This window comes from Protopterus annectens, chromosome 2.part1 (genome assembly GCF_019279795.1).
Source record: "Protopterus annectens isolate FY-2018-M chromosome 2.part1, PAN1.0, whole genome shotgun sequence".
Lineage (NCBI taxonomy): Eukaryota > Metazoa > Chordata > Ceratodontiformes > Protopteridae > Protopterus > Protopterus annectens.
This window is the reverse complement of record NC_056729.1, coordinates 1,608,813,422-1,608,885,510: the sequence shown is the minus strand read 5'-3', so window position 1 is coordinate 1,608,885,510 and position 72,089 is coordinate 1,608,813,422.

Genomic DNA, 72,089 nt, shown 5'->3' with positions numbered 1-72,089 from the left:
GTTAACATATACAAACTCTGAGATCACACTACAGTGAGGAAATGGCAACATTTCATTTTCCACTGTACCGCAATCCCGCTCAATAACAGCCCATACTGTTCAAGCTTTCAGATTTTCAGCAATATAGATTCAATGTTTTGGAATTCCATCTTTTGAGCATTCAAACTATAGTCAGACATGGGCGCCGGAACCATAGAGCGAGGGGGGAGGGTCGCCCCCCCACTTTTGCAGATCATCCATACCTCCCAACTGTCCCATATTACATCGTTATTTTTGAATTATTTTCGTTTTCTGTGCTTAACTGACGTCATGCTCATCCCAGCCTGTTGGAGTTGAGCTCGCTGCGCATATTTTCAGGTTTCCGGACATTTCTTAAAGGATTTATTTTCAGAAGCTGCCTGTTTGATAGCTGCTGCGAGTGGGAACGGACGGTTTGGAAGCTGCCGGAGGATGGAGTCTTGACTGTTATTTACAGAGTGAGTAAGCTGGTGTGTGTGTGTGTGTGTGTGTGTGTGTGTGTGTGTGTGTGTGTGTGTGTGTGTGTGTGTGTGTGTGTGTGTGTGTGTGTGTGTGTGAGTGTGTGAGTGCATGCGTGCATGCGTGCACGCACGCACATGCGCGCACACCCAGCTAAATTATATATTGTTGAGAATATGCTTATTTATAAATTATCAATACTATTTAAATTAATAATAGTGCTTTGTAGTACACAAAGGACCCTTAAGCAAACCACAAGGTAGATTTTTTAAGAAAGCGGCGCTTTCTTTTGCATATAAGAATATCTTCTGTACAGCAGAGAGAGATGGAAAAATGGATTGTGTTAAACTGTCTTAGATGTAATTAATTTAATGAAGTTCCATTTAAAGTTGTATGTTTCACAGTAATATTAGGTCTTATGATACATTATATAAATTTTATAAAAGGACACCATGAAATGTACTTTAGCTATCGAGTTGGTGTGCTCTCTTCTCTTCTTTATGTTCAGTAATTAATTGTCTAAATGAGCTTTTCTATATTATTCTTTAAATACTTTGGCTTCCATATCTGGGCATAACATGTTTTAGTATGCATGCGTTCTTTCTTTGTTGATAACAACTTTGTCCTGCTTATACTGAACGGCATTCAAAACTCAGACAATATGCTAGCACATTTATTGTATTAGCACCTACCCTTTTCTTTGAGTAAACAGAATTGTGTTATATTTGAAGTTTGTTATGTTTTGAGTTTGTCAGCAGATTCCATTCATGCATATAACAGTTAGAAATAAAAATAATTATTTTTGTACACAATCAACATCTCCATAGTGTTTATATCTAACGCCACCCTGCGTGTATACTTTTCCATGCTGGAGGACCATAAATGTGATCCTTATAAATTTGAAAACTTAAATGCGACGAGATGGAAATACACCTTGATTTTGAAATAGTTTTTCCCTCTTCATCATGGGGCACCATCTCGGTGTGTGTGTATGAGAAAATGCCCCCAACAGGATACATTTGGTGGCTAAAGGTACTTAGGCTCAAACCCTGTACCTTGGATACAGGTAAAAAGAGCCTAAAGTCCCTATCCACCGTCACTTGTGAATTTATGTCTAACATTTTTGTTCTGTTCCTCTGGTTTTCAGGAGTGGTAAAACAAAACCTTTTATTCTAGCAATTTTCTAAGGTTATACAATCAGTATTTGAAATGTGTCCTTATTTTGGGGCTGTATTCCTCCATTATTGGCTTTGTTCTGTATTTTTGTGCTAAGAGGTTGACAGCTATGGTGAGAAGTGAGAACTGAATTCAATAAATGATATGATAGCCGTTTAAGTTTGTCTTCCTGTTTTTCAAAAAACTGCTGATTTAGCTTACTGGTATGTTGCTCTGACTGTAGTACGCAGGGTTCTGGGTTTAAGACTAGGCAGTGAAATGCATGGTGGTAACTCAACATTTTATGCAAGTGAATTTCCAAAATCATACAAGCAATGTTTAAAATGTGTCCCTGGTTTTTGGCCTTTTGCCCCCCCCCCCCCCCCATTGAAAATAAGTTCAAGAAGCTGTGCAACATGCCTATGGCTTACACTACTGTGATTCTGTATTTATGTATTGTGTGTAGAAGTCGACTGTTATCATGGAAATGTTCTGAATAGGGCAGTTTTGTCATTATTGGTGCATGTATTTTGTTTCATTGCCTACTGGAAAAATGTTCAAACAATAAATTTAAAATGCGATTGTGTGTGGAAGTAGACTGTTATCATGTAAATGTTCTGAATAGGGCAGTGTTGTCATTATTGATGCATGCATTTTCCTTCATTGCCTACTGGAAAAATGTTCCAACAATACATTTAAAATGCAGTTGTGTGTGGAAGTAGACCTTTATGATGGAAATGTTCTAAATAGGGCAGTTTTGTCATTATTGGTTATTGCATTTTTGTTTCATTGCCTACTGGAAAAAAATGTTTAAACAATAAATTTAACATGCGCTCTAACTTAAGTCTAACAAGTGTGTTGTATTATACAAGGAATATAATTTAATACAATCAGGAAGGTGAATCAAGGAATACATACATGTGTGCATGGCTCTAAAAATGTGTTTGAAAACAGCCCAGAGAAAAGTGTGAAAGGCTCAAAATAATGGGCAAATTTTAAGCTTTACTCTTGTTACCAAAACAATGGATGAAGGTAAAACAGTTCACACCACATTACCTTGACCTGGCCAAGCCTTTTGACACAATCCCCTACTCAGGTGTAGTACAAAAGATGAATAATGTAGGAGCAAACACTTACATCAGCAGCTGCAGTGCCAACTTGGCTCACAGGATGCAGGAGATCAAAACAGGGGAAGAGACCAGTCACCAATGGAGTCCTGCAGGGTTCGGTGCTAAGACTTTTTCTGTTTGGCATATAAATCTCAAAAGTAAAAGGAAATACCAAAGAGCTTTGGCCAGCTAAGTCTGAGATGACTGCAAACTAGGAGAAGTTATTGAATCCCCAAATGACTTAACCATCATGCAGGAATGTTTGTCCCAAATAATAATTAGTGTCAAAATCATGACAATGCCCTCTGAGAACTTATCCAATTGTTTGGCATTTGGGAACTTGTGTACAGTGACCTAACTTTTGACCAACATGTGCCCAGAGTCATAAGAAAGCCTTTCCATATTGCACAGCTTAAAAACAAATTGATTGTGACTAGAGATGTTGTTGTCCCCCTTTACAAAGTTCTCATTATGTCAATCATTTTGTATAATGCCCACTTTGTCATGTATCTGTCCAGCCCCATGCAACAATTGGAATACCTTCAGAGATACCTTACTAAAAATATACAAGTCCTAAGCAATAGGTCTTGCATGGACCACCTCAAAGATTTATTACTATACGCAGTATCCTACAGAGGGCTTAGAGGTGACATGTCTGGCATACAAAGCATCCTCTGACATAATACAGATGGACCTACTGAACATCAGCAAGTCAAATGGCATCAGAAATACTCAGTCCAGGTATCTAAACTGAATGTTGTGGAGAGATGGATATATATCACAGAGGCTATCACTGTTCCTGAACAGACCATCTATAAAAATAAAGCAAAGTTCATCCATCCATATTCAAATGCAACTTGGATCTAAGGATGGGTAAATAGAAAATGTACTCCAGGATTTCCCCTCATGCCACTAATGGATAGAGGCAGTTCCTAAATGCTGCATCCCTTACATGGCCCACTCAAATTATCTATGGTATGATCACAGTTGTTCTTACTAGGGCTAATATACAATTATCAGCCATGGGGATAGCTAAGACCAATCAGAAAATGTTAATTGAAGCACCAAAAGTGAATTGGCTAAGCTTAAAATGCCCTCCAAGTGAATCTATGTTGTGGTAGCAAATAGTTATAAAAAAATTACCCTTTTTAGTTCACTAAGTGTCCCTGTCACTGTCTGCCCCCCCAATCTTTAACAGCTTCCGGCACCTATGTAGTCAGAGACTCATATATACTGTTATATAACAGTAACTTTGGTGCCATGGTTTTGTTAATATTAATTTACACAGACAGAAATATCTGTCCATATGCATATAAGTCCATGTATGGATATGTACGTATTTCAACCTCAGTTGAAGTTCAAAATTCAAAGCAGTACAAATGCAATGTTTCCCACTTTTCAATATTATGTTGCATGCATATCTGCCAACATTACATATTTCTTTACTGTATTTGTCTACCATTGAAGTGAGGTATGGTTAAATTACTTACCAAAGTTTACAGCTTAATCATAGCTACAACTGAACATTTATGGTAAAAGTCATTAAGTAATAACATCTACATTTGTTTATCAGGAAAGTGCAACTGGGCACAGGTACCCTTTTCAGTTAAGGTCCAGGGAGAAAATCTCCAAAAAATCACCTTTGGTGATTCCCAGAAGTTTCTTGCACTTACAAAATGCCTGACAACAGCTAGAGACTACAGCCATAGTAGAATGGGGGTGGGAAGATGAGCAGCCATTGTATAAACTGCAGGCTGAACATCTAACTCTTCCTTATTGCATACTGCAATAGTGAGCGATTTAATTATTTATGAATAGTTCATACACCATAACATAATTGTAAGTATTCGCAATTCGTGAATAATTCAGATTAGACTGATCATTTGAAATTTGTCATTAAGGTAAATATATGAATATGTAACCCATCCCCCAGCCCTCATCAGGCAATGTGGTGCCTATGAATGTATCATCTGAAGAATACTCAATACTGGTTGGAAAATTTTCAACAATTCATTACTTAGGAAGGAAAATGAAATTCTTTTAACTCCGATTTACCTTATCAGTAACTCAACATGGCCCAATACAACTGTGTAAGCACTGTGCACAATGGGTATGCTAGCCAGGGCATGACTTAATGGTTGCTTCTGTTCATCACAAACGTAGGTGCTAGACCTGGGGTGAGTTTTCAGTTTCCCATCCACTGGTCCATATTACACTTGTAGAGGGTTAGGGAAGGATTCTGCTTCACGTGGATGGGAAATCCATTCCAGGGAATGGAAATTATCTGAGATAACCAAACATAACAATGTGCAACAGTAATGGTTGCCTCTGTCTGTCAGAAACAAAGGTGCCAGTCCTGCAGTGAGTTTTCAGTTTCCCATCCAGGGGTCTGGGTTACACTTGAATAGGATTATGGACAGGTTCTGCTTCACATAGATGGGAAGACTATTCCGGAGAATAAGAGTTCACTGAGATAAATACCTGTCCATCTAACATGTCTGATTTATGTCATAAGCAACGTTTGGGTCTTTAGATTTTGTACTTATGATGCTGTTCTTTCTGCAGATATGGAAAAAGTATTTCAGAGTGGGATAGATCACCTCTCAGCAGGGTATAGAAAACAGACTTTAGAGACAGGGTGTTGAGGCAATCTGTACAGGACATTGTGTTTACACCCTCTATTCTTTATGGGAGGAACGTCTGTGATCATTCCATTTGTTGCCTGGTCAGGTACAAATCAAAGGGGGCATTAAACTCATTGATGAGACTGATGAGGGCTGAATAGTGGTATGATGACTTCCCTGGACCTAGATTTCATGACCCTACTCATGTACTTATAATCTGAGTGATATAGAATAACTTTCTTACTACTTTAGACACATGTTGGTTGAAGGCTATGTTACTGTCTACATGCATCCCCAAGTCCCTGACTACTAGTTTTACCTTTTTTAATTTCTCCAAGTCTTTTGGGTTTCTAATACCATGACAGGAATGGACCCTATTTCTACGTCAAAGTATTATTACATTTAATGAAATTAGTATTGTCTCAATCTTTGATGTTAGCCAGAAGTGCTCTTTGTAGCACCACAGTGTGCCCAGTAATGACTACTTCTGCAATTTGTATGGAGTTTATTTATTTTACATTTATTAACCAGGATAGTCCGACTGGGTGTGAGCCCATTTTCAACAGAGGCCGGGGAGAAAAGCTCCAGAAATACAATTTACATAAGTGTTAATATAAAAAGTATAAATACGTTGATGTGAAAAGAAAAATACAACTGTACAATTGGCATACAGAGAGCAATAACAATTATGGGAATAATTAATAGTACAACGAGAAACAGACATCATAAAAATGTTGTTGATGGAGGCAAGAATTGTTTTCTATTACACAGATGATTTAAGAGAAAAGATTAACTTTGTATAAATAGAGAAAGGGGAGGAAGGAGTTAGAGGAAGGGGATACATAAGGAATGAAAGTATAGATTCACAGGTTCGATAACAAGGTATATAAGGGGAGATTAGCCAGGGCTGATACAGGAGCAGATCCATTTGCTGTACAGATAGTCTTTTAGGTGTTTCTTAAATTGAGTTTTGTCTGTAATACTTAAAATGTGTTGAGGAACGTTGTTTCAGATTTTTGAAATACAGTGAGAATAGAAGGAATACCCAGCCTTGTTTTTGCTTTTGGAGTATTGCAGGAGGGAATTGTCAACAGAATGGAGTTGGCAAGTAGTTGCATATGGTTGGAGAAGTTGTTGTAAGGCAGAGATTTTGTCTGGGTGGTATACTAAGTTGTGGGTAAAAATGAGTTGGGTATAGATTAGATGTTGGGGAAGTTCTAACCACTTTAATTGTTGTAAGGAGGAACAATGGAGCGACCTGTGTTGGGAGTTAGTGGCAAATTTTGCTATTTTGTCATAGCAAGATTCCAATTGGAAAGTTCAGTTTTGTTAAGTGTGGTAAAGATAGGAGAAGCATACTATAGAGTGGATAGGAGGTGACTTCTGGAGATATTTAGTCTGGCTCGGTTAGTAAGAAATGTCTTAATGCAGTAAAGACAGCCAAGTCTGATATGTGTTTTTTTGCTGGATTGAGGTATGTGAACATCAAATTTCAGTTTATCAATTATAACACCTAGTAGCTTAGTTTGTGAGGTGGCATTTATGTGTGTGTTGTTAGAGGAATGTATGTGGAAAGAAGTAGGAGGTATGGATGATTTGGTGGGGAGAAAAAGCATAAGTTTGGTTTTGGTAGGGTTCAAAATAAGATTAGATTTGTTTAGCCAAGATTCAACTTTTAGAAAGGATTGTTGTGTGATTTCCTGTAGCTGTGAAAAGGAGGATGCATTACATTTAAGGGTCGAACCATCTGCATATTAAATAACTGAGGCTAGAGGAAGAGATTTATGTAATTGATTGGTGAATATATTAAAAAGGAGGGGTCCTAATATGGAACCTTGTGGGACTCCAATATTAACAGGGAGTAGAGATGATAGTTCTTGTTTCCATCTGACAGCTTGTTGGCGTTTAGTTAGCTAACTATGGAACCATGATAGGGTAGAGTGACTGAATCAAAGTGCCTAGTTCTGACAATAATTTCTGATGTGAGACTGTGTCAAAGGTCAAAGGCCTTAGATAGATCAAGAAAGATAGCAGAAACAAGTTTGTTTTGGTTTCTGTAATGATTCATTGTGTTAGTAAAACTTAGAAGGACGATTGTAGTGCTGTGGTGGGGGCAAAAACCATGCTGAGTATGGAATAGGAGGTTGTTTGATAGAAGGTGATGTAAACATTGGCAGTGAATGCATTTCTCGAGTATTTTAGAGAGGGGTGAAAGGATGGCAGTTGGTCTATAATTTGTTAGTTCTATGGAGTTTCCACCTTTGTGCAAGGGTGTGATGTAGGAGATTTTCTAGAGAAGAGGGACATAGTTTTCAGTGATAGAGTGATTGATAAGGATTGATATAGGATATGTGATAACTTTGCAACTATTTTGAGAAAATCAGATAGGTTCATAGGTTGGTACTACGCTATCGGCCCTAGGGCCTATACAAGACTAGCCATAACAATTCCCTGGCTATTTCTTCCCACACTATTTACTTCCCTGGACTCCTGTCTAGCAGGGCAACTGACGTGATCCCCGGGGTGAATTTCCTTTCTCCCATCCAATCATCAAGGTTCCTTTTGAAGAGGGCCAAAGAGGTGCTCTGCTTGACATGTATGGGCAGTCTATTCCAGAGTCTGGGGAGTCTCTGGGTCAGGAACCTATCCCTCCAGCATGTTTTGTTTATTGAGATGAGAAGATTTAGATCCCTGGAGCGTGTGGCTCTGAGGGATTGGGATTTCTTTAAGTGTAGCATGTCCAACAGCTCTGAGTTTGACATGGCCTTGTATGTTAAGCAAAGATCGCCTCGAAGTAGACAATATGCGACAGAGTATAGCTGGAGTTTTTTAAGGTGGTCAGCATAGGGCATCTGCTTTAGGCCTGTGATTCTTTTAGTGAGGTATTTCTGCGGCCTTTCCAGTTGTTGCAGATGTCTTGAGAGGTACATACCAAATGGGGCATTGTATTCTATAATGGGTCTAATGAGGGATGAGTACAGTGGGACAATGACCTCCTTTTTTCTGGATAAAAAGCCCTTAGTGGTGAGGTGTGCCACATAGAAGGATTTCCTGACTGTTGTGGTGATGTGGTTACTGAAGGTGAGACCACTGTCAACCTGTGTCCCTAAGTCTCTTATCACACTTTCGGTGTTTAGTGTACTGCAGCCTATGTGATAATTCATGGGTACATGTTTTTTCCCAAAGGGGATAACTATACATTTCTTGGCATTGAGCTTGAGCCCATGGCTCTGGCACCAAGCATCTGTTTCTGTAAGGCCCTTTTGTAGAGTATCCACATAATTTGGGGATTCAATAATGGCTCACAGTTTGCAGTCATCTGCGAACTTTGTTAGCCAGAGTCCCTTAGTGTCAGCCTGTACTCAGAGAAGTAGATAGCAAACAAGAGAGGTCCCAGGACTGAACCCTGAGATACTTCACTTGTCACTTGTCTGGAGCTGGATTTGGAGTTAGCTACCAGCAGCAAGGCTAGTAGATTTGAGTTGTTTAAGTTTGTATATAGTGTGAGTTGGAGCAGGTTGCAAGGAGAAAGTACTAGTGAGAGAATTATTAATGGTTGGGACCTGTGGTGATATGTTCTGATCATGTTTAATGAGACAGTGTATACAGTTTATGAAGAAGGAATTAAACTGTGTAGCTATGTTATCCATAGAGAGGGATGTAGTGGGTATAGGTGTGGTAGTGTTGCCAGGTTGAAGAAGTTTGTTAATGGTGAACCAAACATTTTTGGGGTTGTTTTGATGTTTTTGTTGTGCAGTGATGTAGTACATTTTTTATCTGCTTTTATTTGGGATTTAGCTTTATTTCTAAGCTGTTTGCAGAGGTTTGAGTTATCTTGGTTATTAGTTAAATAGTGTATCCATGCCTTGTCCCTATGTTTCATAAGATCTTTGGTGGTATTTGATTGCCAGGGTGAATGGTACATTTTATTCTAGCAGTCCTACAAGGGGGCTAAGCTATTTAAGGTTTCAATGAAAGTAGTATTAAAATGTACAGCAGCATCAAGTGGTAAAAGTTTTAGGGAATGACAGTTAACTTGGTGGAGTAGGAAGTGAAATGCTTGAGCACTAAATTTTGTTTTATTACGGACTTGTCGGTAGACTGATTGCCTATAGATTATGTCTAAGCAAAAAAGTGGGTAGATGATCACTGATACTATAGGGGAGACATCCTGCTTGGAAGAGTGAAGGAGATTTGTTAGTGAGGATCCAATCAAGAACTGAGTGCCTGTTAGATGCTCTATCTAATCTGGTAGGATGTTGTATCATTTGAAAAAAGCCATACAGGTTTATAAAGTTAGATGAATTATTTTTGTCATAGGTGCTCCAGTCTATATTAAGGTCTCCCATTATGATAACTTCCTGGTGATAGGTTAATGATATCCAGTGAAGAATTTTTTCAACTGTTGTTGAATTTGCACCTGGGGGAATATATATGGCTGGGTCTACCTGAATTAACCAAAACTGCAAATGACCGACAGCGAGATAACTGACACTGGAAGATCAACAACAGAGAAGACCGTCGGTTGAGAATCCCGACACTGAGAACACCGACATGTTAAGGTAACTGTGCGATAGGGACGAACGTTAGCGTTAGGGTGTGGGTAAGGTAAGTGTGTGATAGTGATGGACGTTGGGTAGGGTGCGGGTGAGGTAAGTGTGCGATAGTGACGGACTTTAGGTTTAGGGGTGGGTTAAGTGAGTTAGGGTTAGGGTGCGGGTAAGGTAAGTGTGCAAAAGTGACGGACTTAAGGGTTAGGGGTGGATTAAGTGAGTTAGGGTTAGGGTGCGGGTAAGGTAAGTGTGCGATAGTGACAGACTTAAGGGTTAGGGGCGGATTAAGTGAGTTAGGGTTAGGGTGCAGGTAAGGCAAGTGTGCGATAGTGACAGACCTTAGGGTTAGGGTTTGGGTTAAGGTTAGTGCATATATTGTTGTGTATGTAAGGTTTAGTGTAGGTTTGTAAGGTTTTTGGTGTGTTTGTATTGTGTGTGTTTTTTGGGAAAGTTATTTGTTTTGTTGATTGTTGGGATTGTGGTTTGTCGGGCATGTGAAGTTTTGTGTTTTTGAACTTTCGGTTTTGTCGTGTCGGTTATTTCGTTGTCAGTGTTTTGGTGTGTCTGTGTTATTAGGTAGACCCATATGGCTACATATGTATCAGTAACACGTCTAAGTACGATTGTAAATTCTTTTTTTATAAGACTCATTGCTCCAACTACTACAGGATCTGTCTGGGTATCCTTTTTCCACATTGCCCTCATTTCTGCCTGCAAAGCCTGGTATTTTATAACTTTGTGTCCCTCTGTACATAAGACACTGTAGTCACTTGGTGTTATCAATTTCAATGATCAATGCTACCTTCGTCTTCTTTTCATGGACTACTATATCTGTTTTTCTCGCATCTATTTTTTCAGCTGCTGGTAATGGATGATCCCATGTGGTATAACCTTCATCATTTTCTATGATGCTTTGCGTCTCATGTTTCCAGTGTTTTTCAGCTACCTCAATATTATAATGTTTGCAAAATCCCCAATGCAACAGTCAGTCTTGCCTTTCAGTATACCATCCTTTTGCCATTAATATATTACAGCCAGCAACAAGATATGCTACTGTTTCCAATTCTGCTTTACAAACCCTACATTTGTCTATTTATCCTACATGTTCAATTGACTTTGTAAACTAAAATGTACATAGTCCACTATCTCGGGCCACCAATGTTAACCTTTCATCTTTTGGTTTAAATTCTCCTCAGCTTAATCATTCCTGCATTCGATCCTGATCAACATGAGGTTGTTCCAAGAGTTTTCTATACTTGCAACTATATTTATGCATTTTCCACATTTCTTGCCTTCTTATATGGTCTCTCACCTTATATCTTTCTCTTGTTTGTTGGCACATTCAGTTGCTGCCTGATTTTTATCTACTTCTGGTTTGATTTCCATTCCTGCTTGATGCTGATATGCTTCTGCTAAACTAAGCAGGGAAGTCATCTTAGATTTATTCTCCTCATGTTTCAAAAATGTCACTACATTTGGATCTTGTGAGGTCAGTAGATATGTATGCAGTCCCACAATTGCAGATCTATACATGTAATCAATTTCGAGGAAGACCATACCTCCTTCAGAATGGGGAATATATAGACATGGTATGCACTGATATTTATAAATCATTTGATGAGCATGAAACATCCTTCTTGTTTTCCTGTCTAACCTATCCAACACCTTTTGCGGCTAGTCAGTCACTCCAAAACTGTAAGTTATGACAGGAAGAGCAAACTGGTTTATAGCTTGGACTTTGTTCCTAGATGTCAGTGTTGTTTTCATTATTAAACTGAATCTTCTAAAATATTCTTTACAGAATTTTACTTGCATTTGTTCATGTTTTATTGCTGATCATTCAATTCTGAAAATGTATACACTGTCTGTTGCTCAATTTCTTTGATATCACATTCCTGTCTCAAAATTATGTTTTCTTGGTGCTGCAGCTTTCTTGGTTTAAAGGTTGCTTTTCCACATTTATCAAGACTAAATGACATTCTTATATCATCTGAAAAAGTTTTGACCACTTGCAGTTGTGTTTTCAGTTCCACACCTGATGAACTATTCAGTTTTAAATCATCTACAAAAAGAAGATGAGAAGTCTTCACACTGTTGTTTTCTGGGAGCCAAACTGTAGCCATGACCTAATCTGTTAAGTAGGCAACTTAATGGGTTCAGGGCAAGACAAAAGAGCAGCGGTGACAGACAGTCACCCTGGAATACCCCCCCCCTTTGAATTTTTGTTCCCGGAATAATAATTTGTCCTTCATCAAGGCTTACTTGCAAAGTGGTTTGCCACTGTTTCATTGTTGTTGTAATGTAATCGATAAATGTAGGGTGTGTCTTATACAATACCAAGAACTCTTTTATCCATGAATGTGGGATACTGTCAAATGCTTTGTTGAAGTCTATCTATGGCATATTTAGATTCTCCCCCATTTTACAGTTCTCCATTAAGACTTTATTTAACAACAGATGATCCTTTGTTCCATATGAGTTTCTTTTTTACCATTTTGTTCAATTTCCAGGACTGAGTTTTTTCTAAATGACTATAAACTCTGTCTGCATCAATTCCAGTGTATAGTTTATATGTCATCAGAAGGCGAGTTACTAGTCTATACTTTTTAGGATAGCTTGCAGGCTCACTCTTAAGTAGGAGTATTGTTTTTTATTTTGTTAACCAGGCTGGTGTCTATTCGGGGTGTGCATATACATAGTTCTTACTCGTGGATAAATCTTGTTTATTTATTTATTGACATTTGTTGACCGGGAAAGTCCACTGGGCTTGAGACCCATTTTCAGTGGAGATCTGGGGAGAAAAGCTCCAAATTACATGAAAATCGTTACATGAATTTGTAAGGAAACAAAATTATAATTATAAAGCAAGTGAAATAATACAGAAAACTATCTAAACAGCAAATATGTTGTAAAAAGTAACAATGGAACATTAGCATGTAGGGAAATTATACAGTTAGAATTTTTTTTGACAATATAGCTTTTTTGGGGGGGTAGGAAAAAAGGAAGATAGAATTAGAGAGTTAAACTTAAAGGTAAGATATAATTAGAATCTTATAGCTAGGTAGTGGGAATAAGTAGATTATAGGTGGTATATATTTAATGGTAGTATTAAAAGTAGAAAGTGACAAAGAAGAAAATATGTTAAGATAGTTGTACTGATGTGTGGACTGGGATACTAAAGATTAGGGATAACTCATATGGTGTAACAGCATAACATATACATAAGTATATTTGCTACGTGAAACAGTTTTGTTAGATTAAGGAGGCTCTGGATATGTGTTGCATGTGCAGCTGGGGTTATCAGTGAGATATTGTTTTAGTTTTCTTTTAAAGGAGATTATCTTGTCTAATTCTGTAACTGATGTTGGAATAGAGGCTGTTCTTTTACTAGGTTTTGAAACTTTAAGTAGGTGTTTGTTGTTAGAGCGTAGATTTTTGGATGGGATGTAAGGTTCAATGATATTTTTCAAAGAAGGGCAACACTCGGGTTTATAAACAAGTTTATGGGCAAAGGTAAGTTGTGTGTAATGTAGATAATGTCCAAATTCTAGCCAGTTTAGTTATTTAGAGGCCTGGCAATGGTGGGTGCGATTTGGTTGGGCTGATATGAATTTTGCTATCTTATAATAACAGGACTGTAGTTTGTGTTGCAAAGAGTTGTGGAGATTGGTGAAGATAGGAGACCCATATACTAAAGTTGGAAGGAGAAGAATTTTTGAAAGTTTTATTCAGATGGATTTGTCTAAGTATTGTTTGTTTCTGTAAAGTTTGCCTAATTTGAAGTGAGTCTTTTTTATTGCATTATTAATATGCAAGTCAAAGCTAAGTTCACTGTCAATAGTAATTCCTAGCAGTTTGGCCTGATTTACTAACTCTATTGGGGTTTTGTTTATGGAGAATATAGTAAAGTCTGTGGGAAAAGGTTTAGATGCAATGATGAGTAGTTTATATTTAGTAGAGTTAAGTAATAGCTGTGATTGGTTTAGCCAGAGTTCTATGTATGTAAAGGCCTTTTGTGTTAACTTTTGGAGGTCAGAGAAATTATTGGAGATACAGATTATGGTTGAATCGTCTGCATATTGCATGGTAGTACAGTAAGTGGGAACTTTATTTAGGTCATTTATAAAAATGTTGAATAGTAGGGGTCCCAAGACTGACCCCTGGGGCACTCCTAGGTTATTTGGGAGAAAGCTAGAGAGGTTATACAGCCATTTTATGGATTGCTGCTGGTTTTCCAAGTAACTAGTGAACCAGGTTAGGGTGGCATCAGAGCATTCTAGTGAATGGCGTTGCTGGATAAGTTTGATGTGGGAGACTGTGTTGAATACTTTTGAGAGATCCAATAACAGGACTGATGTAAGTAGGTTACTATCTAGGGCATTATAGATGTAATTTGTGAAGGAGACTAGGGCAGTAATGGTACTGTGGGATGGTCGAAAACCATGTTGTGAAGGGGATAGTAGGTTGTTGCTGGTTAGATATTCAACCAGTTATTTGTGAATGCATTTTTTCATTATTTTAGTTAGAGGGGACAGTATGGAAATAGGTCTAAAATTAGATAGGTCATGAGGGTTTCCACCTTTATGAAGTGGGGTGATTATTGATTTTTTCCAAAGCTGGGGGACTGTGTGTTCTGCAAGTGATCGGTTTATAAGGATACTTACTGGGAAACATATTGCCTTAGCACTAAGTTTGAGGTATTCTGGGGGAGATTATCAGTGGATAATTTATTATTTATTTATTTATTATTTATTGACATTTATTGACCGGGAAAGTCCACTGGGCCATTGACCCTTTTTAAGTGGAGGCCCGGGGAGAAAAGCTCCAGGTAATACATTCAGTATAAAACATTTTGTATAAAAATATTTTGACATTTAAGAAATTACAAAAGTGTTTGCACATTATATACCATAGTGGTAGTACAGTCAATATATCACATTTAAAGTGAACATACTAAAGACATTTAGAATTAAAAAAAAAAACATTTGTACCTTATATACCATAGTGGTAGTATATTTAATATAGTACGTTTAGATGAACATATTTATAGTTCCATATTCAGGTAAAAAATTCTTAGAGAGATTGAGTGCAAGAAAGAGAAAGTCAATCAGTAAAGGGGTAGAAATATAGAGAGGTAATTGTCACCTAGGGTATTTTAGCTAGAGGTAGGGAAAAAGTGAGAAGAAAAGGCAGGAGAGGGTATCAATATTTAATGCGTTAAGTTGTGATTGTCACTTGGGATTGTTTAAGATGAGGTAGGGAGGCTATGGGGGTTTGATTGTTGTGCAGAGACAGGATAAATTATTTTGATAATGTAGTTTGAGTGATGATTTAAAGAGTTTTGAAGATTCCATTAGGGTTATGTGGGAGAGTAATGTGTTCCAAAGTTTGGCTATATTACAAGAGTATAGACTTTGTCCAGCTCTTTTGTTTGGTTTTATAACTTTTATTAGTTGTTTCTGGGAGGATCTAAGTGACAGAGTAGGAGTGTAGGTTTGTACGACTGAGTGGAGTGCTGGGCAGAGGTGGGGTCTGAAAATTAGTTTATGTGCTAGTGTTAGTTGAGTATATGAAAGATGGCTCGAGAATTCTAGCCAGCTGAGTTCTGCAATTGCTTCACAGTGGTGTGTTCGGCTTGGTTTTCCTGAGGCAAATTTAGCTATTTTGTAATAGCAGGACTGAAGTTTATTCCTAAGGGATGAAAGTAGGTTTGTAAAGATGGCACTTCCATATAGAAGGGAGGAGAAGGGTATTTGCTAGTTTAGCTTTGGTTTGCTTGTTGAGGTATAATTTGTGCCTATATAGTTTGCCTATTTTGAAGTGTACTTTTTTATTTTGTTATGTATATGTGGCTCAAAGGTCAGTTTGTCATCTATTGTCATACCTAATAGTTTGGCAGTTTTAGTTATTTCTATTTCAGTTCCATCTTTAGAAAAAATCTTGAAGTCTAAGTTTGGTGGTTTGGAACTGAACAGGAGTAGTTTTGTTTTTTTGGCATTTAGTAATAATTGAGAATTATTTAATCAGGTTTCTATAGAAGTGAACACTTTTTGGGTTATTTTGCAAAGGTCAGGGAAGTTGTTGGCAGAAGATATAATTGTCGAATCATCAGCGTATTGGATAAAGTTTCCTAATTGAGAGACTTTGTGAAGGTCGTTGATAAAAATATTAAAGAATAGTGGCCCTAGAATGGAACCCTGAGGGACTCCTATGTTGTATTTTTGATAAGTAGAGTGTGTTTTTTCCCATTTTACTGCTTGTTCTCTGTTATTGAGGTAGGAGGTAAACCATCTGGCAGACGTGGGGAAACATCCTTGCTTTGCTATTTGGTGTAGTAGTTTGTTATGTGATACTGTGTCGAAAGCTTTTGACAGGTCTAGAAGGATTACTGAGGTATAGAGACCAGTGTCAAGGGCTTTGTTGACAGTATCTGTAAAGGACAGCAGGGCTGTAATTGTGCTATGTCCTGGACGGAAATCGTGTTGTGCGGGAGAGAGAAGCTCATTATCTAGGAGGTGTTTAAGTAACTGTGCACGCATTTTCCCAATATTTTTGATAATGGTGAAAGCATTGAGATTGGGCGGTAGTTTGACAGGTCATGGGAAGTTCCACCTTTATGTAGTGGGGTGGTGACAGATGTTTTCCATAAGTTTGGTACATAGCATTCAGAGAGAGACAGATTTATTGGTATGCTGACTGGGTATACAATTGCACTTGATGCTAGCTTTAAATACTCAGGGGAGAGTTTGTCAGTGGAGAGAGAGCAGGGTTTAAGTTTATTTAGAAGTTTACATATTTGTGAGGTCGGAATAGGATGGATGGAGAAGGAAGATGCTGTTGGATTTTTAATGTAGGAATCTATTATAGGGGAAGTGTTATTATGTGAGGGATCTGTTGTAGGGTCTTTGATTAGGTTTTGAATAGTAGTAATGAAATGGGTGTTAAAATCATGAGAGATTTCCTGTGGGCTTTTGTCAGGTGTGGGGGATGGATTTTGTACAGTGCCAGGATTAAGTAATGTGGAGACTGAATTCCAAAACTTATTTGGGTTGTTCTTTGCATTGGATAGCTGTAAGGTAAAGTAGTTTTTCTTATCTTGTATGACTAGTTTTTTGGAATTATTACAGAGTTGCTTATAGGTAAGTTCAGTTTGTTTGATTTTTGATTTTTGCCACTGTTTCCATGCTTTATCTCTGTGGAGCAGGCTTTGTTTTGTTGATTTAGTTAGCCAGGGCACATGATTGGCCTTGGTACGTTTGGTTCATATGGGGGCTAAGCTATTCAGTGAGTCCAGAAAAAGCTTGTTGAAATAGTTAACAGCTTCATTTAGTGGGAGAGTTTTTAGTGGGAGCCAATTTTGAGTTTTTAGGATGCTTATAAATGTATCTGGGTCAAAGTGGGTGAGGTTCCTGGATGTTTTGTAGGTATGCGTTTTTGATATTTGTGGGTGGGTCCTATGGGTGAATGCTGGGAGGTGATTACTTAGTATGTTACGTAAGGTGCCTGAGTTTGAATAGTTTTGTGGGTAGGATACTAGTATCCAGTCTAGGGTGGATTTTGTTCTAGTGGCTAGGCCATGGGTAGGAGTTGTAATAAGCTGTGTGAAACTCTGTAGGTTTATGCTGTTGACTGGAGTGTTGGTTGTTAGTTTTAACCAATTAATGTTAGTATCTCATAGAATAATGGTTTCCTGTGAAATGTTCTGGTTTGTCCAAGATAAAAAGTCTTCTAGGAGGGGGATATTTTGGCCTGGTGGGATGTAGATTACTGCTATAATTATTTGTTTGTTATTGTTAATGTGAAGGGAAGTTAGTAAGATTTCTAGATTGCCAAAAGTGGGGAGTTGTTTAGGATAGCTTGTTAGGTTAAGGCTGCTGTCATAGAGTAGTGCTACGCCACCACCTTTTTTGTGGAGTCTATCAGCACGTAGTATGTTGTACCCTGGAGGAAGGATTTCAGTATCAGAAATGTGTGGTTTTAGCCAAGTTTCTGTTACGGCTACTATATTTGGGGTGTGGGTGGCTAGCCATGTGTGGAACTCAGTAATTTTGTTACATATGCTATGTGAGTTTATTGTTACTAGTTGAAGTTGTAGTTTTTTCAGATAGTTGAGGTTGTAGGCCCAGGGTTGGTGTGGATGTCACCACGTTGTGTGAGAGACAGGAGAAGATAAATAATAGCATTGGTGTTATTTTTATGTGAAAGTGGTTTGGGAAGATAAATATTGTTTAATTTGAGTTTTGAATGGTTGATGAAAAGTTTTATTTTATTTAGGTTATAACTATTGTAAGGGAATAAGGAGGGTGAGATGTTTGAATAGCTATATCTGTTAAGGGTCAAGGGTTTGTGTACTAGTTCTTGGAGTTTGTGAGGGCAAGGTGGAATATATAGTGGTAGTTAGGGTTAATAGAGTTAGGGTTGTAAAAGGCTAGAAATGAGAATAATGTATGTTGTGTGCCTATATGTATTTGTGTGGGAAGGCATGTTTCTAATGGAGAGTAGCTGTCAATTTAAGTGGTTTTGAGAGTGGGGTGGAGCTAGAGAGTGTAAGCTGATTGGTTTGCAGGTGATGAGGTAGTTTGGGGAGAGGTGTATGGATGTATAAATCCAATGGAAGAGGGGGTGGGTGGGAATGGGGGTAGGGTAGGGGAGCAGCGTGAGCCCAAAGGGCAAACGGAGTGGGGCTGGCTCAGGTCTAGTGATTCCAGGACCTGAAAAAATAATGTCCATGAATATGATAGGTACAACAAAGCTTAGAGGAGCTAAGAGAACTTTATCTTTTACTGTTAGAAATAAATATTAGCAGGCAGCAAGATAGGATGCAAGGGGAGCTAATGTGTGGGTACTATTAGATGTTACTTAGCCAGTGAAATCTAACTAGCACTGCAGAGTGTGTTAGCAAATGTGTCTGGGGAGGAATATAGGGTGTATGTAACTATTGGGTAAGGGAATTAGATGCAGGAGGGTTATAAAGATAAACAAAAACCTATACAAGATAGTAGGGTAGGAGACCTACCTAATCAGCAGATAACAATGGCTGCAGGCTAATGCAAAAGGAGTCAAAGGTATGGGGGCAGCTAGGCTAAGGGAGATAAGTAGGGTAACATAAATGACTATGGAGGAATGCAGGGTTTCTGCGCAGCGTGCTTCCAGATGTATAAAATAATGTTATTATAACAGTGAAAGTATTATAGCAGTGAAAGGATAAGGAGCCTGGTTTCAATTTGCCAAGTAATGTTTGTATTTGAGAGGTTGCTACAAGTTGGAAGTTAAAGGATGGTATGGAGCTGATATTGCTTTGAGATATGATGGATGGGTTAATGGGGGTTGGGGTATTACCTGCATTTACTAATGTAAGGATAATATCAATAAAGTTTTATTAAATATTTCAGCGATTTCAACTGGGCATTTATCTGGAAATGGAGATGGGTTTTGGGTGCTACCAGGATTTAGTAATGAGTTGACAGATTTCCAGAAAAGTCTGGGATTATTACTATGGGTGTTTATTTGTTGGGAGAAGTAAGGCTTTTTGTCCTGCTTAATGGCCTGTTTTGCAAATATGTTAATACATTTAGCCAGAAGTTAGGTACTGCATCTGGGCCTGGAGTTTTCCATTTAGGAGCTTTTCTTAACTTTGTTTTAATCTCTCTGGCCGTTACTTCATCCCATTTCATAACCTGTTCATCTGAACTTCTTATTTTTTCTTTTACTTCCTCTATCCATTTAGCATCTTTGTTATGTCCCACAAGATCTTCATAGATAGTTCTCCAAAATATATTTCTTCGTTTTTGGTAGTATTTCAATTCCTTTTGCCATTTTTCCTAGTTCTCTATAAAACTATTTTGGGTCATCAGTAAACTGCTTATTTTGTACTTTTCCTTTATATTTATCTGCATATCTTCTAAGTTTTTCTGCTTATGCATATGACTTTCTTTTTTACCCTTTTTGTTCTATTGCCATGATTAAGTTTTTTTACTTTATTATTTGTGATAGTGCATGATAGATCCTGATTTGTTCTGATACTGCGCATTGCTTTTATCACGTCAATCTTTCTGAGTATTTTTGTTGATATGTTACCTCTTCTATACTCTTCTATTTCTGACACTTCTTGTCTTATTTGTTTTATAGTTGTCTCTGTTCAATACTTCCATGATGGCATTCGATTTCTCACCTTCCTTTCCCTTACTACCTTATGTTTTGTGTTATTAATTTAGCTGCACAGTAGTATATCCTGTTTACTTCTGTTATAGTGCATGAATCTCTATGGACAGTCCTAATTACTGTGTTCATTTGTTTAGGTTCATAGGTTCATAGGTAGGTACTAGGCTAATGGCCCTACAGCCTATATAAGCCTAACCAAAAATGTACCCTGGCTTTTGCCACCCAAGAAAATTATTTTCCTGTGCCCCTGTTGAGCAGAGCCACAGAAGTGATCCCTGGGGTGAATTTCCTATCTCCCATCCAATCATCAAGATTTTTCTTTAAGAGTGCTAATGAGGAGCTTTGTTTGATATAGATATGTAGTTTGTTCCAGAGTATGGGAAGTCTCTGGGACAGGAATCTATCCCTCCAGCACGTTCTGTTTATTGCGGTGACAAGGTTTAAGTCCCTAGAGCATGTAGCTTGGAGGGATTGGGATTTCTTTAAGTGGAGCATGTCCAACAGCTCTGGATTTGACATAGCTTTGTATGTTAGGCAGAGACTGCCTCTCAGTAGGTGATATGCAATGGAGTAAAGCTGGAGATTTTTGAAACGGTCAGCATAGGGCATCTGTTTGAGGCCGGAAATCCTCTTTGTGAGGTATTTCTGCAGCCCTTCCAGTTGTTGTTGATGTCTTGTGAGATACATACCAAAAGGGGAGCTGTATTCTATACTTGGTCTAATGAGTGATGAGTAGAGGGGAACAATGACCTATTTTTTCCTGGATGAGAAACCTTTTGTGATGAGGTGTGCCACGTAGAAGGATTTCCTGACTACTGTGGCAATGTGATTATCAAAGGAAAGATTACTGTCCACCTGTGTCCCAAAGTCTCTTATCACACTTTCAGTGTTAAGTAGACTACCGCCTATGTGGTAGTTCATAGGTACAGAGTTTTTACCAAAAGGGATGACAATGAACTTTTTGGCATTGAGCTTGAGGCCATGGCTTTGACACCAGGCATCTGTCTCAGCAAAGCCTTTTTGTAGGATGTCCAAATCGTTAGGAGTTTTGATTATGGCTCCTAGTTTGCAGTCATCTGCAAACTTTGTTAGCCAAAGACCTTCTGTGTTAGCCTGTACATCAGAGAAGTAGATACCAAACAGGAGAGGACCCAGGACTGAACCCTGTGGTACTCCACTTGTCACTGGTCTGAAGTCGGATTTGGAGTCTGCTACTTTCACAGTGTGGGTTCTGTCAGTGAGCCAATTGGCAACCCCATCTTGTGACATAGGGATTTATACCTAGTTTAGTGAGTTTATCTATAATTCCAGAGTGGGGGATGGTGTCGAAAGCCTTGGCAAAATCTAGATAGGCTGTGTGAACCACCTTACCCTCATCTACGGCTTTGGTGACCTCTTCAAAGAAGTCTATCAGGTTTAGGAGACATTATCTGCCTTTTACAAACCCGAACTGGGTGGTGTCCAGAGTTTGGAGATTACCAATGTCATTGTTTATAAGTTCCATGATGATACATTCCATAGCCTTGCAGACCAGGCTCGTCAGGCTTATGGGGCGGTAGTTTCCAGGGTCCGTGGTGGCTCCCCCTTTGTGGAGTGGGATAACCGTTGGTGTGTGCCATTCAATGGGCACAAAGCCTGAGGTGAGGCTATGATTGAACATGGTACTTAGGTGGGGGTGCCAGTTTGTTCTGTAGTTTGTGTAGAATGCAGCCTGTGATGTTGTCAGGTCCCATAGATGCTGTGTTCTTGGCTTTGGAGAGTGTGTTTTTTACCTGTGCAGCCGTAATTACAGGAACTTTATATTCTTCCTGTATAGAGATGGGCCCTTTAGGGGGTGAGAGGGGGGTAAAGTTAGCACTGAACCTATCTTCCAGGATGTGGGCAATATCAATTCATTATGTATATTTAGTGCCATTGTGCTGTAACTCAGAGAAGATCTGAGTGTTGCCATTGAGAGACTTGACATAGCTACAGAATGCTTTGTGGTTGTCTTTAGAATCAGTGGCGATTTTGTTTTCGTAACTAGCTTTGGAGGATTTTATGAGGGATCTCAGCTTCTTACTGAGGCTGACCAGGGAGTTCCTCCAATCATGGGATTTTACTCTTTTTTGCAACAGTTTCTTTTTTCTGTTGTAGAGTTTGTTTATGGTAGGAGACCACCAGATTTGCTTCCCTTTTTTGGAGGATAGCATCTTGGTTCTGTTATTGCACAATCCATGCACTCATGTAAGTGCTTATAAAGTGCATTTGTGTAGGATTCAGCAGTTGTAGCTCTATTATCCATCTGCATGGGTGTCGTGAAGTTTGCCACTTCTGTCTTAAGAAGTGTGAAGTTGACTTTGGAGAAATATTTTACGGTGGTTTCCCTAATGGGGGTGGGGACAGGATGTGGATGTCTAGGGTGATTAGCTTGTGGTCTGATCTAACCAACGAGGAATTGACCTCTGGTGTGGAACACCAGTTGCCCATGTTGGTAATGACCAGGTCTAGGATATTGCTGCCCCTGGTGGCGGTGTGAAGATGTTGATGCATTATGCTGAGCAACTAGCTTGGAGGTGTGGATATTCTTAATGAATATGGACACGCTTCTCCCTTTAGTGTTTCGGTCCAGGTTAGGTGGCCGAAAGGTGTGGTATGCATTAATAGCCTGGTAATACAGGGGTGCTCTCTGGAGCCTTGAACCAGGTCTCTGTCACTGCACAGATGTCGAAGTTTTCCATTTTAAGGAGTGCCACGAGTGAGTGCATTTTGAGGTTTAGACTTCTAGCATTGAGCAGCATTACCCTCAGATTTTGCTTGCTTGTACCTGTTACGGTGATGAATTTATCATTCGAAACTTGCCTAAAAAAGGCACTATAGGGGTGGCAAGAGCCTTAGCCAGTATCCAGAATCCCAAGGGTGACAGGTGCAGGCCATCTCTGGCAAAGCATCGTGGTCTGTCGATCATGTCATCCCAGGCAGACAGATGCTGGATCCCCTTAGAATGACATCAGAAGCTTAGCCAGTTGTTGAAGTCAATCATTTTGTCCTTGTACTGTGGTATCATTCTAGGTGATGGCAGGATGCTACTCAGGGCTAGGGTCATACCTGCCTGGGCTACAAGATCGGACAACTCCTCCATGTCTCTTTTCATGTAGTCCAGGGAGGTACGTCTTAGGTCATAGGTTAGTACTAAGCTATCTGCCCTTGCGAGCTATTTTAAGCCTAGCCAATTATCCCTTGTGAGACTCAAATCCTGCACCTTGTGTTTCTAAGGCAAACACCTTAACCATTAGGCCATCCTCCCAACCCAAAAAAACAACCTTGGCAAGCTCAAACCCAGGACCCTGCACACCATAGACAAAGTGATTTACCACTAAGCCATGACAGTCATTCACACCAACATGGACAATGACAGAGTCATATTTGTACTTGTTGTGGAGTGACCTGAGTGCATGCATTATGTGGTGGATCCTGGCACCCGACAGGCAGCTGACAGTAACTTTCTCCTTGTTTAGCCTGGTGAGTGGAACATCAGTGTGCCTGACTATAGAGTCACCTATGACTAGGGTGTTGGGTACGTTGTTATGCCTTATGGGCTGTGGTTGAGTGGCACACTGAGTTTGTGGGCTATGTGCCATTTGGGTTGTGTTGGGGGTGGAAGTTGCTTGTGTTTCTGCTTTGGAGGTTCCTATTGCTTGGGCAGATTTTTATTGAGAGCTTCCGCGAATGTAAGTGTGTGTTTTGTGTTTCTATGTGTGTGTTTTGGTGGTGTAGGTTTTGAGGGACTATGTGATGAGTGTGGTGTGGTGCAAGTGTTTACCTTCTCCTCTTGACTGTCCAGTTCAGTCTTGGGTGATGAGAGCTTTGTTTACAGTTTGGCTATATAAGTGCATCTTCCACAGGTTGTAGTATTGGGTGGTAGGAGGAGAGGGTTGTCTGTGTACATGAGGCAGTTGCTGCATTGCCCCAAGATGCCCAGATTCATCAGGTAGACAGGAGAAAACACCGGGAGCTGACCTTTAGACATGCCTGGATAGGTGCTTATTTATAAAGTACTAAAAACTGTTTTCCTCTAGAGGAAAGTTGAGTGCTGTAGTAATTTGTAGCTTATTTAGTGCTTACAATGAGTTCTGAAAAAGTGCTGAGCTCAGAGAAACAGATTTGATTGCTAAAACTCAAAAACTGACTAGTTCTAAGGGAAAATTTGAAGAGCAGACTTTATGGCATTGGGGATAGTTTACTCCTAGCTAAGTGGCGATGCATAAAGTGTTTTTTAATCAGACTTCTAATTTTTTGGGTTTTATTGACTTTCTGTAGACTGTTTCTTTCATTAATCTTAATGTGTCTGTCCATCTCTATTAAATCAAGCAACTCTTCTCTTAGATCATTTTCTTCTACACTGACCTTTGTTCTCTATTTCCTGTGGGCATTCAACACATAGTTCCAGAGCATGATCCTGTGATGCATTCTCTTCAGTTTCATGCTGTGTCATCCATTGCATCTGGAGCATTTCTCCCCGGGCCTCCGCTGAAAACAGGCTCTGTGGAACCTAGTCGGACTTTCCCGGTCAACAAATGATAAATAAATAAATAAATAAAAATAAAAATAAATAAATTGCTCTTTCATATGGGAACTCAGTGGTCTGTCACTCCATAACAATGACTGCGTCAGAGTTGCCACAGGTTCCTGTTCTTCCCCTTGCTGTGCAAATCCAAGTGAATGCCTGTACTGGTTTCCTATGGAAGGTTCCAAAGTATCTTCATATGGTAACTGATCAGATGTTTTCTAGCTCCACTAGTTTCTCCTTAATTTGGAGATATGGCTGTGGCGTTTTCTGAGTTAGATTTTCTACACTAAATCCTTCATTTCACAGGTACTCCATAACCTAATTTTCTGTTTCTTTAACTTCTCCATTAGTAATTCTCTTTTCTACTTTTTCTCTGTTTTCTTATTTTTTTTGTATTGTAGAATTTTGCATGTCCAGATATCTTTGCTTGTATTTCTCTTCACAAATCTTTGGTGATGCTCTTTTTGTATTGATTAGTTTTGCTTTCTCCTCTGCATACATATTATACCATATTAAATCTCTTTTTCTTTCCCATGTCCGTATTTCTTCTTCAGATGTCCCATGATCCTCCTGTTTCTCCTTACTTTGGGGACTTGTTCCATCATGCTGTGATGTGATCTGTGTTAGATTTTCTCCACTAAATCCTTTACTTTGCAAGTATTCCATAACTTCAATGTCCATTTTTTTTATTGGAGACTGCAAAGTGGTGACAGGGGAAAGCGTAGTTAGGCAGCATAGGATTTTAGTCTGTAGGATGATATTGGTGACCAAGAAGGGGAGGAGGAGAGTGAGGGCAGTGCCAAGGATCAAATGGTGGAAGTTAAAAAAGGATGACTGTAAGGTGGAATTCATGGAAGAGTTAAGCTACGCACTGGGTAGCAGTGAAGAGCTGCCAAATAGATGGGTAACTACAGTAAAGCTGGTAAGGGAGACAAATAGAAAGGTGCTTGGTGTGACATCTGGACAGGAGGAAGGAGGACAAAGAGACCTGGTGATGGAATGAGGAAGTACAGGAGAGTATATAGAGAAAGGGGTTGGCAAAGAGGAAGTGGGATTATCAGACCGATGAAGAAAACAGACAGGAGTATAAGGAGATGAGGCTTATGTTGAAGAGAGAGGTGGTGAAGGCTAAGGATAAGGCATATGGAGAGTTGTATGAAAAGTTGGACATTAAGGAAGGAGAAAAGGACCTGTAGCGATTGGCTAGACAGAAGGACCGAGTTGGGAAAGATGTGCAGCGGGTAAGGGTGATAAAGTATAACGAGGGAAAAGTGCTTACAAGCAAGGAGAGTGTGCTGAGCAGATGGAAAGAGTACTTTGAGGGGCTGATGAATGAAGAGAATGAGAGAGAGAGAGAAGGCTGGGTGATGTGAGGACAGTGAATCAGAAAGTGTAACAGATTAGCAAGGAGGAAGTAAGGACAGCTATGAAGAGGATGAATATTGGAAAGGCTGTTGGTCCACATGATATACCTGTGGAAGCATGAATGTGTTTAGGAGAGATGACAGTGTAGTTTTTAACTAGATTGTTTAATGAAATTTTGGAAAGTGAGAGGATGCCTGAGTAGTGGAGGAGAAGTGTGTTGGTACTGATTTTTAAGAATAAGGGTGATGTGCAGAGCTGTAGTAACTACAGAGGGATAAAACTGATCAGTCACAGCATGAAATTATGGGAAAGAGCAGAGGAAGCTAGGTTAAGAAGAGAGGTGGTGATTAGTGAGCAGCAGTATGGTTTCATGCCAGGAAAGAGCACTACAGATGCAATGTTTGCTCTGAGAGTGTTGATGAAGAAGTATAGAGTGGGTCAGAAGGAGTTGCATTGTGTCTTTGTGGATTTAGAGAAAGCATATGACAGGGTGCCTAGAGAGGAGTTGTGGTATTGTATGAGGAAGTCAGGAGTGGCAGAAAAGTATGTAAAAGTGGTACAGGATATATACGAGGGCAGTGTGACAGTGGTGAGGTCAGCAGTAGGAGTGACAGATGCATCCAAGGTGGAGGTAGGATTACATCAAGGATCAGCTGTGAGCCCTTTCTTATTTGCAATGGTGATGGACAGGTTGACAGACGAGATCAGACAGGAGTCTCCGTGGACTATAATGTTTGTGGATGACATTGTGATCTGTAGTGAGAGTAGGAACAGGTAAAGGAGACCCTGAAGAGGTGGAGATATGCTCTAGAGAGGAGAGGAATGAAGGTCAGCAGGACTAAGACAGAATATATGTGTGTGAATGAGAGGAAGGATAGAAGAATGGTGTGGATGCAGGGAGTAGAGCTGGCAAAGGTGGATGAGTTTAAATACTTGAGATCAACAGTTCAGAGTAATGGTGAGTGTGGAAGAGAGGTGAAGAAGAGAGTACAGGCAGGGTGGAGTGGGTGGAGAAGAGGGTCAGAAGTGATTTGTGACAGACGGAGCCCAGTAAGAGTGAAAGGGAAGGTCTACAAAAGAGTAGTGAGACCAGCTATGTTATATGGGTTGGAGACAGTGGCACTGATGAAAAGGCAGGAGTCAAAGCTGGGGGTGGCAGAGTTAAAGGTGTTAAGATTTGCACTGGGTATGACGAGGGTGGACAGGATTAGGAATAAGTATGTTATTGGGTCAGCTCAGGTTGGACAGTTTGGAGACAAAGCCAGATAAATGAGATTCCATTGGTTTGGACATGTGCTGAGGAGGGATGCTGGGTATGTTGGGAAAATGATGCTAAGAATGGAGCTGCCAGATAAGAGGAAAAGGGGAAGCCTGAAGATAAGGTTTATGGATGTGGTGAGAAGAGGAGTTTACTATCAAAAGCTTGAAACTCACAACCGCGAACAATGATTTACATGACGCATATCCTCGACTCATAAATATTAAGTAGGTCCAAAGGTCAACGCATCAATATCAACAACATACTGTCGATGTTAATGTTGGCAGCTGCCATTGCCAACCATGCTACATGTCCCTGCCATGTGTACGTCCTTCTTAACTGACGGACACTTCAACGTCAACATTCCAACAATCGCTCCCACCATCTTTGAGGAGGTGGCTGTTGTGTAACTGATTTCAACAATTTGATTGTAAACTGAGAAGAGGACATGCAGGTGATTGGTGTGACACAGCAAGATGCAGAGGACAGGAAGAAATGGAAACAGATGATGCACTGTGGCGACCCCTAACAGGAACAGCTGAAAGAAGAAAAAGAAAATTGTACTAATCTTCTGCTTTACTTTCCCTCTTTGTTATCTTATTATTTTTTTTTATTGTGAAATTTTCCATATTTATGTATTTATTTTTATTATTTTACATTTGTTGACCGGGATAGTCCGACTGGATACATGTCCATTTTCAGCAGAGGCCTGGGGAGAAAAGCTCCAAGGTCATCAACATTAGATTAAAAATGCAGTACATACAGTAGTTAACATATATAAGCAAGCAATAATATGATTACCATTTAGATGTTACATACCTAGGCAAATAATAGTAGTTCTGGGGTAATGAAAAACAGAGAGTAGGTCTTCATTATGTAGTTCTGGTTGCCTTTACCTGTATTTTTCTTTGAGTATCTTTAGGGCTGCCTTTTTGTGTTGATTAATCTGGCTTTCTCCTTTGAATAAATATTGCACCATATCAGATCTCTCTTTCTTTCCCATGTCCATATTTCCTTTTTATATTCTTCAAAAGTCTATAGATTTAGTTCTTTTTATTTTTGCACTTTCTCAGATGCTTCTTTTTCCAAACAATCAAGGTTTATTGTTCTATATACTGGCTTTCAGAAATCTGTTGTATTACTGAACACACATTTTTATCTGAAGCTTCTGATGGTTTTTCTTGTGGAAGTATTTTTCTTCCCTCTTCTCTCTTAGTCTTTTTGTATAACTTCGGTCTGGAAATTTTGGGCTTCTTGCATAATAGTAACAATGCATAATTTCTTTCTTATCCTCAATAGTCCACTGTATCATTTTTATGGCTCTTTTTTGGCCTACCAGTTTTTGTGATTTTTGTGGACTGTTACTACTCCTAGGGGTGTTTGCTGATAAGGTAGTTTACCAGGGTGGCCAACTTCATTAAAGATACTGTTGTGCTTTTCTTGGCACTGAGTTTTAAGCCATGGTTTTGGCACCAGTCATTTGTATGCTTCAGATCTTCCTGTAAGATGATAGCATCTTTGGAGGATTCAAGACTGCTCAAAGTTTGCAAAGATCTGAAAGCTTCATAAGACAGAGGACCATGATGTTGGGTTTGACTTATGAGAAGTTGATGTCAAGGAGTAGCAGACCCAGAACAGAGCCCTGAGGGTCTATACAAGTGACCAGCCCTCTCTGTAGGGGTGGTGTCTCTGATTATAACTTCTTGGGTCCTATCTGTGTTACATAGAGGGTCATGCCTTATTCCACTGGCCAAGTATCAAATGCTTTAGCCAGGTCAAGGTAAGCAGTGTTCACCATTTTGCCTTATCCATTGCCTTGGTGTTCTTCTCAAATAATTCTACCAGGTACAGTAGGAATGACCTGCCTTTGATTAAAGTAAATTGGGTGAGGTCCAGTGCCTGAAGGTTTCCTATGTCATTGTTAATTATTTCCATAATAATTCTTTCTATAAATTTATATATGCAACTAGTCAGACTAGTGGGACTGCAGTTCCTGGAATCTGTTGATGGTCCACCTTTGTGCAAAAGGATGACCATTGCAATTTTCCATTCATGTGACAAAAAGCCTGTTCTGAGGCCATAGATGAAAAGTGACTCCAGTGGCCCTGATAGGTCATATTTCAGGCTATTTAGGAGACATCCTGAGATATTATCAGGGCCCATCAAAGCTATGTTCTTGGCCTTACAGAGTACAACTATGGCCTGCTCACTGTTAATAGTTGGAGGAGTTATGTTAGATGGTATTTCCTGCAGATGGAGGGGGTGAGTGGGGGTTAATGTTGGAGATGGATTTGTTGGTCAGTAGATCTGCTACATCTCCTGACTCTGTCAACATGGCTCCATTTACAAACAGTTTGGCACACTTTTGTGTGATGCCTTTTAAGTTTCTGACATAAATAAAGAAGGCCTTACTGCTGCCCTAGGCCTGAGAAGCTATCTATACCTCAAAATTGGCTTTCTCAGACTTAATTAGCCCTTTCAGTTATCTATTTAACTTAATGAAAGAGTTTTTATCTTTTGAGTGTCACTATTACTAATTTTAGCAATGACTTTTTTTGTTTTGTTATGCAACCTGTTTAATCTTATCTTCCACCAGGTTAGTTTGTTTTGGTCTTACTTCTGGTAGGTACAGCAGCCTCAGTGCTACCATTGACATGTTTGTACAGAGTTTTGGTGAACAATTTCTCATACGCTGCTGTCTTATCCAGTTTTGGAGGGACTTGGAAATTTGGAGAGGTTATCACATAATTAAAGGTTATTCTTATTCTTCTGCCATCAGCTATCTCTGGTGTCAGCTTTACTGACATCCTACTAAACCCCTTTCATTGATTCTTTCTAAGTTGTCTTCTGTTGTTTGTTCTGTAATCCCCAACAGTTTACATTTTGCATTCTTTATTCTCCTTTTATATTTTCCCAAGTGTCAAAAATTGTTTTTCCTTTTTTTTAACTTGGCACCCTGTACAAGATTAAGAGTGAGTTGACAATGTCATGGCTGGAAATGTATCAGCCCATAATTTCAATATTTCATAATTGTAGGTGAACAATCCTTGGACCAAGAAAATAATCTAGTCTGCTGCCTTGTTGAGAATCATTTCTTGAGAGGGTTAATTTTCTCTTCTCCTGAATATCTACCCAGTCACTCTTTATAGACAGTCATAAAAACTGCTGTGCTTCTGTATGGCTTTCTTTTCTGTCAAAAAGCTTATCAAGGTTATCATCCAGGACCACATTAAAGTCTCCCATCTACTGAAGGCAATAGTACTAGAAAGTAATTGTGAGGCCTAAGGAAACATATGTAAGTAGCAATCTGGCCTTTGACCAGCATGTAGCTAAGACAGTAAGAAAATCATTCTCTGTCACCCAGCTTATGGGTAAAGATATTGTATCAATATCCAAGAAAGTTATAGTAGCACTCTACTTAGCCCTTAACAGACCTGTCATTGAATACAATGCTTCCTTTGGTATGTATCTAACCAGACACTTGCAACAGTTGGAATGCCCATGAAGCTTTCTCACCAGGAGAATTCAGGCCATGAATACCCTGTCCTACACTGATCACCTAAAACCTTTTTTCTGTACTCAGTCTCCTACAAGCTGCTGAGAGGGGCTGTTTGCCTGATTTAAAGGGCTTCCTCAGACCCAGCCTTGATGAATCTGTTGCACATGTGCAAAACAAACAACACTAGAAGCACTAGATCCAGAGATCTAAACTTCAATTATAACATAAATAGAACTTGTTGAGAGTCAGATATGTGTCCCAAAGGATCTGTACACTACGAAATAGGGTCCTCATCCATGTAAACCAGTGTTCATCTCTGACTCTGTTTAAACAAAACCTTGACAACTGGGTGTGAAATCATAAATTACCCCCAGTCTTTCCCCGTTGTCCATTATGGACATAGGCACTGTCAATAAGAAAAGTATTATCCCAACTAAGACCCCCACCTCAAATCTTTAGTTACCTCCCTACTAACATACTTCCTCCCCTGTTGACATCCATGATACTCGGGACCCAAATGGTTTTGGGTGTGGGGCTAGTCTTGTAAGATCCTTAGTGGTCATTAGCATAGTAACAAACTATGAACTTATAAACCTATGTGGACTTGCCACTTTATCACATTATGAAAGAATTTTTTAAAAATTCTGGAGAGTGTTTATTTGGAGTATATTTTTAATTTTACATTTGTTTACTGAGGGTTCCTATCAGTTCGTCGAAACGTCAGCAGTTCGAACACCATATGTTCGAACTGTGACGTCCAAAAACTGATTATCGCAAAGCCGTGGAACACCAAATTCTGTCCCAGGGAAAGAATTTGGTGGTCCGTTTTTGTGGCTTCACTATAGTCCGTGCTGTGATGGAAAGTTATGAGTCAGGTTCATGTAAGTGTGCGATTGTGCGAACGTTAGGGTTAGGGAGTGGGTTAGGTGAGTTAGGGTTAGGACGCGGGTGGTGGGTGTGCGATAGTGACAGACTTTAGGGTTAGGGCGGGATAGGTGAATTAAGGTTAGGGTGAAGGGTCAGGTGAGTGTGCAATAGTGACGGACCTTAGGGTTAGGGTTTGGGTTAAGGTAAGTTGATAGATAGTAGTGTATGTTTAGTTTAGTGTAGGGTTAGATGTAGGATTTTAAGTGTATGTATGTGGATTGCTGTTTTTTTGGTGTGATTGTGTTGTGCATGTGTTTGTTGGAACAGTGATTTTTTTTCCCTGGGAAAAAAAAATCACTGTTCTAAGACCTTGATGTTTTTGCACTTCAAGGATAGAAGTTCGAACATATGGTGTTTGAACTTCAGCCATTTCACTGAAGTGATATAGACCCGTTTACTGATATGGTTTGACTGGGCTAGTAGCCCATTTTCAGCAGAGGCCTGGGAAGAAAAGTTCCATACAGTGTAATAGATACAATGAGAACACATGTATTTGTAAAAACAGCAATAAATTTCAGACATAATTATAACATCTTTCTCAAAATTTTTTTTTTATTTTTCAAATGCATTTGAATGTATTCCAAAGTATTTATACATAGCATCTTAAATAACTTTGTGCACTATTTACATTAGCCTGATACTATAACAGATCTTAATGTATACAGTTACTTTGTAAGTATGGCCAATCCATTATCAGAGTGTCTGATCAATTATTGCATAGTGTCAATCAACGATAAGACTTTTCCCTGAGGGCTCTTGATAAATGGCTTTGGATCAATTCTTAGTATAATTATAACATCTTGACAGAGGTTCACAAATGCAGTAAATTACAAGTATATATATATATATATATATATATATATATATATATATATATATATATATATATATATATATATATATATATATATATATATATATATATATATATAATGCCTAGTATAATCTTGAGGTCATGAAGGATATCTTTCCTAAAAATCCCTCTACCAGCATTACAGATAATTACTGGTGATTATATATTCTGAATTTCTATGAAGGGATTTATAGAATAACAGGGCTACCCATCTCTTAACATGACCTTGTTTGTGATTTGCATATACTTATAGGAAGTTTAAGTGCTTTAATATCCAGGCATCTCTGACTGTTAATTTGGATTCTTGTAAATGAACCATTTTTCCTTCTTCACTGTGCAGCTTTTGAAAACAATGCTCCCTCTTAATATGGTGAGTACAACCTGTTATGTTCCACAATATAACATGCTGTGTTAGAATGCTTGGTCAAACTGAGCTGAAGATCCCCACACACTAAAACAGTTTTCTTCCAGTGTTTTGCTGCTAAGGTAGAAGTGCAAACTCTTGTTGGCGTACATTTGAAGGTTCACCTTTGCCTACAATAGCTTGTACCATGTGACTTAAATCACAATGATGACAGGATTCATAACTCATCACCTCTCCTCTGACCATCTACAAAGGACTGTCAACTCCATTTGTCATTATATGATTATTTCCACTCTATCACCCAATTCTTACGGGGAGAGAAAGGGGAAAACACCTAATTCTTTGCTTTTCCCATGCTTATCCAGTTTTCAGATTGCTTTTACAGAATTGTTTTATAACAAACATCACTATTATCATAAAAAGAAAGCAGATACAGACATTTCCGATGTCATGATGTGAAAAAGCACCATTTTATCCCCTTACCTTGCATAGAGAGACATGATGTTGTTACCTTCCTACCTGAAATTTAAGTGCAAAGCATTTGCCTGCTATGTGAATGTACTCTTTTGGAAATAGATTCATATGAACAGGAAAACAAGTGTTAAAACATTTTTTTACATTAATTAACAGTAAAAGGGGAATATTGCAAGATGTTTCAGGTGTAAATAATCAGTGGGCATTAAGACTGACATAATTAAAACAATCATACTTAGTGAATCATTCTGTACATCCAAAATGCAAAGTCACACTTCAGCAGTTCATATCTAACGCTTAAAATATGAATTTCCACACTAGCAAACAGTAAAGATGCATATAGACAGTCACACAGAAAATATATATAAGCATGTGTGAGTACAAAAAATTAACTGTAGCTCTATGTAGTCTGTGCAGTCAATATGTGCCCCCATACACCCTATAACTTATGTATACCATATCTGATAGTGAATTTCAGTGAGGAAAAGGCAAATTCCTATTCCCTGCTCTAACACAGTCCTGCACATGCAACAACTATAAAATTGCTATCAGTGAATTTTCAGACTATTTTGCCACTATGTGTAGTTTTTGAGGAATTAACAATTTGAACAATTGAAATGAACTGATATATATATATATATATATATATATATATATATATATATATATATATATATATATATATATATATATATATATTCAGATAGATAGAGATGTTTACATATACATGCATTATGTGTAGGGAATGCCCAGTATTAGGATGATCTTCATAATGCCTGGCCAATAGGGAAATATGGAGTCAGAAATAAATATTAAAGGGTAAGACCCTCCCCCCTTGAGGGGACATGTGGAAAATTCGGTAGTCACAATGCTATGTTAAGGGCTGGATACCAACTCAATTAAGACAGTTAGCAGAAAACTGTAAATAATTTTCTATGTGTGTGTTGGGATGTCTGATGATAGAAAAATGCATCCTTTCTAAGGCACCGATGTAGTCATCAGTCTCCAGTTAGCGTGGGTTGAAACTGGCAAGTCTGCCGTACAAAAACGTTGGCTACTAATCCTAACAAGCTGGATGGGTATAGGCCTGAAACAACTTTGCAATGCCCCCTATACCCAGTGTAATGCATTAAGCAAGTGGGTGCAGTCTTAGAAATGACCAAGGTGAGACAGCATTTGTTTTTAAGAAAGACTCTTCAGGATGCCCATTGCCTCACCATGCAAACATCCTGCCAGGGAAAGGAAAGACTTGAAGGGAATAAACCCCCTGAGAGCTCTCTGGGGAATATGTGTTGACAGAGAAGGCAACTGAGTGAGTCAGGATGCAGGTGGGATAAGAAGGAAAATGCTGTTAAGGGATCGGTCTTGGAGACTGAAGCACTACTGGGCTTAAACACTGCTGTACTACAGTTATAACTGGAAATCCAACAAGAATGCCAGTTCAGTTGGAGTCGTTGCTTTTCAATAAACAACCCTTCGCTGATTTGCATTCTGTACTTGTCCCAGCAGAGGGATCAAAGATTTATGTGTATGGCTTGAGGTTCTTGTGGGGCGGCCATCACCTGGTGCACCATCTGCAGAAAAGATTATAATAGATATATCCCTTGCAGGCTTCAGGTAAAGGTCTGCTATTATAGGCAAATTCTTAGATGAGCTTATCTAGTGTCCTGCACTGTGAAATGGAAAGTACTAAAAGCATAAGAAAACACTATAGATACATAGGTTCATTGGTGTATACTAGGCTAATGACAACAACAGCCTTTATAAGCCTAGCCACACAACACAACTGTGTCCCTTTAGCTGTTGTTTCATTGGCATTTATACTGGTAGAGGGACCTGTTAGTTTGGACATCACTATACATTTTATAGAAGAAGTTTGTTAGTTTGGAAATGATTTACTGACTGCCTCTGTCCATCAGAGACCTGGGGGCCAAACTGAGGATGAAGTTCTTATTTACATGCACTGATCTAGGTTATGTTTGAACTACTTCACATGGCTGGGGAATCTTATTCCAGAATGTGGATTCTCTAAGGTACATATCTATCTCTCCAACATGTCCTATTTTTTCACAAGCAGAATTTAAATCCTTGGATCTAGTAGTTCTGGTGCTGTTCATTTTGCTGATGTGCAAAATGTCCATCAGAGTGCGATTCAAGGATTCCTTTTATGCCAGGCATAGACTGCATCTCCGTAGTCTATAGGACTACACTATAGTATAGAGATAGGGCTTTAAGACGATTTGCATAGGACAATGTATTTATGCCCTGGATTCTTTAGTTACAGAACCTTTGTATATGTTAAACTTGTTGTGTATGTCTAGTCACATACATGCCAAAGGTAGCATTGTACTCAATATTGGGTCTGATAAGGCCAAATAAAGTTGCACAGTGACTTTCCTGGATCTAAATGCCATGCCCTTTTTTATAAGTTAGGTGGCATAGAATGATTTCTTTACTACCTTGGCACTTCTTGTTCGAAGGCCAAGTTACTATCTACATGTGTTCCCAAATGTCTGACTACTGGGTAAAGTCTTAAGGATGTTTATCAATAACATAATTTCCCTAGGTGGTCAACTTCACAGAAAGTACTATTATCATTTCCTGGCATTGAAATTTAAGCTGTGACTTTGGCACCAGTCATTTGTCTGAATAAGACTAGATAGCAGTCATCAGTAAACTTGGTCAGTCACAGACCTTTGACATTGGCCTTTACAGAGACGTAAATGCTAAAGGAGAGTGAGGCCAGCATGGAGCCCTGAAGGACTTCACTGGTGACTCCCTTTTTGTAGATGTGATCATACCAATCCTAACTTCCTGGGTCAAACCTCTGATACAGCTGGCAATCAAAAGTGTTATATAGAGGGTTTATGCCTAATTTGGTGAGTTTGTTAGCAATGCTCGAGAGAGGCATTGTATCAAAAGCTTTAGCCAAGTTGAGATAGGCAGTATGCATCATTTTCCTCTCATCCATTGCCTTGGTGACCGTCTCAAAGAAGTCCACCAGGTTTAGTAGGCATGTCCTTACTTTGACAAAGCCATATTGGGTTGGATCTACTATCTGAAGGTTACCTGTCTTTGTTGATCATTTCCAAGATAATTTGTTCTGTGGCTTTGCATATAAGACTAGTGAGACTAATGGATCTGCAATTTCCAGGGTCTGTTGATGGTCAACCCTTATGAAGAGGGACGACCATTATAGTCCTTCATTATCATGGTGCAAAGTCTGTCTTGAGACTATAGTTAAATAGTGACTCCATTGGCCCTGATAGGTCATGTTTCAGACTATTCAGGAGGCATGCCAGGATATTGTTGGGAACCAATGAAGCTGTGTTTTTGGCTTTAGAGTGTGCCACCAGGACTCCTTCCAGTTAATAGTTGGGGGGATATGTTTGTAGGTATTTCTTGGCAGATGGCTGGGGTGAGTGGGGTGGTTAAAGGTTCAGCTGATTTTATCAGCCAGCAGGTTTGCTATATCACTTAGCTCAGTGAATGTTAACACTATTAACCATCATACAAGTAAAAAGAAACACCCAATGGATAAACCAGCTGTATATCCACAAAAAAGCAAGTAAAAATAACAGAAAAGTGGTATATGTTAATGATGGAGTATGATGCATTGTATGTGGGACATCTGATTGTTTTATTTGAAATGCATTTGATGTACTACTGGGGTATTTAAGGGTAGGGTATATTTTTTTATATGTATTAACAGTCTGATGAAGCCAATAATGTGTTGGTGAAAGTGCTTACCGAGTGTTTTGTGTGGCTGCCTTTATTAAACACGTTTTTACATACTTGGCTGGTTTTGGAGTATATATTTTATATGTGGACCATGCTACCAGCTAACACCACTTTTCTGTTACCATTAACCATCAGTTTGGCACACCTTTAGTCCCTGTTTGTGCAGTCAGTGGTCTAAATGTGTGGAAGGCACTGAAGCCTTACACTGCCAGAGTACTTTCTGCAGCTTTAAACTATGTCCCAGTAACTGCTCAGATGTCTATATTCTCCAGGGTATATAGAGGTTGTAGGAAGTGGAGTTTCTTGTTTAAGCTCCTGGCATTGAGCAGTAATACCATAAGGTTTCCTTGGGTTTAATGCTATGTCAGATGGTTTGTGTCATTGTCTAAAAAGGGCTTTATGGGGAATGATAACATTTTGGCCAAATTTGGAAGTCTAGAGGGGGGGTATAGGACATCCTTAGGAAAGCAATATGATTTGTTAACCATGTTTTCCCATGCTGACAAATGTTGTATCTCCCCTAGAATGACATCAGAAACAAAGCCAATTACTGAAATCAATCATCAGTCATCATTTGTTGATATTTTGGCACCATCATACCAGCCTGAGACACATATTATGACAGATCAATAATGTCACGCTTCATAAAGTCTATGGAGATATATCATAAGTCATTTACGCACACATGGACAATGACTGAATCATACTAGTACCTATGGTGCAATGACTTGTGTGCATGCATAACTTGATGGATCTTGGTTCCCATTAGGCAAGTAACTGTTATCTTCTTGTCCAGCCTGGTGAGTAAGACATCAGTGTGTCATGCAATGTCGTCCCTTATGACTAAAGTCCTGGACAATATGTTTGTTTACCTTATCAGCTTTGTTTTAATGGCTCCACTGGGTATGGGTAAATGTGAGGTGTTAGGTATTTCTTTTGCTGATTGCTTTTGAGTTTGCTGAGGATAAGCTTTGCAACTGGTAAGTTTAGCAGGTCTTTAGGGGTTGGGAAGATTACATTTGAGTGTCTCAGCATAAAGTGGTTTATGTGTGGACTGAGCTGTATGAGTGGTGGGTGTAGTGTGGGTGTCCTTAACAGCCTTTCCTGTATGCAATATATTTGCCTCCTGTGCAATTATCTACATCTCTTGTATGCTGTCTGTTTTTTTTCAAGGATTAAATTTGTCTGGGAAATAGGACAACTGCTATATTGTCTCAAGAAGTCCACATCCACCAAACTGGCTATGGAGACATTTGGAAATTGCTTTTCCATGTTGACCAAACCTGTCATTTGGCAAGCAACTAGGGGGGTGCATATAGGGGATTAACAGAAGGTTACTAAAGACGGTCTATGGGGTTTCAGATAGACTAGGTTATATAATACTAAATTATGGTGGTAGTGGTGCTCATTGATGAAACTAACTGCTCTAAACTTGTCCACGTGCAAAGTAGTTGCTCTACATCTGGATGTGTCAGATCAATATAGCATGTTGTAGGGACAGCTAGTCTGGATATGCTGAGTGGAAGCCATGCAAATAGACAGTAGGACAATTGTTCCCAGCTCTCAGAAGGATACGTTTCGAATGCTACTTAGTTACTATTATTCACTTTCATCTTCAGAGAGTACTCATACATCCAACCCAGAAAATGTAAAAAATCTAAGCTAATAGCAAGTTACATCATACTTTATATCAGGACTGTGTAACCTGCCAGGAATGGTTATACAAAGGAAATATCAAATCTGAAATGTGCCTCACTTGTTGACCTTCCTTTCATCCTTTCACCTCTTTTCTTACTTCAATGTGCACAAATTGTCAAGTGCAGTTACAAGAAATATTTATTTCTCCATAAACAATTTATCCCCAAAACTGGGAATTCATAGTGCTTCAGAAAAATAAAAGAAAATGTATTTTATTTATTTTATTTTACAATTTTTTAACAGGGGAAGTCCAACTGGACACATGTCCTTTTTCACTGGAGGCCCGAGCTGAAAAGCTGCAGTTATACCAGTAAAGTACAGAATAAGAAGCACAAATATATACACCTATGGCACAGAAATGTCTAATACAAGTCAAGAAATGGTGAGTAGGAATACTCTACTCTATTACATAGTTTTTTGTTCATATAACAAGGCTAGACACTCATGGAGTATATAACAGTATTATTCTAATGTTATAGGAACAGCAGGTCACAAGTGGCAATGTTATACATGATTTGTAGTGAGACTCACAGTAAACAGTTATCAGATTATTAGTTATACATTTCATGGAGTTATTACAGAGAAGACAGTGATGAACAAGTGAATTTTAGAGTTATACTTTTATAATTTTACTTATTTGATATGTTAGTGGTAATTGTGTGGTAGAAAGCATTTGGATAGGTGCTTGTGGAGACTATAGAGTTATTGATCAGCCAGGAGTTGCGCAAGGGCATATCCATTTGGTAAGGAAGTTTTGTAAGGCTGGTTTAAATGTTTTTGATGATGACAGGGAGGTAAGATCAGTTGGAAGGACATTCCAAAGCTTGCCTATATAGTTTGAGAAGAGGGAATCTCCTGCTTGATTTTTGGATATATAGGTTTGTATGTGATTTTGGTCGGTGGATCTGAGAGTTCTGGCAGCAGTATAGGGTTTAATGAGGGTGCGTAGAGCAGGTATTTTTTCAGGCTCTGAGAGGATTTAATATGCCATTGAGAGTTGTGAATAGTGTAATAGTTGGGGCAATTCTAACCAATCGAGCTGTTTGAGTGCTAGGCAGTGATGAGTTCTAGCTGGGGAATTTGTGGCTAATCTTGCTTTTTATTGTAGTAGGTTTCAAGTTTTTGTAAATGAGATGTTTTCAGATTAGTGACAATGGGTGCAGCATACAATAAGGTGAAGAGTAGGTGGGTTTGGGCTATAGCTATTTTGGTGTTATTTGTGAAGTAGTGTTTGTTTCTATGTAGGGTACTGAGTGTTTTGTACTTTTTTAACCATCTGAGATATATGAACATCAAATCTGAGTTTATGGTCAATTTCTATTCCCTGTAGCTTAGTATGCTCTCAGGGGGTTATGCAGGTATTGTTATGGAAGGTGATATAGAAAGTGTTAGGGGGGAAAGGAGTTTTGTTGGGTGAAAATACTAAAATAGTTTGGTCTTTTTAGGATTTAAGATTAAATTAGCATTTGTTAGCCAGGACTCAACTTCCTGAAAGGCTTTCTGAGTAAGTGACTGAAGTTCTAGCAGGGAGGGTGCAGAAGGTATCACAGTTGAGTCTTCTGCCTATTGTATGAGCGATGCATAAGTGGTTGCCAGATGAAGGTTATTAGTAAATATTGAGAATAGGAGTGGGCCTAGTATAGAGCCTTGAGGAACTCCTAGTTCAACTAGTAAGAAGAGTGATAGGTCTGTTTCCATAAGACTGCTTGTTGACATCCTGTGAGGTAATTGTTGAACCTTGCAAGTGTGGTATTGCAGAAATTTAAGTCTGTAAGGATGTTATGGAGGTGGGTATGGGAGACCATAACAAATGCTTTTGACAGGTCCAGGAAGATAGAAGAGTCATATTGATTGCGGCTCCTATGAAGATTGATGGTGTTAGTAAATGACAGTAACGCTGTTGTACTGTGGAATGGCCTAAAACCGTGCTGGGTATTAGTGAGGAGTTTGTTATTAAGTAGGTAGTCTGTGATTTGCTTATGAATTACTCTTTCTAGAATTTTAGAGAGTGGTGACAATATTGCAATAGGTCGATAGTTGTTAGGGTTGGTAGATGGTCCACCCTTATGTAGTGAAATAATGTAAGATGGTAGGCACCTGCTGTTCTGCTATTGAACCGTTGATTATTATTGCTACAGGGTATGCTATACCATCTGCTGTCAGCTTTAAGTATTCTGCGGGTAGATTGTCGGCTGCTGGTGTGGTTGGTCTTGGTTTTTTTTAGAAGTTTTTTGATGGTATCTGTTGCAACTGGTTGCAGAGCGAAGGTAGATGCGATGTTTGGGGATGGGAGAGATGGATTGTTTGTAGTTGGTGTTTGATTTTTAGCTAGTTCTATGATGATCTCAGTAAAGTACTTGTTGAATTGTGTGGCAATATTATCTACATTATTGCTTTTGGTGGGGGGGGGGGTCCTGTTTTTTCTGGGTGTAGAATATTATTTATGGTGGACCAAAATCTTTGTGGGTTTTTCTGGTGTTTGGCTTGTATTTCAGTGTAGTAGTTAACTTTATTGGTTTTAATTTGCTTTTTTGCTTTATTCCTAAGCTCACGGTAAGTCTGAATGTGAGTTGAGTCCTATTAGTTTTCCAGGAAGTTCAAGCCTTATTTCCAAGCCTGAGGAGATTTAGGGTTTTGTTTTTTTTAGCCATGGGGCATAGTTGGTGTTAATACGTATATATCTGCTTGGTACCTGTGCATCTAAAATGGTAAGAAAAGTATTATTGAAGTACTTTACTGCATCTTGCAATGGTAGAAGTTTTAGAGGTGTCCAATTACAGTTTTTTTAACATCTCTGTAAGCTTGCAGGGGTTAAGTTGCTTTTTATTGCTTATTTGTAGCATAATGTGTTGTTTAACTTGTATTGTTTTCTTCCTGATCAGATAGGTGGGAGAATGATCACTGAGGCTGTCTGGTAGACAACCTGAGAGTAGGTATAGGGCTGATCTGTTTGTAAGCATCCAGTCTAAGGTGGACTGTCTGTCTGAAGTTTTAATGACTCTTGTTGGTCCCTTGATGAGTTGGGAGAAACCATGTAGGTTTATATGTCTTTTGGGCTGTGGAAATTTGCAATCTAACCAGTCTATATTAAGGTCATCTATTATAAGTGTTTCCTGAGGTAGGTTATTGCAGCACCAGTATAGTAAGTTTTCCAGTATAGATATATTATTAGTTCTAATAATATATTATTAGTTCTAATGTTTTGTCAGATAGTATTTCTATGGAGCGGTGTTTTTTGTACAGTAGAGCTACCCCACCTTCTCTTTTCTTTATTCTGTCAGAGTGTATAATGTTGTAGCCGGGGGGGTAGGAACTCATTATTATTATTATTATTGTTGGTATTTAATCAGGTCTCTATAAATATAATAATATCTGGTGAGTAGAGAGCAAAGTTAGCATGAAGCTCATGAATTTTGTTTTTTTTTATACTTCTTATGTTCATATTCAAAATCAATATGTCAGCTTTTTCTCTAGTAGATATAATATATATCAGATTAGTGTTTGTTTGCAGACTAGGGTGTGGTTCTGAGGTTTGGTGATTGTTGATTGGACCAGGGTTTGGATGTATGTCTCCACACAGGGTTAGTCTAGAGACAATTTGGATGACATATTTCAGGTATTTGTTAAGGAGTTTGTCATATTTTGAGGTGATACTGGATAAGTTGGAATAACGTGGTTTTGCTATTTTAGCTTGGGTGAAGGTTGTGACATTAAAGATTGGAACTACCTATATAGATGTCAGTATGTTTTAAGTTGATGGGATGGATATTAGAGGTGGAGTGGAATGGAGGGGGTTTGAGGAGACTGGTGTGATAAGAGGTAATGATAGTTGTAAGCATTAGTAGGTATAGTGAGGCCAGAAGAAGGGATAAGTGGCATTTTGATTTTTTGTGAGGCTGCTTTAGCATGAATCTGATTGACTTAGCAGGATGTATGGGAGTGGTCATTTCAGGTATGAGGTGAGATTGATTATTTACAGTAAATAGGAGTATTACAAAGGAGTAAAAGGCTTACTTTGCTACAGAGCAGAAAATGGTAGAGAGAGTAGGAAAATTATTGGGGGAGCAAGAACTTTGGATTGAATATGGAGGGTATGTGAGGTAGTTGAGGTATAGGTATGTGAGGGTATAGGAGTTAGTAGAGGTAAGGGAGGGATGGTAGAAAGGTATGGGTGGAGTTGGAAATGGAGTGTGATGATTTGATTGGATGAGGTTTTGGGTTATGGCTATAAGTCTGAGGAGAGTAGGGGTGTGTGGGAAAAAGGGTAGGGCAGAGGAGTGAAGTGGAGCCTGAGCGGAGCGAGGGTGGAATGGAGCGGGTATGAACCTGGTTCTCCAAAAACAATCAGAGAGGTTGTTCCCAGGTAATTAAAATAAGGCCCAACTGTAAAGTACAGTTACAGATTTTAATATAATGCAGGGAATGTGTAGAAATGGCTGGAGGAGATGGAAAAATGCAGGTGGTTTGATGGAAATGCCGTTACTGTTATCACAACTAGGAGGGGGATTCTAAATCCAACCTGTCCCTTGGTAATGCCAAACAGCTGTCATCCTGAGTGAAGCGAGAGTTAACAGTTACTTCTCGAGTTGCTAGCTCGCTTTTAGAAGCACAATATTCAGATTATATTAAATTAGCAGAGCAACAGTTTTTATTACAAGCTTTTAAATAATCAGAGTTATGAGGCTTCAACCTACAAGTTATTTCCTGTGTAATTTGCTAACTGACGCCTTTATTCAGGATCCCTTTCTTTTGTTAGGAAGAAGATAGCACAGTTTAAGAATGCTGCAGGCACAGGACTGCTCAGAGTTAGGTCAGGGGCTGTATACTAAGAGAAAAAAGATGAAACGCTGGGTAAATAGGGTGAAAAATAGAGATACAAACCTTCTATATACTATGCCTCTACATAGTTAAAAGGTCAATCTAATGACCAGGCCCAGACGCTAGTGTAACCATGGCATTTAAACTAAACTAGCAGTTCACTATGCATTTCAACAAAAAATAGGTTGAGCTCTGCTAGCTGCACTTCCAGATATTGTTAAGCAAGTGGTCTTTCACTACAATACTAGCAGTATATGAAGAGGTGCCATGGATTAGGCTGGGCTCAAGCACACCAAGCTTCAGAAGCAATGCATTTAGTGGTGCTAGATATTAATTTAAGTTCGTCACTACCAAACTATATCAGACATATAAACCTTTACTGTGAGCTCTAACACACTTGTTTCCTACATTTAATACCAGAACGGTAAGTATTCTCTACGTTTTAACACAGTTAGTTGTTCCAACACAGTAATATAACTCATTTGCAAACAGTTACAATGTAACTAAACACGTGGTTTATCCACTTAGAACTTAGACACTAAATATGCACTCCGAGCAGATATAACTCACTCGCAAACATGCATTTTTTCCACATAGTACATAGACATTTAAATAAGCACTATAAGCAAAATGAATGAGATATGCATCAAACATTTTGTTTAATAATTATACTAATATAAAATATGCGTAGAATATATAATATATACAAAATAAGACTGCTTCAAATTAATATTACATAAGATACAGTCAGAATCATTCAATTTAAAAATGCTTTTTGCAGACATCTTTAACATTTTTTCTCTACACTGCTGTCGCCCTTCATCATTCTTCCATTTAAAATTCCTTGTGCAGAGTTTTGTTTTGAAGACATAACCCAGCTGGATCATAGGCAGATAATGAATGATCATGAAGATTGGCTGTGGCCACTCTTTTTACTTAGGCAAGCCAAAGTCAGACAGTTTATTTTTAATGTTTACTCTGTTTTTAATGCAACATTGCTTCCCTAGTTAGACACTCCGCTCATAACAAAGCTCTGCTCATTTGTTGATGTTTAGATACTACAGGCATGAGTCCTGACATAAATCAGGCTTGAGTCCAGGAGCAAGAAGGACAGCTAGTCTCCAGTCTGACACTTTTTCTGGCAGATTTCTTGGTTGACTTGGCTGGAGTGATTATCTGAGAGTCAGAGACTGTGTAGAAGACAACAAGTGCCCCAAGATAATCCAAACACTGTTGCTGTTTTTGTCTCGTTTTTGACACTTCAGCTGAACTTTACATAGTATTTTTCCCAGTGCGACATAAAAGTGCCAAAAATGGTGTAAGAAATGTCATTTGAGACTGGGCCCTACCAGCATTGAGTTTGTTTTTGTCTTTGGCATCTAACTTCACTGATTGTGACTTTTTTTTTGATACTGTCAGGGAAACCACTCAAACCCACAAATCTGTAGCATATTCCAGTTCTAGGAGCTCTGGAGATTTTGTTCAAATCCTGTAGGTTCTGACTGAAATCAAGTAATTTCCCACTGTAGTTATGATATTCATTTATTCATTAATGTATGCATGCATGCATACATTAATTTAGTTTGTCAGATTATTTGTTTCTTGTATATGAATATCATAGTGTACATTATACAGTTGAGGGACCCCTTTCCATTATTAATCAGGGCAGGAAAGCCATCAAATAAAATATAATGATACAGTGACAGCAGCCACAAAGCATGATAATAAAGACAGATAGATATAGTGAGGATAACCATCAGTACAAAAGAAAACATATATATTCATAAACATTATCAAATGATGTACCAGCAGGCAGAAATCATAATATTATATCAATACAGGCTACTGATTTAAATGACTATATAGTTCATAGGTAAATACTAGGCTAGCTGCCCTTGTGGGCCATTTTAAGCCTAGATAATTTCCCTTAATGAGAATCAAATCCTATACCTCTTGTCTGTGAGGTGAACAACTTAAACATTATGCCAGCCCTCAAACCCTATGTTAGACATGTTAGAAGCAGAAAGTAAATTTATAACAATAATGACTGCTTTTAAACCGGGAGGTAGGACTGAGGAAGACTAAGAGTATGACAATATAAAAAGATATATTCCATACAGCATTTACGCATGAAAATAATATAGTCTTCGGAAATAGGAAAACTGACATATAGTTTACTTAGAAACTGTAAAATGATTAAAGGTTATTGAGGCTTCATTCTGTATCCTCATAATACCTGTACTTGCTTTCCATTAAGTGTGTTTCAGTTTTTTTTTGTTTTAAATGTTTTTAAGGGTTTTACTTCTATTATATGAGGTGATATAATATCCCAGAACAAAAGGACTATTTTAGAGAAAATCTCTTCTGTTATAGATGGACAAAAATGATGGTTGCACAAGCTAAGTGTCTGTATCATCCCCTAAGGAATGTTATTAATATTATTATTATTATTATTATTATTATTATTATTATTATTATTTAGGACAATATGGTTATTTCATAAGTTTAAAAGTTAGAGAATTTGAAAGGCATATAGCCCCCATTGTAATAGGCTGTTTTAGTTGGCATTTCAAACTTCTGCTCAGAATAAGGTAAAAGATTTATAAACTGTAGTATTTTATTTTATGTAAATTAGATGAGTTTGGTGCTTTTGCAGATAGGAGTAAAATAACAGGAAAGCACTATACTATGCTAAGGAAGGGTATATTTATCACAAGTTCTTCTCTGGCTTTGGGCATAAGCAGGTGGGAGAATTCCTATGAGTTTTCAGTTGTTTTGATACTTTCACAATTTGCACCTTTGTATGAGTATGGAAGGATAAATGTTCATTGAACAGTATGCCAAAATATCTTTATTTGTTTTAACATATCAGTCTTTACTGAGCATCCTTGAATAGTTCCACTCTGACTACTATCTAGTTTTACAACTTTTTCCATTAACATACTTACTATTAACCTGACATAGGGTACTAAAATTAAGCTTACAGGACATATTTTCATTTTCTACATTATAAGTGCAGTCATATTCCCCACCTACCCCAGAATCCCTTATCAATATTACTTGCATTTCTATTCCCTTTTATCTTAAGTAGACAGCCCATAATAAACAGTCACACACCTGCTCTGTTTTGACAATTAGAGCCATTATAAAGTTCTGTTCTTACAACACTAGGGTGGCTGGTTGGCATCATGGTTAAGGTGTTTACCTTACAAGCATAAAGTGCAGGGTTTGATTCTCACATGGGGTAATTGGCTAGGCTGAAAATGGCCCACAAAGGCAGTTAGCCTAGCACTAACCTATGAACTATATCATAACAGACTGAATTTTATCCTAGTCCTTCCCTTGTTTTGCAGATACAGACTGGTAGGTGTAAAATTTAGTAAATATTTTCCCAAACATTGAACCCTCTAAAAATATCTTCTATGCTTTTGATTGCTATCCAGTGCTTACTTTAAGATTAAATATCTTGTATATGTGTTCCATCCCTGAAATGCTAATCTATCTCTACCCTTAACCTAGTCAGCTAACTTACTTGTTCTAGTACATGAAGGCTGGTGTGGACATTTCTGTTAAGAAAGTTGATCAATGTCCCTGCTATTCAGTCTGACCAAGTTTGCTAGGGATCATCTTGAAGGTTTAAATTATATACCGAAGAAATTTTGATTTTAATTTATCTTGCAACATTTTCTATACTTTGAATGTAAAGCCCAATAATGAGAAGCCTTAAGTCCTAACCTAGAGCTAAGTTGCCCTATTTACATTCTGCTTTGGGAGAGCTATACCCAGAATCCAAAACGGCTGTCTTCTGCTGATGGCAAATGATCTCTGGTTGCCCATCAAATTGCTTCATCTTGGTGGATGGATATTCCTTTTGCTTTTGTATATAATCTGCTTCTGCAATCGGGCATCTTCATCAGTCTGTCCTCATAGACAACCCCCTTTTAAAAAATCTCATTGAGGGGTGTTACCATGTATGTATCACTGAGAACAACGTAAATTGTAATATACCTGGCATCCTCTTAGTTGAGTGAAGTATCATTGTTTTCAACAATACCTCTTCTTTTACCTACCTACCTAGGATTTCATCCTATTTAACTACAATCTGATTTGCACACTGCTCATCTAGTTCACACTATTAGAGAAAAAAATTATCTTAACCTCCCTTTATACTTTTCCTTATTGTGTAAAGTAACCTATCAATCCATAATGGCTCATGCAACTTTCCATCCTGGAGTAATTCCATCACTTGCAGATATTGCCACTCCCTAATTTCCTGATCTTTGTAAACTTCCTTTGTTGCATAATAGTATTGCAGTGAGTTTTTTCTTTAAATCTCAGATATTCACTACAAATCATAGACCTTGTTTAGCCACACCATTCCAGAATATTGGCTTGGAGTCTATTCAGGCATTAGGGGATGCCCATAACTGTATACAATATATGGACTCCTTCACATTCATACTCCAGCTCCATATTTTATTTTTCACCCATTTTTCACAGCTCCAGGTCCCAAATTTTGGAATCTTGGGACTTTACCACTTCTTCCCCTCACTTACTTTATTATTATGCTTTCTAAGGGAACCCATAATGATCTTGGATGTTGATGTACTCCTATATAGATAGATAGATATATAGATAGATAGATAGATAGATTAGATAGATAGATTAGATAGATAGATAGAGATATAGCTGTATTGACTTTCTGAAGCTGCTTCACAATATCACAGAAAATCTGGAGGCCCACTTCTCCATACCTTACAGATAGAATTATTTTTTTTTCATTTGAATTTTAGGATGTGCTCCATCCCACAGAAGATCAGATTCTAACAATAAATATGCCTAGACAATTATTGCCTATCAGTATACTGATAAATGCAAACAAAAGAATGCATTAGCTAGAATATATCAATGAGTTATAGTCAAAAAGGTTAACCCAAAGCCTAGTGATCATAGTCAACAGATTTTCAAACAAATGAAGTATATGCAGACTTGGTATACTAGAGTTGCAGGTATGGCTTGCAAGAAATTTATATCTGTAAATATAAATACACTGTATGGCCATACTTTATTGCAATGTAATAGAGACTCTGTTGTGAAAGCCACTCAGCTAGGGAGTGAACTGTTTGCACAGGTGCAATGAACATTAGTCAAGGAGTGGGGTAGACATGGTGTGTTTAGCTCATACATGCAAGAAGTGCATAACAGTGCATGTTGCTGCATCTGAATATACTACATACAAAGCAGTGCATATCAGTACATGGTGCTGCATCTGAATATAGCACATACAAAGCAGTGCATACCGGTGCATGCTGCTGCATCTGAATATAGTACATACAAAACAGTACATACTTGTGCATGCTGCTGCATATGTATATAGTACATAAAAGCAGTGCATATCGGTGCATGCTGCTGCATCTGAATATAGTACATACAAAGCAGTGCATACTGGTGCATGCTGCTGCATCTGAATATAGCACATACAAAGCAGTACATACCGGTGCATGCTGCTGCATATGTATATAGTACATAAAAGCAGTGCATACCACTGCATGCTGCTGCATCTGAATATAGAACATACAAAGCAGTGCATACCAGTACATGCTGCTGCATCTGAATATAGTATATACAAAGCAGTGCATACCGTTGCATGCTGCTGCATCTGAATATAGTACATACAAAACAGTACATACCGGTGCATGCTGCCGCATCTGAATATAGTACATACAAAGCAGTGCATACTGGTGCATGCTGCTACATCTGAATATAGTATATACAAAGCAGTGCATGCATACCAGCGCATGCTGATGCATCTGAATATAGTACATACAAAGCAGTGCATACTGGTGCATGCTGCTGCATCTGAATATAGTACATACAAAGCAGTGCATACCAGTGCATGCTGCTGCATCTGAATATAGAATATACAAAGCAGTACATACCAGTGCATGCTGTTGCATCTGAATATAGAACATATAAAAAAGCAGTGCATACCAGTGTATGCTGCTGCATCTGAATATAGAACATACAAAGCAGTGCATACTGGTCCATGCCGCTGCATCTGAATATAGAATATACAAAGCAGTGCATACTGGTGCATGGTGCTGCATCTGAATATAGTACATACAAAGCAGTGCACACTGGTACATGCTGCTGCATCTGAATATAGTACATACAAATCAGTGCATACTGGCGCATGCTGTTGCATCTGAATATAGTACATAGAAAGCAGTACATACCTGTGTAGGCTGCTGCATCTGAATACAGTACATACAAAGCAGTACATTCCAGTGCATGCTGCTGCATCTGAATATATTACTTTCAAAGCAGTGCATACTGGTCCATGCCGCTGCATCTGAATATAGAATATACAAAGCAGTGCGTACCGGTGCATGGTGCTGCATCTGAATATAGTACATACAAAGCAGTGCATACTGGTGCATGCTGCTGCATCTGAATATAGCACATACAATGCATGCATACCAGTGCATGCTGCTGAATCTGAATATAGAATATACAAAGCAGTACATACCAGTGCATGCTACTGCATCTGAATATAGAACATATAAAAAAGCAGTGCATTCTGGTCCATGCTGCTGTATCTGAATATAGAATATACAAAGCAGTGCATACCAGTGCATACTGCTGCATCTGTATATAGTACATAGAAAGCACTGCATACCAGTGCATGGTGCTGCACCTGAATATAGTACCTACAAAGCAATGGATACCGGTGCATGCTGCTGCATCTGTATATAGTACATAGAAAGCAGTACATACCTGTGTAGGCTGCTGCATCTGAATACAGTACATACAAAGCAGTACATTCCAGTGCATGCTGCTGCATCTGAATATATTACTTACAAAGCAGTGCATACATACCAGTGCATGCTGCTGCAACTGAATATAGTACTTACAAAGCAGTGCATACCAATGCGTGCTGCTGCATCTGAGTACAGTGCATACAAAGCAGTGCATATTGGTGCATGCTGCTGCATCTGAATATAGTACATATAAAGCAGTATATACTGGTGCCTGCTACTGCATCTGAATATAAAACATACAAAACAGTGCATAATGTTGCATGCTACTGTATCTGAATATAGAACATACAAGGCAGTACATACCGGTACATGCTGCTGCATCTGAATGTAGTACATACAAAGCAGTACATACCAGTGCATGTTGCTGCATCTGAATATAGAACATACAATGCATGCATACCAGTGCATGCTGCTGAATCTGAATATAGTATATGCAAAGCAGTGCATACCAGTGCATGCTGCTGCATTTGAATATAGAACATACAAAGCAGTGCATACTGGTGCATGATGCTGCATCTGAATGTTGTACATACAAAGTAGTGCACAAAGATCACAAATCTGCCCACCAGCAGTCTACCAACAATTACATGAGTGGTAGCCAAAAAGTTCATGTTTGCACACTTAAATGAACCTAAACAGCACAGCTAAGTAGAAAAGGAAAGAGTAAGTACTATTTTAATAGAATAAAATCACAGCCTGTATGTATAATGATTAATTGTGGGTGTTCATAGCTAAGTACTAGGCTAGCTGCCCTTCCAGGCCATTTTAAAGCTAGCCAATTCCCGCAAAGGTGAGAATCAAACCCTCTACCCTGTTGTTTGTGACAGGAAACATGGTAGCCATTAAGCCAACCTCAATCCTAATGGTTGGATGGCAAACATATGCCAAACAGCTAATTATACTAAGGATTGTTACATTACTGCCATATAGCCAAACCTCCTAAAACTATAGTAAACTGCATAGCTTAAAATACAAATTAATTGTACACAAAGAGGATGCTGAATTGAGATGGAAAGGTTAAGTTAAATGAGTAGTGGATGGCCAGTTGCAGAAAGTGTTCACTACACAGCAGCAGACTGTTCATAGGTATGTATTAGGCTAACTGCCCTTGGAGGCCATTTTGAGCCTAGCCAATCTTTTTTAAAGGTGAGACTCAAACCCTGTACCTTGAGTTTAGGAAGTAAACAACTTACCCTTTATTCAAACCCCCTGTAATAAACAAATGCAGATATGTAAGGATACCTTTCAACATGGAGTAGTTAAAAACAGACAACCAATCAGAAAATCCAGCTAACAAGCTATTGTATAGTATTTATAGCTGACTACTGTCAGCCTGGTAATGGATGCATTATTACCAATACAAAAGAACTTAGAATCTTACGTACAATTCCTAAAAGAATTTGCAGCTGAACTCTGTCAGCATGGGGACAGTGAACTGTTGCTCAGGTAAGTCTAGCCAGTACTTTGCAAAACAGAGGAGCTATGACTTTTACATTAAGAATTACCTGAACTGTAGAAACCTAATTATTTTAAGCACTGTGGAGCTTTTCACCTGGTACTCAACTGAAAATGTTAAAACCACCTAGGTCAACAAACAGAAATAAATAATTTTCATGCTGAATTCTGTCTTCTGAATGAAATTAATTAATTGGATGTTACTTTGAATGATGAAGTAGCTTGTATGCAGGCAATAATGGCCAACCGAGTGTGTGTTATTGTGGAAATAATGCCCTCCCAGTGGTGTTCTGAGACCCAATCCCACAGGCGGAGGGCCTCTACACCCCTGGAAGAGCATTATTTCCACAAAAGCACACTCCTTGGAGGGCATTATTCCTCTTAGAGAATGGGCTGTCTGTAAAATTGTGTTTTACTTATGTTTTTTTTATTACTATATTTTTTTATAGATTTTTGATTTAAAATAGTTCCTCCACCTAATGTGTCAAACTTGCTGTAGCATATGTTAATGATGCTGGAGGAAGCATCATACATCCAAAATATAACACTTAAAAAAATATCCAGGTATTTACTTTATTTTCTGCTCTCTTACAAATGTTTGGTTTATTGCCAGACATTGGAGAATGAAGTTACTAAATAATAACATACATTTGAGTTTCATACTTTTATTTTCTTCAGGAGATTCATGCTAACATAAATCCTTTTACTTAAGCAAGTTTGTAATTTTATAAGAGCAATAGTTAAAATCTGTTCCTATTTTTGAACCTTTGTTTCCCCTTTATTTTAGGCTTTATCCAGATTTCTTCAGCTGAAAGGTCTAGAGGTATGCAAACCCCTTTTTTGCTGCTGTTGCCAGTAGTCAATTTCACTCACTCACTCTCGCATGCACACACACCTCTGCTTCAGAAAATGCATGCTAACACAGATCCTAATATTTAAGTAAAATATGTTCTTATTTTGTACCTTTGTCCCCCAGGTGCAAAATATCCAAGTTTTCCAGCAATATACCTCATATCTCTTCTAAAAAGTATCAGTTATGGTACTACGGTATTTAGTCAGACCACATAGTTAACAAAATGGCATAAATTGACACAAATCAGTAGCTTATCCAGATATCTTGAGCTAAGAATCAAGTACACAAACCTCTTAACTGATAATGATGCTGACAGGGATCACTCGATAGCTCTTGCTCTTCATTCTCTCTCTCACACACACACACACACACACACACACACACACACACACACACACACACACACACACACACACACACACACACACACACACACAGTTTTTATTTTAAGTTTTTTCTTTTTTCTTTTACACTTGCTGAACATATGCAACTAGTCAACTTCTACCTCATTTGTTGAATTCTTTACATTTGGTCAAATATTAAAGAGCTTTTGGAAATAGAACTGACAAAGGGGAATATGAAAAAAATTGGAAATCAACATGAGGTCGAAAGACAGAGGTTACACAGATGTACAACTTAAAAAATTCTGAGCAGAAGCTACAATGAAAATTTGGATGACAGATTGATAAAATTGGAAGAGCAGTATTAGGGAGGGCTAATAAATGGAATGTAGGAAATGCTATAGATATAAGAAGGTGTCAAGCTGCAGAATTGATACTACATCTAACTCCAAACCATAAAGTTATGGGATCTAACCTAAGATGTCAACTGATGTCACATTTGAAATTCTAGCTTCTAATTAATGCTGAACTGTAGGCCGTTATAATACTTCAAATGGATGGTAAACAAAGGTCCCTTGCATCAATTATTGTGTTTCCCCTTTCCTAGAAAATGTCCAGGTGAAAGCAAAATAACCCAAATCATGATTTAAAAAAAGAGGGAAATTTTTCAGATGCCTTAGTCAACATGCCCCTCTGCCCATCTCCCCCCATTTAAAACGCACATGCAGTTTGCAGGCATAGTGCTGAAAATGCATATGCAGTTTGCAGGCATGGTGCTGTTGAATAGCTGCAGGCTTGCTTTAGTTACACACATTAATTAATTGCACTGATGACTTAAGCACAGCAAATAAAATGCTTAGGTATGCATTATGTGAAAAGAGGTATTTCTGTAGAGATTATTTTTCCATTCTCTCTCATTCCAAACCTGCCATCTCCTGTATATTACCTTTTTCGGTACAGAATTCTAGTTTCTTTATAATTATTCTATATCTTATAAAGCTCGTATTACATTGTACTTGTAGCATACATCATCCCTATATCTTGTTGGTTCTTCTTCTACTCTTAGGCTGAATCTGGATGGTGGAATCATTACTTTTTAGCATGACCAAAAATGTTTCATATCTATATAAACATATACTGTTTGCTTACAGAGTAATTTACTTATTGATAAATTTATTTATGCTTACTGTTTCTCTACTGAATGTTTATGTTTTACATTTACTGTAATAAGGACTGTGAAGGACTTAATCTTACAATTGATAATGTTATCGCTATACAGGAGTTTGCTTTTATACAAGCATGGAAATGCATCTCTTACCTATGTGTATTGTACATGCAGTTGCCTGCAGGTTTTCCAGCAATATACCTCATATCTCTTCTAGAAAGTATCAGTTATGGTACTATGATATTTAGTCAGACCACATAGTTAACAAAATGGCATAAATCGACACAGATTAGTAGTGTATTACAATAAATTAAAAATAAAACAATATTAAATGCTGCTTTTAATCTCTGGTGATCTAAATCTGGATTGTGTTTGTCTCACTTATATATTTATCTGCAATTTGTTAACTAGGTAAGTGACTTGATTCAAAGACCCATTTCAAACATGACCCAGGCTTAAAGGCAGAATATGGTGCTTCAATTAAAAATATGAAATTATACACATACAAAAAAAGACCATCAAATGATGTAGAGTTTCATTTGCCATAATGCACATTTATAGAATTTCCATTGACCTAATCGTACATTTGTATGATATAAGATAATCAGAGACAAAGAACCAAACTAGCTATAACAGGAGTAATATGATGCTCAAGTTTTAATGATGCAAAGAGGTTAATATACCAACAAAGCTTTCAATTGACTATATGTATACATGGGCCTACTTTCATTAATCAAATTTACACTACTATTGCGAATCAATGGATCACCAGTATGTCTTCTAAGGGAAGCTAACCATTTGGCCACCAGGGTGAACTTTGCCCTTTTCCCCAGTGTAGTGCAATCTCAGAGTCGGTATATTTAGTGAGGGGGGGTGTATCTGTTTTTTTTTATTTTTGTCTGGTGGCCAAGTGGTTTGTTCCCCTTAGTAAAAATAATGCTGATCAGTTGATTCGCAAAAGTAAGGTTTCTCTGAAGTTGTCTCAAGTTTTAGTGGTTTGAGTAAGTGTAAATTTGATTAATGAAAGTAGACCCGTATATATCTATCTATATATCTAATTATATATATATATATATATATATATATACTACATATGGCCAGGAGACTGATGACTAATTGAGGAATATTGTTATCTATTGTCCCTGAAGCAATTACGTTATCTCATTATGGAGGTGTTCTGATGGAGACATCTTTAACCCTCTGAGAGAGTCTTCACCTTTATCTGAGGTGGAAGTTTGTTCCATAAAGCAGGACACAGTCTGCAGAATGCTTATTCTCCGATAACTGTTTTAAATGGTGATCAGCTTATGGTACTGCTTTCTTGTCTGTTTCTTAGAAAATATGATTGTTCCCTCAGACATGGTTTTATTTTCAAAGAAATGCAATAACCTTCCTTTAAAACTTTATATAATGGGGTTAGGTACCTAAGAGGTTGATTGATGTTTTTGTTACTGGTAGCCAATTAAGTCCCTTTAAAAACTGCAATGGTGCATATGAGAGTATAATCAAACAAAACTGCTATGCACGTGGGTTCTGCATGGCTGGGAGAGCTCAAGTAACAAACACAAATGGCCAGCAGTAAAGTAATTCAGAGTATAATGAAAACACCCAAAACGAGTGTAAAACGGAAAACTTTAATAAACACAGACCGGTTTCGGCACACCAGTGCCTTCTTCAGTGTGGGAAAAATAGACAATAGACATATGAGAGTATGCCATAAGTGTGAATTTGCAAATTTTGTTTTCAGTGATGTGAAGTCTATTGATTATTGCAAGTAGACTGAATGACTAGTAATAGTAATCTATGTTCCAATTTGAGATGTAGGACCTTTTTGGTTAGCCATTGTGAGTTGTTGGAGACAAGAGATATGAGATTCTGTTGAGAACATACTTTATTAGCAATGTTGCCTATGTGTGAAGAGCACATACCTCTCAATTGTCCTCATAAAACTTGTTGCTTTCTGGTAAATTGTTAAGGACTGTAGTCACTAAATAATGACAGACATTTGAGTTTCACAATTCATATCCTTCAGAAAATACATGTTAGTGCAATGCTTGTTATTTTATCAACCTTCTAGGTTTATAAGAGCAATATTTAAAATCTGACCCTGATTAGGGTCTTTTTTTCCCTCCATTACCTTTGGCTTTACTCAGAAATCTTACTCTAAGAGGTTTTTGAGGTATGATTGCAGAAGGAAAGGGGAAGATCCTGAGTTAGGCCATATCTGTATTCTGACATATAGTGAATAGTATTGTTTTGAATATCACTAACAGTTAGGACTGGGCTAGCAGGTTATGAGATGAGAAACAATCATAACTTTGATCTTTTTGTGGTTAATGAGGAGATTGTTAGATTCAAACAAAGACTATAAGCCAGAGAATGATTGCTGGAGTTGTGTTTGAAGGCTGGGGAGATTTCATGGTATATAGTAAGAGTATAAAGTCTACATACAATTTAACATAAAGTAGGAAAGTCTTCATCAAGGTCATTAGTGAATAATGGAAATATTAGTGGACCTAATACTGAGCCCTCTGGGACTCCCCTGTATTAAGGGCGCCAAGAGACAAAAGCTGGTTGTTTGAATGGACTTGAAATGTTCTGTTTCCAAGATAACTTTTTCAAATTACAGATAAGCAGACTGTGGTTTATTGGTGCAATTGTACTGTCATGTCAATGACTATTCCAGCTGTAATGAGACTGTCACTGATGTTGCTGTAAATGGAGTATGTTGCTAATACTAATTCTGTTGTGGTACTAAAGCATTCCTGAAGCCATGTTGCTTGTCTGCGAGTAGGACATAACCATGATACATTTGAGCATTTGTTTATAAAGGACTTTTCAAATACTTTGGCCAGTGAGCAAAGACTGAAGATAGGTCAAAAGTATTTTTGGGTTTTGAGTGTAGATACTTTAGGTAGTGCGATTATGATGGAATGTTTCAGAGCTGAAGGCATAGCTCCTGATGTAATAGATTCCAAATGTAGGCAAGAGGCTTAGAAATGTTATTACTAACTAGAAAGTAACTAGGAAGTAGGGTAGAATGCAAAAGATTTGGAAGAGTAGTGTTATATGATTTTAGAAAGTTATTAGTTTCCTTTTCAGGGATTTCAGAGAAGTAGAATGTACTGGCATATTCATCAAAAGGGTGCATTTGTGGTTGTTGGTTATTAATTGAGGACTGATGAGCAGGAAGATAGTTGGAAAAGGAATTAATGATGGCTTGAATAGAGGAGATAATATAGGATTTGTACTCCTCTGCTTTGTTGTTGTTTAAATTTGTAGCTATAGAACCAGAGGAGTATAACAGACTTGTGAATTGCCCTGTGAATTATGTTATTTCCTTCCAAAAGCATTTGGATTGTTTATGGCTAGCATCTACTTTTTCTCTTAAATCTAGGGAACTGGCAGAGTTAGTTGGTCTTCTTGTTTGCCACTAAGGGAGAAGTAAACTTGGCATGAGTGGTCATTTGGGTAGTTTTGTTTCCAGACTGTCCTGTCATTGTAATTCTGTTTGATATGCTTCTTAATGTTATTTGAAATCCAAGGACTTTCCTGGCACTTGAGATTCTGGTGGATAATGGGAATTGGTGATTTTTGAATTGTGCAGAGGGTTGTGGTGAAAAGTGTTAGAGTAGTTATATTAAGTTTTTAATGAGATACAGAGGAGTCTGGACAATAGTATATATATATATCTGTAGATCCAGAATGGCTAGTTTTTGTTCTGGGAAAGTATGATTTGCGACTATACTGGGGTAGGTTTTATAGATTTAAAAGACCAGAAGGAGAGAACAAGGCAGTGGTGACTGAGCCAATATTTGTGCAGCAGTTGACCATGTTTGTAATGAGGAGGTCAGAGTAAAATGCTATCCTAACTGCATGCTGTATTATGTTTATTCCTTTACAGGTGTTTTAATTTATTTTATTTTATTTTACATTTGTTTGCTGGGGTAGTTGTTCTAGATTAAGTTGAAGGATTACTTTTTTGAGTCATTTACCTTGAGCGCTGACTGCATTAAAGCTGAGGCCTAATCATATAATAGTGTACTTGGGGCATCCTGCATAAAAGGTTTCTAGGTGACTGTCAACTGACTTTAATAATGGTAATAAAGCAGGATGCAGGAATATAAATAATTGAATATGGTTTCCTAATGTTAGGTTAGTTGTTATCTAGTTTGGAGCTTTGCCATTAGTTTGGATAGCATTGTTGGAGTAAGTACTCTTCAAAAATCAGTTTTGTTTGATTAAGAGCATGAATCCCCCAACTTTTCTTGTTCCAGATCTAAAATCATAAAGGATGTTATAGTTTAAATAAATGAAGGGGGAGGGATATCAACTGTCTTTTAGCCAAGTCTCTGCTATGTCTGTCTAAGATATGTGCAGATTATTTATACTGCAGGTATTAATGCACGCTATTTTGAAGTTCTTTCTTCTAGCTGTATGTCATACATCTCGACATCTTAGCACAAGAATTCTGGATAAAGCCAAACATAATGGGGAGACAAAGTCCCCCAAAATAGGCGCACATTTTAAATATCACTTTTTTAAATTTAGAAAGTTTATAGAATAACAGGTCGTGTATTATCATGCATTTTCCAAATGGTATGAACTCTAAAATTCAAATGTATGTCACTATTTAGTGACTTCAATCATTAATGATTTACCAGGAAACCATAAATTTTATGAAGAACAGACCAAAAATATGAGGCAAAAGTCAGGATAGTTGAGAGTTATGGTATGAGGTGAGTCGAATGATGATGGCTGAAGCCAGCTGAATGGGGGCTTAAGTATTGCTGGGGGACAGGACTGGATATTATGAGAGCTTAGTAGTTTGTGTTCTAGATATTAAATTAGTGAGATCAGATATTTTCTAATGAGAGGCGAAAATTATTTCTGGTATAGCAAGTAGGTTTGTAGTAGAAACTGCTTACCATGGCTTTAGCTTTATTAAGAGTATCTTGTTTTAGAATAAACACTTAACTGCTTCTGAGTATTATAATGTAGTCTTTATCATGCCATTTTATCTTTATGTAATACCACCTTTTTCTCTCGGCAAGAGACGAGGTTACTGAGAGGTGATCTATACTTGGCTGCACAAAGGTGGTGGGAGAGAAGAAACAGCATCAGAACTACTAGATCCAGTGATTTAAACTTTGCTTGTGACATAAATAAGACATGTTGATGAGGCACATATGTGTCTCAGAGGATCCCCTTGCAATGGAACAGGCTGGCACCCCATCCATGTGAAGCAAAGTCTCTCTAAGTGAGAAATTACCCCAGGGAGCTCTGAGTGTGGATGTTTATTGGCTAGGGAGCATAAGAGTCAGTTTTCACATTTTTTTTCCTCTACTATACATCAGTCAAGTTTGTGCGGAGCTGCCCACTGAGCAGCAGTGGTTAGCAGTACCCTGTATAGCAGCATATGCCTAGACACTAATATGTCCCTGTAAAGTTTGGATTGGGTCCAAAACCTGTTAAACAGTGAGACATTGTATGGAATTAAGCTCAGAGCAGCTGGTTTGCACATGGAATAGCACTACCATATCCTAGCACTATGTATCATCTAGACCTTAACCACAATAACTATTATTTATTTTTTTATTGACATCTGATTACCAGGAAAGTCTAACTGGCTAGGAGCTCATTTTCAATGGAGGCCTGGGAAGAAAACCATCAAAACATTACAAAACATTTTTAAGAATATTGTACAATCCTTAAATATAATACAAAAAAAAAAAAAATTACACATAATTTGAAAACATTGGTTAAGAATAGATGCAATTTATATGATTTAATATTTAGAGACATTTTAGCCAGTAGCCAGTTTATAGAGAAATTGAAAGTAAATTAATATAATATAAACAGGAATTGCAATATGGAGTGAGAGAAAAGCAGGCTTATGGTATATTTAAAAAGAAAGCCGGAGGAGAGAATGTTATAGAAGTAAAGAAGTGAGTGAAGAAATGAGAATAAGGTGATGTAAGGTATGAATATTTTTTGTCCACATTTAGGGATATAGTTTATCCTGGTGTTGTGCAAGAACAGAGACAGCTTTTGTCTAGGAAGTCTTTCAGAATGGTTTTGAAGGCTGGGAGGGAGGATATTGACCTGATGGATACAGGTAAGGAGCTGCAGGCCTTAGCAACATGATACAAATAAAGACAATGCCCAGCAGATTGATAGGTTTGTGGACAGACAGGAGTTCTTGGTCATTGGATCATATTGATCAACTGAGAACATATTTGTGTAGAATGTTATTTAGTGCTGTACATCAGAGGATTCTGGATAATTTTATAGGTGGTAAGAAGTTGTGTATATGTTAGTTGATGGGGTAGCTCTAACTAATTTAAGCTTTTTAGTGCTATACAGAAGTGAGTTTTGATAGAGGTATTTGCTGCAACATTATCAACTTTTTATAGCACCATTTAAGTTTTGATTTTTGTGATGCCTGAAGGTTAGTAAGTATGGAAGTATCATAAAGAAGTGCGGGGAGTTGATAAGTAGTGGAAAGTATAGTTTTAGTTGTGTCAGTGAGAAAGTTTTTGGCTCTATAAAGCATCTGTAGTTTTTGATAAGTTTTTCTTATGCAATTTTGTATATGCAGGTGAAATTTAAGATTATCGTCCGCTATCATCCCTAATAATTTGCTATGAGAAGTGACTTCAGTGGTTGTGTTATCAAGAGAGAGGACTTTAAATTCCGATTTTTCATGAGGGAGGGAATTGGGGGAAAAAGTAGTAGCTTTTTTATTATGGTTGATGAGTTGTGAGTTACAAAAACCATGTTTCAGTGGGTATTAAAGCTTCCTAAGTAATTTTTGGAGGTGTTTTCAATGTTGTCAGATATGCTTATGAGTATGAAGTCATCTTCATATTCTATTAGGGAGGCCTGTTGAGTGGATGTGTTGAGGGTGTCAGTGTGAATGTTAAAGAGGAGGGGACAAAGGCTACACCGGTGCTGACTGGGAGGTATGGTGAGAGGTTGAAGTGCCATTTTACTGACTGATACTTATTGGATAGGTAGCTTTTGAACCATAGAAGGGTGGGCTGAGACAGACCTGATGAGGACATCTGAAGTAGAAGTTTGCTGTGACAAACTGTGAAAGGCTTTAGACAAGTCTAGAAATAAGAGCAGACTAGTTTGCCGTTGTCTCTAGCTTTATCGACAGTATCTGTATAGGTTAGAAGTGCAGTGTTAGTATTATGGGAAGGAAGGAAGCCACATTGTGTTGGGGATAGGAGTTCTTCCTGCAAGACATAGTTTATCAATTGTTTTTGAATACATTTTTCAAGTATTTTGAAGAAGGGGGATAAGATTGCTATAGAAATAAAGTAAGTAATGTCTATTGAATTTTTCCTTTGCACAGAGGGCAAATGAGTGACTTTTACCAGAGACCGTGAACGTGAGATTCCTGTATTGCCCTATTTATAAGGCTTGAGACAGGATAGGCAATGCTATCAATGTCAGTTTTAAGGTACTCACTTGGAAGGTCATCATCTCATGGTTTGAGTTTAAGAGTAGTTTTATATAGGATGTGGGCACAGGCGTGAAGGTGAAAGTGGATGTTGTGATATGTTGCTGTTGGGCAGGGTTAGAACTAGATGTCAGGGAATCCTTGATTAGGGATACTATACTATGTATGAAGTAAGAGTTTAACTGTATTGCAGTTTCAAGGTGTGAGTTATTGGGGGAGGGATTAGAGTTGATTTTTGGCCAACATGCAAGATTTCTTTAATGGCTGTCTGGAATTTTTTAGGGTTATGTTTACTGTTGTTCTGAATGTTATTGCAGTATAGTTTTTTTGTCTTTCTTTATTTGCTTTTTATTATAATTGTGAAGCATTCTGAAGTTTTCAAGATATTGTGTTGTTTTATATTTTTGCCATTCCTTCTATGTTTTTTTCTTTATCCAACATTAGCATTCTACTCTGTTTGGATAGCCAAATTGCATTCTTTGTTTTTAGTCTCTTCCTTCTAGGAGGTGCTAGGCTTTTTATGGTATTCAAGAAAGTTGTATTGAATTCATTTATAGCATCATCTAAGATGAGGATTTTTAGGCAGTTCCAGTTAAAAGAGGATAGGGTGATAATGAAAATTTTTGGGTAAAGGTTACTTGTTTTATAAGCACACTGTTTTAAGTGGATGTGTGAGATGTCTGGTTGTGCAGATTTTATTGGGTTATAGACTACCCCAGGTGACCACTGTTAAAACCCAATCCTTAATCCGAAAGAGGCCACCCTATCAGAGGGCTAGACAGCATGGATATGCAATTTCCAAAATGTCTCATGGGGCAGCTTGGTAGGTTTGGGTATTCTAAGGCAATGTAGCAATTGTCACATGTTCTCAGACAACCAGTTAATCATTAAAAAAAGTAGCAGAACATGTATTCCTTGGAGGCAGAAATGTTGCACACAAATGATGTTGTCAGAAATACCCACACTACATCTCTCACACACACACACACACACACACACACACACACACACACACACACACACACACACACACACACACACACACACACACACACACATTTTTATGCTGAGGCATTTAAAAGAAACCTTCCCAAATACTAAAGACTCCAAAGCCACCTAACAGCAACACTACTCAGTAATCATTAAAACACACACCAAAAGCAACAACAAACATTTTCCATAAGCCTACACGCAATGGTCCTCCAAGAGCAAAGCACATAAGGCAAGCATATACTTTACCTAATACTCTTGTTATTAGGGACTCCATTATGTGACACAGAGATGCCCCACTCACCAGGATAGACACTAAGAACATAAAGGTTAGTTGTCTATCTGGAGGCAGGATCAGCAATATCACACATGCACTCAAGTCACTGTACCCCAGGTACCAATATGATTCTGGTCCACATGGATTATATGGTCAATGTAGGTGTAAATGTCCTGAGATGTACCTCCCTGAATTACCTGAAAAGAGAAATAATGGATCTCCTGGAATATGTGTCAAAGATAGGTATGGGCCTTGCATTGAGCAGAATTCTACCTTCATCAAGGAGGATGCCACAGCTTGCATACAAAAAGATTGATTTTAATAATTGGCTTAGTTTCTGGTGTCTCTCCAGGTAGGTCCAATATCTGTCAGAATGGGAGGACATAGTAAACAGACCTCATTACTTTGCCAAGGACAGAGTGTTCCCCTAGGCTTTCAGATATTGACAAAAATTTTATCCACCCATTAAGAGCCTTTTTTAGCAATGCCAAAAAGACAAAACTACCAACATAGTGGAAAGGTCTCCGAGCAGCCTTAAGGTGCTACTGCCCAGTGCTAGGAACTTAACAAAAAATTCCACACTCTTCAAGCCCTCCTCATTCTGGAGAATGTGAACATCTATGCCGTGACTGAGACTTGGTTTAAAACCATAGAAAGTACTCCAGCAGTGCAAAGCTACTCTTTTTGATCAGCCAAATTGCATTATTTGTTTTTAGTCTCTTCCATCAACAATACAGACTGAGGCCAAAGGTAGAGGTATCTCAATCTACATTAGCAGCAAACATACCTCCAGGCTGGTTAAAGAGGATGATACTATGGAGCTCACCCATGTGCAAATCACCATAGATAAGGTCCCTTACCATATCATGGCTAGCTACAGGTCACCATCTATGCCCCCAGAGTCTCATGACTGTTCCCTAAACCTACTAGAGGTGCTCAGCATCTAACCAAACACCCTGTTCATGGGTGACTTTCACAGCAAGAGGTTCTCCAGTTCACTTCTTGGCTGGGGTGCCTTCTGTGCAGAGTCTGCATGTTCTCCCTGCATTTGTGTGGGTTCCTTCCAGGCACTCCAGTTTCCTCCCGCGCTACAAAGACATGCATCTGATGCATTTCTCCCTGGGCCTCTGCTGAAAATTGGCTTTGTTTCAAGTCGGACTTTACTGGTAAAGAAATGTTAAATAAATAAAAAAAATAATAAAAATTAACACAAAAACCCTGGAAGAGATAGTGCCTGCTTTCACCAGAGGATCAACCATACTGGATCTGGTATTAACCAACATGGGAGAGGATCCACCCCTCTCATGTCATGTCCTCACTAGAGAGATTGGATCACAAAGCTGTCTCCTTTGAAGTAAAAATCAACTTGGAAAACCTAGCTAAGCCAGAAACAGTTAGGAACTGTTCTAAGGCAAACTACATCCTACTAAGTGACAGTTTGTCCAAATTCAAGTCTTCCTTAATCCTGAAATCACAGGTACCTATTTACAATTATTCACAGAGTTGCTATACATATATGGGAATGACCGCATAGAGCCTGCCATACCTATCAAAAGTAAACCCCAGACAAACCCAACTGGTGGAATCCTCACATAAACAGAAAACTCATGGCCAAAGTCAGGAAGAGCACCCCCAGTCAAAACAAGTACTCTCTTATACAACTAAACAAGAAACTAATGGTTTAATTAAGTCCAACATGGCCATCTTTGAGGTCACAAGTCTTCTTCAGCCATGTCCAGAATTTTAGCAGTAATACACATATTCACTGATCAGATGACATAACAAATCTACTAGCTGGTAAATTAGCTCAACCTCTCCCCCAAGCTCCACCAGGTGAAATTCATGCCAACATATTAGCAACTATTATCAGAACCAGGTGTTGGCAGCACTCACAAAAGCCACCACCTACATGGGTCCAGACAACATCCCTGGTTGCCTCCTGAGCAGTCTAAAACACAGCTTATCAGGAATATTTGAGGCACTCTTCAACTACAGCCTTGAAACAGGCTACATTCCATGTGATTGGAGGACCACAAAAGTCAATCAACTGCACAGGGGCAGATCAGAAACCGACCCAGGGAACTACAGACCCATCAGTCTAACAAGCCTAACACACAAAGCCATAGAAAGAATCATCATGAAAATGATAAACAAGAACATTGGCTACCTACAGACACTGGACGCATCCCAATTTGGCTTTGTTAAGGGAACATAACACCTGCTTAAGCTAGTGGAGTTTTCTGAGGGGGTCACTAAGGCAATGGAAGAGGGTAAAACAATATCCATCAGGTCAATACCCTCCCTCCCATCTTTCAAAACCATTCTGAAAGACTACCTAACTAAAAGCTGGGTGTGTTCCTTGCTCAAAACCAAGATCAAAAAGATATCCCTAAATGTGAACAAATACATATTCATACTTTCATTACTCTCCCTTCTTTACTTACTTCCTTACTTCTATCAATTTATTTCCCCTGGCTTTCTGTCTAAATATACCATGAGCCTGTTTTCCCTCACTTCATATTGCAATTCCTGTTTGTATTAGACTAACATACCTTTAATTTCTCTTCAAACTGTCTAAAATGTCTATAAATATTAAATGTGTCATAAATGTTGTATAGATTCTTAACTAATCTTTTTATATTATCACTAATTTGTTATAAATATTTAAATTGCAGATGTTTTTGTTTTATTTTTGAAGATTGTAAAGTTATTGTTCTTAAAATATTTTGTAATACTTTGGATCTTTTCTCCCCGGGCATTCGCTGAAAATGGACTTCTACCCGGTCACACTTTCCTGGTAATCAAATGTCAATAAATAATAAATAAATGAACAGTGTATACTGTGTAGCTTGACCTAGTCAAGGTATTCAATGCAACACCTGACTGAGACATTGTTGACAAGTTCTCTGAGCTAGGCATAAATCCTTACATAACTTCCTGGATTGCTGGCTCTCTCACAGACAGTATCCAAGAAGTCAGCATCGGTTTAGCATATACTGTACAGAAGTCAAGGCTAATGTTCAAGGCCTATGGCTCACCAAATTCACAGATGACTATAAATTGGGAGCTATTAGAGACTCCCCCCAAGAGTCCAACATCTTGCAAGAGGGTTAAACATAGACCAATGACTTGTGCCAAGGCCATGGCCTACAACTCAATGCCAAAAAATGCATTATAATGCCCTTTAAGAAACTGCCAACCCAAGTTAATTACTCCACTGATAAAACACTCTTAAAGGTAGGTCCAGTACTAAGGGATCTGGAAAGATACTTAGATGGCATTCTGGCCTTTGACCGACAAGTAGCCAAGGTAGTAAGAAAATCATTCTATGCTTCCCAACCTATATGTAAAGATCCAGGTACAAGGAAGTTACAGCACCACTCTGCTTGGCCCTTATTAGACCTATCATCGAATACAATGCCCTCTGTGGTGTGTATCTAACCAGACGCTTGCAACAGTTGGAATGCCCACAAAGATTTCTCATCAGGAGAATTCAGGGCATGAATACCCTGTCATACACTGATCACCTAAAGGCCCTGTCTCTGCATTCAGTCTCCTACAAGCTGATACTTCCTCAGACTCAACCCTGCTGCAGTGCTCATCCCTGACCCTATTCAAACAAAACCTTGACAAATGTATGGGAAATCATACATTTACCACCCGTCTGGTCCCGATGTCTCTTATGGACAGAGGCCATCAATAAGAAAATTATTATCCAAGCTGACACCCACCCCTACAAATCCTTTTTAACCCCACTACTAACATGCCCCCCCTAGACACCCGTGATACTTGAGACCTAAATGGTTTGGGATGCATGGCTAGGCTTATAAAGGCCCTAATGATCGTTACCCTAGTAACAACTTATAAACATATGAACTAACTTCTCAGAATATTCCCTTTACTTTGAGATATGGCAATCTCAGAGTTGGTATATGTAAGTTCAGGGTGTGTGGAGGGTCTTTCCTCCCTACAGAAAAGAAGTTTAAAAGAGAAGAGCAATGTTTGAGAAATAGTTTCTTACTTGAACAACGGGTTGAAAGACGGGTGGTAAATTTATGATTTCCCATACATTTGTCAAGGTTTTGTTTGAATAGGGTCAGGGATGAGCACTGTTTTACATGAGCGAGAAGCCGATTCAGTAATGAGTGGATCCTTTGGGACATATATTTGAGTCTCCAGCATGTTCTATTTATGTCATAAGCAATGTTCAGATCCCTGGATCTAGTGTTTCTGGTGCTGTTTGTTTCATACAGTTACACTTTTCTCATTTACCTTAGGCATATAAACACATATTTTTTCTGCAGTTGTGGTATTCCACAAAGAAACTTAAACCCACTCAGATGAGTGCATATCCTCACAGCATAAGACAATCTCATCCTGGTCTTATATCCATTTGTACAAAAGCAGAAATTAGACGTGTTGTAAATGTATTGCATCAGTCTTCCTGCAGGCTGTTCTTCCATTGCTAATACACACATGTCAAATAAAGAAGCATTTAAATAAACAATCCTATTAAATGTATAATTACTTTAAATTGTACCTAAATACGTATGTTACAACATACAATTATTTTTCTAGTCAATACATTCCATATACACATATTACAGAAAATTAGCACTGATTATTGACTTAGAGCTGTTTCTTTCCTGCCAGTGAAAAATCCAACCTCATGTTATATCTAGAACTCAGAGAAGTTCCTTTTCCTGTTCTTGGACAGTTACATAATTTAGCGAGAATATTTAAATTATATCTTTACTGGTGTGTGGGTAGTGCGTTAGGCAAAAAAAATGTTTTTGTAGTTGGTGGGAAATATCCTTATGCAAATATTCCGTAAATTATTTCTACAGAAATAAAGAAAAGTAAAAATGTAGACAGCCCTGCCTCAGTTACAAAGAGAGAATGTGGGCCATCTTGCCACATCATCTTAGAGAAAAGCAGAATTAAATGAATCAGACATGTTACTGAAGTTATGCAGGCCTGCACTTAAAAAAGGTTTTCATGGGAAATTCTTTACCCTTCTTCAAATTGTTAAAATGCCAGCATGTCAGTTTTTTAAAGTTCTGACTTGATGACGTCAACCTGCTGTTATATAAATGAGGCATATGTCCAAGGTATAGATGACCCAGGTTCAGGAGAGAGCTTGGATTACTTCAAAGGTTATTGAGGAGGAAGAATGTAGGCTGAAGCAGCTGTTCTCTTTCCCTCCTGTCCCAGGAAGAGAGTTTGGGGACTTGTGTCACTAGCTTAAATGTAACTCCATCCACTGACAAGACACCTACATGCATTGACTTGATAATAAGGCAAGATGACAAGCATGTCACTTCTAATAACTTGTGACATACATTTCATTTCTTTACTCACAATACCACCCATCCCAAACAAAAAGAAATGCTGACTAGCTCTCCTCCATGACTATTACCTTCATCTCCCAAACTGCCCATTCTGTAATAGAGACTATACCCCCAGGCCTTCGAGTAGCTCATCTAGAAGGTTTGATTACTCTAAATATTCATCAGGTGCACCTGGTGAGGCACTGCGCCTTGGTCAACCAGTTAGGAGCTCTTCATGCCTTCTGTTTACAGAGGCAGCAGTAAAACTGGAAACCTGTTGAACTGAAGGTAGCTGTGTAGGTAAGGAAATAGCATAAAAGAAAATTTAACACATTTCCATTAAGAAATATTGTATTGATTTGAATGCATTGTTTTCATTTTCCTCGTGAGTATATGCTGTGTGTTATTTATTGCATGATATTGGTTTAGATACATTAATAATTATAGACTATTTCTTAGAAAACTTAAAGCAGAATCATATGTCAATGACATCCCAAAGTGAAGTCCTTTTGAAACGTTTTCATTATATTTTCAATACTTTGAAAATTTTAGGATTAAGCAACATTTTATAAGGCTAGTAATTCATTCTAGATGTCTGTTGTTATAAAATAAATAAAACCATATTATTTCTCTGCTGCATTCTGCGTCACAGATTCATTCTTCATTTCCAGCAACAGGTGGCACAGATGGTCAGTAGTCTTCACTTCAGTCCTAAATTCTTGCTCTGTTTGTAGTTTCGTTGTTCTTTCAAAGGATTGCAAAAACACTCAGGATGGATTCAGAAAGGATTTCCATGAGCAGTACACCTTCCCATAAGTGACTTTTCCTTTGCTGTAACCCATTCTGATTGAGATACTGGCCTATCATACAAATTTTTTGGCAACAGGAGTGTCGTCATGGAGGACGGTCCTGCCACCCATGGTAGATATCTATAAGGTAATCCAGGAAAGAAGCTAATGCTAATTAGGCATATGGTCTCCCCTGGAAATGCCTAAGGCTACTGAGTTACACTACCATGTTCTTCAAAGTGCTGCTTGATTGCACAATTTACAATGGTCAGCTGGAAAATTTAGTACCCTTCAATGGAAGACATTGTGGTGCAGGTAAGTTCATCAGTGTCAAGGGGGAATGGAAGTGTGTGCATGGTTGAGGAAGCATTTGAAAGAGCATGAATGGAGTTAGATGACTGTATGTGTATGTGTGTGTGTGTGTGTGTGTGTGTGTGTGTGTGTGTGTGTGTGTGTGTGTGTGTGTGTGTGTGTGTGTGTGTGTGTATGTCTGAATGGGCGGGTGAGTGTGTGAATGAGTGTATGAGGGCATGCCTGCTCTAATGCTATGGATAGGCCGCCAGTGCACTTTGCCTCCTCACATGGATGGCAGCGGTAGTAGTAGAAAAATGTGGTTCAAAGACATGCAAATAAGCTTATAATGATATTTTCCTCATCGTGGCTAAAGTTGTGTCTCAATCACATTTTTCACTGATCATAGCAGGCAATTTACATGAGTTTGCATAGACAAACACTATGATGCATAGACATATAAATACACATAAACATGCACACATTTTTTGTCAGCAGGCTCAATATCCATGTTCATCATATCCATACCTCTCAAAGGGCAATCTGGCAGTGGTCAATAGACAAACAACACAGAGTTACATACATACATAAAGGGACAGTGCATACAGTCAGACTAATGACTTATACAAACATAGATATACAACCTAAATAATTCACACACACACACACACACACACACACACACACACACACACACACACACACACACACACACACACACACACACACACTGCTACTTAGCTATACCAGCAAACTTGAACAGAGAAAACCTACCATTTTAAAATGCACAGAAGCAATGCAACTAATAACAAGATATACCTACACATTCTGAATCATCATACAAACAATAATCCTTTCAAAGTAATTTATTTTATTTACTTATTTATTATTTTTTGACCAGGTTAGTCCCAATAGACTAATAGCCTATTTTCAAGGAAGACCCATGGTTGTATCTATTGTACTAGGGGAAATTTGGTGAGGGCATTAGGGGACTTTCCCTATTCAAAACCCTGGCGGTAATGACAGAGTACACATGTCCCATTCCTAGTAAAGTGGCAGGGGCTAGAAGGACAGAACTTGATGTGGCATAAATGGTGGAAGGCACGGATGCAATCACCAATGTTGTAGAGAGGTCCAACAAAGTTATGGAAGATTCAGAGGTTATTTATTTGCCAAACCTGTTTGCTGAAGCCAAAATAAAAGAAATCAATGAGTGAGTCTTGTGTTACTACAGCTCTCCAGACGGGAGGATTGCAGGATGATGTGTTAAATGAAATGCTGGTGCAGAGCAAGCCAAAAAATTATGTAGATGTTTCATGGAGAAACATTACAGGAAAGCATGCAAATAAGAATCACACATGATCCTAAAAGATGTTGGTGAAGGATAAAGGATTTCATATGCAGAAAAGATGAGGAAAGCCAGTAGGGGAACAACAGGAAAAATACAGAAAGCAGAAGAGAATGTGAAGCAGAAGTATGTGGTGAGAATTCAAAATAAAGAAGAACAAGAACTGGATACGATGAAGTCTAGGCAACTTAATGGTTCCCTTGGATATAAAAACCCAAGTGGTAAAAGCTTGTGTATGTATGTATATATATATATATATATATATATATATATATATATATATATATATATATATGTGCGCATTGGAAAATTTTTTTGGGAATATGAAAAAAGGACAGTAATCCCTGGAACTTAAAAGAAGATTCATTTACAGATTTGAATGGGAGTAGTCTTATTAACTTATGCAGATGATATTATAATAACTGCAAAAAATGTGAATAAAAGAAATAATATATTATTTATATGAATGTTTAGAAGCAATATGGATGACTTAAAAAAAAAAGAGAAAAGCAAAGTGTTAATTGATTTGGTTAACATAGGAGGAATACAATTTACAATGAATGAAATGTATATCTTAGGTCTAACGTTTGATAATAAGATTGTAAGTAGGATGCAATGGAAAAGATAATAGAGGAGTTAAAGGGAATTTGCTTCTTTTGGAAAACATAGATTATCATTTAGAAATAATGGTTTTAAGGAAAAATTGCATATTTGGCAAGCATAGTTATGCTACCAATAATATTAGAAAAGGACTTGCTTCAGACAAGTTTTTCATTCATATGGCATTCTAGACTGAATCCAATAAAAAGAGGAATTTTGTATGTAAAGATAAAGAAGGAGCCTTAGGGTAAATTAACACAGTGATGTATGCTGGTTCTCTAAAATTATATGCTGTGTTAAACTGGATAAATGAAAAAGAAGAATGTTTAGTTATAAGAATATTTAAATAGGATACAATAAAAAGAGGTAAAAGAAGAAAGAAATGTAAAATAAAGAAGTGAAACATTATTGAGAAAAATATTAATGGGGAAAATAAAAATTGAGAAAATAGAAAGGGAGAAAAACTGTGGTACAAGAATGTACTGCTACAATATTATTTTGTTAAACCAATGGAAAAGTTATAGAAAAAAGTAAAGATATAAAAAAATAAAAAATAGAAAAGTGGATTGCCAAGATTTTTGTGGAGACTGGTAATGGATAAATTACCAGTGAAAGGGAATATGCCATATAAAAAGAAAAGTGAAAAATTATATTTATGTTATGGCACAGAGGAAACTACAGAGCGTGTATATTTGAAGTGTAAGAGTGATAAAAACATTGATAAGATAAATATG